General features: G+C 44.0%; 2 protein-coding genes across 4 annotated transcripts; one reads left to right on the top strand and one right to left on the bottom strand.

Moving 5' to 3' along the window:
* Positions 1-14,826: 14,826 nt before the first annotated feature.
* Positions 14,827-49,152, bottom strand: SH3YL1 (SH3 and SYLF domain containing 1). Its single transcript, XM_047098332.1, has 11 exons — positions 49,129-49,152; positions 47,385-47,499; positions 41,622-41,780; positions 38,693-38,806; positions 36,646-36,710; positions 31,834-31,946; positions 30,795-30,923; positions 28,803-28,971; positions 28,065-28,143; positions 22,118-22,174; positions 14,827-15,686 (listed from the first exon to the last, which is right to left on the bottom strand). Exons 1-11 carry the CDS (start codon positions 49,150-49,152, stop codon positions 15,496-15,498), a joined length of 1,215 nt encoding a protein of 404 aa, XP_046954288.1. The 3' UTR covers positions 14,827-15,495.
* A 7,041-nt stretch (positions 49,153-56,193) lies between these two features.
* ACP1 (acid phosphatase 1) lies at positions 56,194-70,114 on the top strand. 3 transcript variants are annotated; one of them, XM_047098338.1, is made up of 6 exons: positions 56,197-56,300; positions 60,422-60,495; positions 60,744-60,857; positions 66,810-66,871; positions 68,900-69,005; positions 69,181-70,114. In XM_047098338.1, exons 1-6 carry the CDS (start codon positions 56,258-56,260, stop codon positions 69,256-69,258), a joined length of 477 nt encoding a protein of 158 aa, XP_046954294.1. In that variant the 5' UTR covers positions 56,197-56,257; the 3' UTR covers positions 69,259-70,114. The 3 variants fall into 3 exon arrangements, with proteins under 3 accessions (XP_046954295.1, XP_046954294.1, XP_046954291.1); XM_047098335.1 differs by lacking the exon at positions 60,744-60,857 and adding an exon at positions 60,583-60,696; XM_047098339.1 differs by lacking the exons at positions 68,900-69,005; positions 69,181-70,114 and having other exon boundaries at positions 56,194-56,300; positions 60,583-60,857.
* The last annotated feature ends 1,424 nt before the right edge of the window (positions 70,115-71,538 follow it).

Here is a 71,538-nt window from a genome sequence, read left to right as displayed (position 1 = left end):
AACTCTTACGTTTACTCTCATTTTAAATATCCAGCCTACTTCCAGTGGCAAGGACATCTCTGTGTATCCAAAGGTTAGTGGATTTTTATAATTGTGAAACAGTATCTGTGATGAAAACTACTCACATCCAGAATTTGTCCTTCACATCATGATACAGATCTCAGGGTGTGCATGGAAATGAAACTTAAATAATACAGTTTTTTATTTGGTTTTATTCCTACTAACCAAAATTTAGTTACTGAAGTTTTGAAATATTTATATTTGTAAGCGCTCATGTCTATATTTTGTAGAGTCTGCACAACATAGATTTTTACAAAAAGACTACCTTTTGCCTTATCCTAACTAATACAATTTATGAAACAATGCGTTTGATGCAACATTTGTATATTTGTTCTATTTCAAATGAAAATACTGCCACCTTAACATTTGAACATGTCAGTCCAGACTTCCATATTGAAGGTAACTGAATAAGTGAGGATTCCACCTCTCCCTGGGAGATCACTGAAAAGCCACAAGGGCAATGCCTTTTTAAAACCTGATGAAAACTCCATTTTCAACAAACAAGGGGGCAGGTGTAATCTTCATTCTCCATATGACTTCTAAGGAATGTCAGACAGAACTGAGGTCAGACACAGCTCTGTGGGGAGAAGCCACAGTGAGGAGAGAGAACGTGGAGGCAGGTGTGGAGGAACCACCAGACCCACTTCTTGATGGTGAGGAGTGAAAGTTAGACAGGGGCCACTGGGGAGGCTTGCTGAGCACCGAACCCTTTACCAGCTCATTTCACATGGCAGAAATGATGGGTGTGCACAAGGGGTCAGAGACCAACCACATATGCAGAAAGCAGTGTCTTTCTGTGACAGAAGAAAAGAGTGAGTCTCTGCAGAGTACAAACCACGTAAGGAACAGCTCCTTTCACCTCACAGGAAACTCTCGAGAATACTGGCCTATGACATCCCACTCATTCAGTGATTAGGAACATAGAAGAAAATGGAAAACCATAACAAAGAAGGAAGGAAGGGAGGGATGAAGGAAGGAAGGAAGGAGAGAAGGAAGGAAGAAAGGAAGGAAGGAAAGAAGGAAGGAAGGAGGAAGGAAGGAAGGAAGGAAGGAAGAAGGAAGGAAGGAGAGAAGGAAGAAAGGAAGGAGAAAGGAAGGAAGGAAGGAAGGAAGGAAGGAAGGAGAGAAGGAAGGAAGAAAGGAAGGAAGGAAAGAAGGAAGGAAGGAGAAGGAAGGAAGGAAGGAAGGAAGGAAGGAAGGAAGGAAAGAAGGAAGGAAGGAAGAAGGAGAGAAGGAAGAAAGGAAGGAGAAAGGAAGGAAGGAAGGAAGGAAGGAGGAAGGAAAAGAGGAAGGAAGGAACAAAGGAAGGAAGCAGAGAAGGAAGGAAGGAAAAGAGGAAGGAAGGAAGGAAAGAAGGAAGGAGAGAGGAAGGAAGGAGGAAAGAAAGAAGGAAGGAAGGAGGAAGGAAAGAAGGAAGGAAGGAGGAAGGAAGAGAGGAAGGAAGGAAGGAGGAAGGAAGGAAGGGGGGACGGAGGGAGGAAACTGCAAAACTAAGTAATATCCAAAATTGTTTCTGATAGGTTGGTATTGCAACTAAACATTTTATCAATCACAAAAATCAAGGAAATAATTGCTATAGTAAAAGATGGTCATGAAGCAGAAAAGTGAAATCTTAAGTAAGAGATGGTGAGATACCAGAGAAGATGAAGCACGAATGGGTACAGAAATCAGAAAATAAGTAGAGGAAAAATAAGTTCACCTCCAAAATGGTAACAAACCCAGAGGCAGCATCACGGTGAGGCACCTCAGGAAACTTAAAGATGAAAACAAATGAAAAACATTTTAAAAGACTCCATTTCCAACAGTAAGTCAAGCTCCAAACTCTTGGTGACCTCGTCAACCAGAAAATAGAGGAGAAGCAGGAGTGCTGTGGAGGCAATGGTGACGGGGCACAAAGGAGGAGTACAGGGTGAGGGATCCTCCTGGGTGGGCCACGTGGGTCACCCAGGCCCGAGTCAGACTCCAGTGTGAGCGGTGAACAGCGAGCAAAACACGGGAGACACAGCCAGGCCTGTGGGGCAGGAGGCTTGCAGGAGACCCTGAATTACTCAGAACTCCGTGAAGTTCTGCATTCCCTGTAAGGATAAATGGGAAATTAGGTCTGTACACAGAAGAGAAAGGGCACTTTGGTCACACGGACAGGCGTGGGGTGTAGGCTTGTGGTACCTGTGTGGTCCAAACTCCTCAATGGGGCCGATTAGTGGGAAGTACTTCTGGGCCATGAAAGCCCCCAGGCCATTAGCAGAAACAAATTCTCTCTGGAGGTCTGCCACTTGAAGCCAAGACATAAATACAATTGCCAGGAATTTGATCCATTTCCTATTGAAAAAAAAACAAAACACAAAAGCAGCACAGACACAAGGCATTACAAATAAGAAACAGCAAGGAATTGAACAAAGCAAAGACCCAGACTTGCAAGGACTTCAGGCATAGGAGTCATCAGACATTAAGATATACAATAATCATGGTCACACAAATAAAGCAGAAGCAAGGATGAGATAAGAAAGAAAGGAAGCACATTTGGAAATCAAACCAGTAAAACTTCAATAAATAAAAAGTGTGAGAGTTAAAATTTAAAACTTGATGGTGCATTAGGCAGCAGATTGGCCACAACTGAAGATGAATCGGAAACAGAAGGATATGACTGAATAAATTATTCAAACTACAGTCTGATGAGACCAAGGATGGAAAAATGAAGGAGTGTAAGAAGTATGGTCAAGCAAGGAGGTGGCATTTACTGCGAGCTCAAGGGGAAGAGACAGGGAGACAGGGAATGCACACAGGGAGTTTGCTCAGAAGATCTTCAGAGCTGTTGGAAAGGCAGCCCTTGGGTCTAGGGAGCCCAGTGAGTTCCTACTGTAACACAAGGAAAAGAATCAACACAGAAAACAAACAAGCAAACAAAAAAGCCACAAGAATTTTGCTCCTTCCGTTCTCGCTATGCACAAAAATGTTCGCAAATGGATCATCGACCTAAATGTAAAATCCAAAACTATAAAATGCTGCAAGAAAGCATCAGAGAAACTCTCTGAGGCTGGGGTTAGGCAAAGACTTCTCAGATCCACAAAAGAAAAATTGATGAAGTGGACATATCATAAGAATTAAAACATCTGCTCTCTGAAATACAGTGTGAAGAGAACGAAAGCGTAAGCCACAGACTGAGAGAAAATAATTGAAAATGTTATACCTGATTTTATCCAAAACATAGAAAGATGTCGCAGAACTCAATAACAATAGGCAAGCCAAAATAAAAATGGGGGAAATTGAGTTGGAAAATTCACTGAAGCAGATAAATGACGGCAGACAAGCACAAGCAAGATGGTCGACTTGATGGGTCACTAGGGAAACAATGGGAGCGGAAGCAATGAAGTTAAAAGTACATGGCACCAAACTGCAAGCCTCTGGGTGGTGGAAACTGTGACCCGCGTGGTGCGGGGGCCTCACCAGCTGCCCTGTGGCCACCTCTGTCCCTGCTCGCCGACTCAAGAGAAACAATGGACGTGCCCATGCAAAGCACCTGTACGAAAATGTCTATGGCACCGTTTGTTTGGTTCTGTTACAGCCAAAAACTAGGAAAGCATGTTTATGGCAAAAGGGTAAGAGTTTCGGGGCAACCACACAGCAGGGTACACGCAGCGCTCGCAGTGAAACAGCAGGAGCTACTGGCGGGTGAATCTGGAAAGAAATTATGCTGACTCTAGAGGCCAGACCCAACAGGGCTCATACTAATGAGTCTGTTTATTAAAATTATAGAAAATGTGAAACTTTTCCGTGGTGACAGAGAGCAGATGAGCGGTTGCCGGGGAAGAGGGTCAGAAAGGGCGGAGGAGAGACGACAAAACCCAGGAGAAAACTTGGGAGCAACTTGCGTCTATGTGAACAGTGTGTCCAGGGCCAGACGCCCTCCACGGGCTGTGCCTCGCGGCCTCACCGCTGCTCCACAGCCCTTGTCAGAGCTGATATACTGTGCTTGTAGTTTTACGTTTGTTTATTGTATGTATGTTTTATATTTGTTTATTTTATATTTGTTTTTATTTATTTATGTTATAGTTTCCATTTTAAACATTATTTGAATATTTTTATGTTCATTTATTGTGTACCTTTCCTGGGAAGAGTGAAGCTCCGTGAAGAAATTTCTTTGTCCACTTTGTATCCCCAGGGACCCAAAACAGTGCTTGACACGTGGTGGTTACTAAGCGCATGCGTGTTGATGATGGAGGGATGAATGCGTGAATGCCCCGTGACAGTAAGCTCTGCGCGTGCAGCCAGAGAGAATGCTCCAGGGGTTCTGATGCCATCAGTGGCATGCCCGCCCTCTCTGGATTTCCTACCACCACTTCTTGTCATTCAAGAAAAAGAAATTCTGATACATTGAATCCAATATTCCCATGTCTTCTGTTATTTGCTGTTACTTGCAGTGGTAAAATTATTTTTGTTTATTTTTAATTTTTTAGTGTTTATTTTTTTTTGTGTGTGTGTGTGTGTGAGAGAGAGAGAGAGAGAGAGAGAGAGAGAGAGAGCGTATTGAGCAGGGGAGGGGCAGAGAGAGGGAGACAGAGAATTCGAAGCAGGCTCCAGGCTCTGAGCTGTCAGCACAGAGCCCGACTCAGGGCTGGAATCCATGAACCTCGAGATCACGACCTGACCCGAAGTCGGACACTCAACCGACTGAGCCACCAGGAGCCCCACAAAATTATTTAAGCACGCATTTTCACCACTTTAGAAGGCGTTTCTTTGCAAGAGTGTGCTGGGTGTGCAATGGCACCATCACCATGCCCGCTCCTAGGGACCGGCGGCCTGGCCCCACACGTGGTCGTGGGCGGCTGGTCAGATGTCTTTAAATAACTCCTCTGTTAATATAATACCGACTTCCAGCCGACACAGGGCAACAAACGGTCCAGGTCAAAGCCCTCAGCGGTTCTTTTTCTGTCACACGTGCTTTCTTCAAGGAAAGTGGAATCGTACTGTCACTGCCTTGTACTCTGATTTTTAAAATTCAGTATTGTGATGTTTTCCAAATTGTCATTTATTCTCCCTCATTTTCACAGGTGAGGACTGCTCGGCCGCTCCTGCTGGTGGGCACCTGCCCACCTGGGTGGCCCTGACGCACAGCCGACGCCTGGCAGGGGTGGGGCTCAGGCTGGGGGCCTGATTCTGCGGTGTTCGTTCGCAGGCACCTGCCCCCTCAGGGCCCCTCCTCAGCAAACCCACCCACCCACCAGCACACCAGCCCCCTCACCCTGCTAAGGGCTTTGGAGCCTGCGCTTGGAACCTTTCTCCTCGCCTGAGAGACGCCTTCACCCCACTGAGCCATCCCCTCTGGTCCAGAAACACCCTTGTCCTCTGACCTCTCCCTCTTGGTCTCCACTCCCTGTCCTGTAAGCTCTCCTCCAGGGCGTATCAAGTGCTCTCCTGGCCTATTGTCTTGTCGGTGCTCACAACCTACACAGCAGTTATCCCCCAAATCTACCCCTAGCCCCCAGTTTTCCCCACCTCATTGGAGTCTCCTGTCCTCACATCCCAGATGTAAAGAGGAGGGGTGGGGGGGTGTCCTGGCTCTGCCCCTGTCCCTCACCAGGCCTTCCCATCTGGAAGGGTCAGGCAGCAGCCAGGGCCAAGCCCAGAGGACATCCCACCTCCTCCCTCCGTTCGGCCCACAGCCCGTGGGGCAGGATCTCCTCCTCCGAGCCCCTGGGAAACCAGCTCTCTCCTCCTTCTACCTTTCCAGCCTCTCGGCCACACATCTGCCCTCTTGCACTTTTTTTTCCACGTAATAGCCAAAATACTCTATTTGAACATTACATTGGGTCATTTTACACCTTGCTTAAAATCCTCCCAGGCTTTCCTCTGATGAGAAGGCAGGAGGGTGGGACCAGCCCACGCCCTGTGGTCAGCGCTCTTTCTGTAACACGCTCCCATCCCGAGCCGCCCTGTGTGACGGTCACACGGGGCAGTCTGCTCCCCGTCCTCATCCTGCTCGGGGGCTTGGTGTCCGCTGGTGCTTCAGCTCAGGAGACCTTTCCTGTGCACCTCTCCAGTACCAACCTCTCTTCCCTCTCTGTTTCTCACTTGAGTATCTTCACCTCACAGAGACCTCTGGACCCCCTGAATAGCACTCTCGCCCCATCCCAGAACTCAGTTTTTTTCTTTGTAGCATTTATTACTATCTAAAATTGTTGTAGTTGTCCATCTTTTATCTCCTAGGAACTATGCTTCTGTCCGCTAGGATAACTCCATTCACTCCAGTATCCCCAGAACTCCAGATATCAAGTTACAGAATTGCTCAGAGAAGTTTTTCCGCAAACAAAGTGAGTCCTCCTTGGGATTTGTTTCCATTTGACTTGTTGATGAGGGAAACCGCCAAAGAGCGGAGAAAACCCGACCACCCTGTTCACCATGAGAGCCCTCTCCTCTTGCAGCCGTAACCAACCAGAGTCTCCGGGCAGGTGCAGCTGCGGACACAGGTCCGGGGAGGAGCCTGCAGGAGAGAGCCCGGGAGGACTCGGGCTTGCAGAATTGTATCCTGAGGAGGTGTTGTGACCAGAGAGGAAACAGCCCTGCCTGCATCTGTGGAAGCTGAGCCACCTCCTGCATACATATGGCAACACACAGAGTAAAATTGCTTCTTCCCTGTTTGGTATACCTTCTCTGAACGATCAGTACAGGTGAATAGATGAAAAAGTTGGTGAAGCCAGTGTGTTGGGAATTCTTCTGGTGGCAAAGACATAGACTGATAATTGCTAATATTCTTTGAACTAATATCCATGAGCTCTTAACTTGCTGGGCACTGTTCTAAGTGTTTTATGTGATCATCAATGATGAGGAAACTGAGTAAAATCTTCAAAATCACACAGTCTTGGAGCCTGGGTCCAGAACTTGCTTTTTCTTTCTTTTTTGGGGGGGTGGGGGTGGGGGGAGGGAGCATGAGCACAGGAGAGAAGGGCAGAGGGAGAGAGACAGAAAAAGAGAGAAAATCTTAAGCAGGCTCTGCACTGAGTGGGGAGCCCAACACGGGCTTGATCCCACAACCGACTGAGCCACCCAGGTGCCCCTAAAGCTTACAGTCGTAACTACCAGTCCCTCTCTTGTTCTAGAAGAATCTCCACAGGACAGGCACCCACTGTATCATTTAGGAAGAAGACTGGACCACCCATCTTCACAGAAATGACCAAAATCGCCACTCTGTTTGCTGAGTGCATTTCTCCCCAACCCCAGTGTAGTGATCAGTTGGCTAATAGATGGTTTCACTGGTAACCTCCAGTTGAAAATTCTTTATGTGTGTGACTAAAAACCAGACACTCATCACCATTTTCATCTTCTCTGTGCTTGTGGGAAATAGTCTTTCAAAGTGTTTCAAACACTTTTTCCCTACCTCGGACCCAACATTACATTGGTTGTAAAGCTGTACAGGTTGGACCTTCGAAGTGGTGACCCAGGGAGGCGCCATGTGCATGGGTTTGGATGGACAGAGGCCCAGGAGGAAGGAGCAGCACTTCCAATTCTTTGCTGCTCCCGCTCTTGTGGGAGGTGTCCAGACTGTTCATGTTTGTCAGCTCTTTTAGCCCTCCCCAAGCCTGGCGAGGTGGCTATGATAACAATTTCCTGAGACTCAGAAGTTCCGTGATCCAACCCCACATGGAACTAGACATTCTTCCAAAATACATGCTTTTGTTTGTGTGCCCTTTAGGAGCTCTTGCTCATGAAAAAGATGAGAAAGATCCTGGCTCTCTCCCGGAAGCGATTATAGGCACCTCTGGGAGGCACCGGAGAACGTCAGTCTGTAACTTGTGCTTTTCCTGAACAGTTTAAATTACATGACATAAATATGGTGATGCTTGATCTTGAACACATGGGCTAATACTGCCCTATAAAAATGGAAATTATGTTTTTCTTCAACTATTAAAATTTTATTTAGAAGTAGTTTAAATAATAAGATCAAATGGCTTGATTTCATTTTATTTTTTTAACTAACACTTTATTTTTAAGCAGTTTTAGGCTTACAGAAAAATTTAAGCTAATAGTTTCCAAATCCCCCTTCATCTCTCCCACCAGCTTTTCTTACTTTTTTAAAAAAAATTTTTAATGTTTATTTTTGAGAGAGAGAGACACAGAGCATGAGAAGAGGAGGGGCAGAGAGAGAGGGAGACACAGAGTTGTCAGCACAGAGCCTGAGGCAGGGTTCGATCCCACGAACTGTGAGATCATGATCTGAGCTGAAGTCAGATGCTTAACCGACTGAGCCACGCAGGTGCCCCCCAACTTTCCCTGCTTTGAAAACCTTGCATCAGTGTGGTACATTTGTTACTATCTCATTTTATTTTAAGGAATGGGCTGGATTTTCTTTGTAGCCTGTAGAATTTGTTTATTTTTATTTTTTTGGGGGGGGGCAGGAAATGAGTTGTTATATCCAAGTAGGAGATACTGCAGATTGCATTACATTTTTATCATTACATTAGGGCAAATCTGATTGCAGGGGAGGTTCTGGAAGGTACAAGTTGCTTTTATTAAGGCACTACCTTCTGTTGGTAAGTGCAAGGTTTTTTTTTTCTGTTTTTTTTTTAAGTTTATTTATTTATTTTGAGAGAGAGCAAGCAGGGTAGGGTCAGAGTGAGAGGGGAAAGAGAGAATCCCAAGCAGCCTCTGCACTGTCAGGACAGAGCCTGATGCGGGGCTCAAACTCACGAAGTAGGAGAGCATCAACAGTCAGATGCTGAACCAATTGAGGCACCCAAAGGCTGCAAGTACAAGACTTTTCATTATACAACATGAGGATTATTTAACTTTAAAAAATCTGTGTATTGCTTTTGCATGGAAAACAGTGTGTACCCATAATAGCTGAGTGAAATGTCCAGTGTTCCAGGGAAGAATAGGAAATTAATACTCATTGAATACACACAAAGTGCCAGTCACTTGACTTCTTTGCTCATGAGCAAGGCCATTCAATCCTGCAAAACAGGTATTTTCAGGAGAGGCAGAATGAATTTCCAAACTGTCCTAGTGAGTAATTTGCCAAACCCTATATGTGGTGGGCTAACTCCCCAGAGTCCACTATCTGCCCACAGAACCATGTCAAAGGAAGTGAGGGACCTGAACTAAGGCCAATATTCACACTTGAAACTCTTGGGAAGGGTAGCCATCTAATAAATTCCATGACAGTCAGATATAAAACGTGCCCGGTTTTAGGCAGAGTGATCTGACCTTTGGGTGGAAGACACATCACTGACTGGAGCTCTCGTGCAGAGCAGAGGGTAGAACATCTGGTTCCTCATTTGAACCTGCCTGCTGTCTCTCTCCCACCCGATCGCTTGAGTCCGTCACTTTGTTGGAGATGTTTTCAGGAAATCCTATGGCCTCATTTTAACTTTCCTAGAAGCAGTAAGGCAAACCACATTTAAACAAAATTAAGTCGGTTCTACAAAAAGAATTGGCCTGTTGATACTGGAAACATTTAGGAGGTAGTTGCCAAGATGTATTACAATCTTTGTAAATGTCTGCAGTTCTGACGGACAGCATGCAGTGCTGACTCTCAAATGTCCTAACCAGCTGAATGGGAACTTGGATTGTTTTAGTGATCAAATAAGTAGGAAATTGGGAATGCTGAAATGTAAGAGTGAGCATGTGGGAAACGTATGATTTGTACCACAGATGGCAAAGGAAAATTCGCAAGGTGCTTAGTGTCTCTAGGTTGTCATGGGTTGTCTTCGAAGTTTTTTTTAGTAGGTTCCACACCCTGTGTGGGGCTCAAACTCACAACCCTGAGATCAAGACCTGAGCTGAGATCAAGAGTCGGTTGCTTAACCGACTGAGCTACCCAGGCGCCCCAAGTATTTTTAATACTAATGGAAGCCCTTGGTAAAGTTTCCAAATTGTGGGTAAAATCTAAAAAATGCTCATGAGAATTTTGGATGAGAAAAATGTGTATCTTTTTACAAAAGTTGACTTTTAGTGAAGTCTAAAATGTAAAACATGTTCAGAGTTGGAGGATTTTGATTTAATTCTATTGAATGTAGACTATAGAATCAGAAGAATGTGCTTTAGATTCTAGGTCTTTGTAAGACCATGGATACCTTGGCACACTCCCATTCTCTCTGCCTTCTCTCTGTTTTCTACTCAGTGAGAAACGGAAGCTCATTCAACAACAGAGTGCTGTGCTGGGCACTGGAAGCAGACAGCTAGACAAGACTCAGTCTCCCCGTCAGGGCTCTTTGCAGGAGCAGTGCAGGTGCTGTAACTAAGGTAGGGAGGTGACAAATTTAAATATCCACAGTAATGATCAAGGCCAGGATGTAAAATTAACAAGAGATTTGCAAGTTACATATGCGAGCACTTTGAAACATCCCTAAAATAACCACATTAGCCTGGAACGAATGGAGAGGCATCCTTTACCCTCACTTCGGGCAACTGAGCATCCTAAGGGTACCAATTTTCCCGGTGTCGATGTAAGAATTTAACACAATGCCACTAAAACAATATGTCAAGTCTTTTTTTTTCTGAAGACAGTCAAATTGACTGTAAAGCTTGCATGTGGAAATAAACAATGAACGACAAAAACCAGCTGTGAAAACCTGCAAAGAAAGCGGTGAGAAGTATTGCCAGTCCCGTCACATTTAAACCCTCAATTCTTGTCATCCAGTTGGTGTGCTGCAGGACATGAGCACACAGACAGGTCTCTCCTGTGCTTTTGACGAATATTTGTTTCTGACCTTCAGAAGAGTGATTCTCTTTTTGCTGTGTCAAAATGACTATTAATTCTACTATTGTCTTCTTGGTTTATTTTTCAATTCCAAGTTTTCCATTTAGTTTTCTCCTATAGTGTCAAAGTGCTGAAATTCTGCACCTTATCTTTTTTTGTTGTTGTTGTAGTTTCAAGTTTTTATTTAAACTCTAGTTAGTTAACATATAGTGTAATATTGGGGCACCTAGGTGGCTCAGTCGGTTAAGACATATGAGGGCTGCAAATTGTAAGGAACTTTCATTTTACTTACATTTCTTTTGCCTTTGTTCTCCTCATCAAAGAATACAGTAATCAAACTGAGAAATTCAATAGAGGAGTTTCATAGCAGACTAGATAAAGCAGAAGTAAGAATCAGCAAATTCGAGAGCAGGGCAACAGAATTTCCAATCAGAAGAAGAAAAAGAAAAAGAATGAAAAAGAGTGAAGACAGATTAAGGATCTATGGGACACCATCAACTAGGCCAATGGATGAATTAGAGGGTTCCAGGAAGAAGAGAGAAGAAAAGGGACAGAATGCTTATTCAAACAATGGCGGCTGAAAACTTCCCTCACCTGAAGAAAGAAACACCTACACAGAGTTCCAAAGGCGACGCATCTAGAGTCCCACACTGAGACACTTTCTGATTAAATTGCCAGAAATTAAATGCAAGGACAGACTCTTAAAAGTAGTAAGAGAAAAGCAAACTGTTAGGTAGAAGGCAAACCCCTGATTATCAGTGAATTTTCTACCGGAAATGTTGTGGGCCAGAAGGGCATTTTCAGAGTGATATATTCAAGGTGCTGACAGGAAAAAAAAATCTGCTAACCTAGAATATAGTATCTGGCAAAGTTGTCCTTCAGAACTGAAGGAGAGAGAAAGACCTTTCCAGAAAGACAAAAGCTGAAGGAATTAATCACCATTTAAACAGCCTAATGGGAAATATTAAAGGGAGTTCTTCATGGGGCGCCTGGGTGGCTCAGTCGGTTGAGCGGCCGACTTCGGCTGGGGTCATGATCTCGCAGTCCGTGAGTTCGAGCCCCGCATCAGGCTCTGTGCTGACAGCTCAGAGCCTGGAGCCTGTTTCAGATTCTGTGTCTCCCTCTCTCTGACCCTCCCCTGTTCATGCTCTGTCTCTCCCTGTCTCAGAAATAAATAAAAGGTTAAAAAAAAAATTTTAAGGGAGTTCTTCAACGTGAAATGAAAGGGCACCAATTAATAACAGGAAAACATATGAAAGAATACAACTCACTGGTAAAGGTAAATATATAAATTCAGAATATTCTAATATTGTAATAGTGGTGGGGAAAGTCACAGAACTCTAGTATAAGCATTAAAGGACAAAAGTATTAATAACTATAAATACAATAATTTTTCATGGATATGCGATGTAAAAAGATGTAAATTGTGACATCAAAAACAAAATGGGGGGGTTGTAAAAAAAGCTTCTATATGCATTCAGAGTTAATTTGTTATCAGCTTGCAATGGGTGGTTGTGACGCTAAGAAGTTGTGTGTAAGCCTTGAGGTAAACCACAAGCAGAACCTATAGTAAATGCACAAAGACAAAGAGAAAGGACCCAAACGTACTACCCATGAAGAAAACCATCATCTTTTTTTTTATAAGTTTATTTATTTATTTTGAGAGACAGAGACAGCGCCAGTGGGGTAGGTGCAGAGAGAGGGAGAGAGAGAATCCCAAGAAGGCTCCACACTATCAGTGGTAGAGCCCAAAATGGGGCTTGAACTCAAGAAACGTAAGATCATGACCTGAGCCGAAACCAAGAGTCAGACACTCAACCGACTGAGCCACCCGGGAGCCCCAAAGAAAACCATCATCTTAAAGCGGAGGGCAAAAGAAGAGAAAGAAACAAAAGAACTACAAAACAGCCCCAAAATGATGAACAAAATGGTAACAGTACATCCATAACATGAAAACATTATTTCAAATGTGAATAGACTAAATTCATCAATCAAAAGACATAAGTGACTGAACAGACTTTAAAAAACGCACACGAGTGGGGTGCCTGGGTGGCTCAGTCGGTTGAACGTCCGACTTCAGCTCAGGTCATGATCTCACTGTCTGTGAATTCGAGCCCCATGTTGGACTCTGTGCTGACAACTCGGAGCCTGGAGCTTGCTTCAGATTCTGTGTCTCCCTCTCTCTCTGCCCCTCCCCTGTTCACACTCTATCTCTCTCTGTCTCTCAAAAATGAATAAATGTAGGGGCGCCTGGGTGGCTCAGTCGGTTAAGTGGCCAACTCCAGCTCAGGTCATGATCTCGCAGTCTGTGGGTTCAAGCCCTGAGTGCGGCTCTGTGCTGATAGCTCAGAGCCTGGAACCTGCTTCAGATTCTGTGTCTCCCTCTCTCTCTCTGCCCCTCCCCTGCTCAAGCTTTGCCTCTCTCACTCTCTCAAAAATAAACAAACAAAAATTTTTTTAAAAGGGTTTTATATAGGGGCGCCTGGGTGGCACAGTCGGTTAAGCGTCCGACTTCAGCCAGGTCACGATCTCGCGGTCCGTGAGTTCGAGCCCCGCGTCGGGCTCTGGGCTGATGGCTCCGAGCCTGGAGCCTGTTTCCGATTCTGTGTCTCCCTCTCTCTCTGCCCCTCCCCCGTTCATGCTCTGTCTCTCTCTGTCCCAAAAATAAATAAACGTTGAAAAAAAAATTTAAAAAAAAAAAAGGGTTTTATATAAAGCAGACATTGACAGACTTAAAGGGAGAAACAGACAGCAATACAGTCCGGATGGGTGGTGGTGGTGGAGACTTCAATCCCCCACTTCCAACAGTGGGTGGATTATCTAGACAGAAAATCGGTGAGGAAACCCTGGACCCAGGCTACACGTCGACTGGGTGGACGCACAGACACATGCAGAACATTCCATCCCACGGCAGCAGGATACACATTGTGCTCACGTGTGCATGCAACATTCTGCAGGACAGATCACACATCAGGCCACGAAGCAAATCTTAATAAATTTCAAAAGACTGAAATTATATCAAGCAATCTTTTCTGAATACAGTCACAAGAAATCACAAGAAAAAAAAAACTTGGAAAATTCAAAACTATGTGGAGATTAGACAATATGCACACATGTAACCAGCAACAGCTATCATCATACTCAACAGTGAAAATCCGAACGCTTTTCCTCTAGGATGAGGAACAAACAAGGATCCTCACTCTTGCCACTTCTGTTCAACATAGTATAGGAAGTCCTAGAAGTGTAATTAGGAAAGAAAAAGAAATAAAGGGACATGAAGGGGAGTGAGAAATACAGGCTTCCAGTTAGGGAATGAATAAAAAGGCAGCCACATTAGAAAGGGCAAACACTATTGTCACTGTTTACAGATGACATGTTATTATATATAGAAAACCTTAAGTGTCTATTAATGGCTGAATGGATAAAGAAAATGCGAGACACACATATAGAACAAAATCCTGGAATTTGCGAAAATATGGATGGACCTTGAGGGCACTATACTAAGTGAAATAAATCAGTCAGAAAAAGACAAATACCGCATGATCTCACTTGTATGGAAATCTAAAAAAGCCAAACTCATAGAAACAGAGAGTAGAGAGGTGGCTACCAGGGGCTGGGAGATGGGGAAAATTAGGAGATATTGGTAAAGCATACAAACTCCCAGCTATGGGAGGAGTAAGTTCCAGGGATCTAACATACAGCATGTCGACCATGCTTGACAATACAGTATTATATTCATAAATAATCGGGATTTACTAAGAGAGTACAACTTCAGTGTTCTCACCAAACCAAACAAAGAAGGAACAAAACAACAACAAAAAAACTTGTGAAATGACGGGTGTGCCAATTAACTCATTGTAACCCTTCCTAGTGTATATGTATGTATACGTATCATCACATTGTAGCCTTTAAATATTTTATAATTGTGTTTGTTAAGTATATATCAGTAAAGCCAAAAAGAAAACAAGTTAGGCAGCCAATCACACTGGTGGGTTTTATTTAACCTTCAGGCAAACGTCAGGGCCTCTAACTTTACACAGAGAAAGTAAAGAAACCAAAATCAAGTCACTAACTTATCATTTAAAAAACATTTATTTAGGAACAACTGGGCCATGTCAACATAAGTTGATTCTTCTTCCAGAAATGCACAAACATAACCTCACACAGAAGAAAAGTTAATGTCATCTTTGTGGAATGCAGAATGGCTGAACTTCTTCGCAATAGGAGGTTTCTGCTTTCAATACACATATATGCAATTTTTGAAGAGATAAAGATCATTTTTCAGGATTCATATATCTAGTTCATATCTACAACTAGAAGGATTACTTAATACCCTCGTTAAGCTAATTTCTTCTTCTCTGGTCACTTTGCAAATAGAAATAACATGAACTGGTATTCATGCTCCGACCTTTAAGATTCTCAAATTATAATGGCAATTACTGTATACATAGCCGCTCATATGTTTATTGATGTTTGATAATTAACACAAAAGGGCTGTGACCTTGATGAATGGATGATATTAACTATTAAATAGTGTATTATAAAATTAGTACAAAGTATTTAAAGATATGTAAGCTAACCACTTATTGATAGAAAAAATCTTTTATATACTGGATAAAAGTTTATGGAATAAAGAGAAGTATTTTTAAAGTATATATTAAACATTGCTTAACTGGATAGTAAATCCTATCAGTGTGGAAATAAATGTTTTGTAATTCTCAAAGAAGAAAACAATGTAAACTTTAATTCATGGTAACATAGTTGGCTGGAAAAATGCCAGTTTGACCTCGAAGCTTCCCTTCCCACCAATCAAAATGAGAATCTGTTTTTGATATAACCGTGATTCTGTCTCCAGCTTGAAAATTCAAATCCCCTGGCTGTTGTCCTTCAAAAGAATATAGTGCTGTCACTTCTATGGGTTGATTCAAATTGCCTAAAACAAACAAACAAACAAAATTATTTAAATTGTTCACATTTTTAATGGGAAACCCTGAGAAGAGTGTGTATCTAAGATATAAGTTAACTTTTTTTTAGGACTTGATGTTCTGGCAGAATTCACAGCATGTGGTCCGTATGATTTCCTTCTTTGAAAAGAGCAAATGTTTGGTAATAACATTTCCTAAATCCACACAAGTCAAACTGTATGTTATTGTATAGTTAACTATGTATTTAGCAAATATCTGTGGTTATAATTGTTTGCATTTTGAATCACCTGTAAGGTAACACTACAAGCCGACTGTGGAATAACACGGGTTTGAACTGCACAGGTGCACAGACATATGGAGTTTTTGATAAACAGCATAGCCCTGTAAATGTATTTTCCTTGCTTTCTTAATAACATTTTCTTTTATCTAGCTTAGTTTATTATAAGAGTACAACATATGATACTTATAACATACAAAATATGTGTTAATCTACTACTTATGCTTTTGGTAAGGCTTCTGGCCGATGATAGGCTATTAATAGTTAAGTTTTGGGGAAGTCAAAAGTTTTATGTGGATTTTCAACTATATGGGCTTTGGTGCACCTAACCCCCGACACTCCATTTTTCAAAGGTCAACTGTATTTACATTCTTCCCCTTTTATTTATTTATTTTTTTTTTATTTTGGAGGCGGGGGGGCTGCTGCAGATAGGGACAGAGGGAGAGGGAGAGGAAGAAAGAGAGAGAGAATCTCAAGCAGGGTTCAATCCCACAACCCTGGGATCATGACCTGAGGCAAAATCAAGAGTCAGATACTCAAGCAAAAGAGCCACCCAGATGCCCCACATTTCCCCCCTTTTAACACAGCAACCATTATGGCTTCCTTGCACTGTAGCTGTTAGACATCTATGCTCATGATTTGACTGGAAAACCATACTCCAGGACAGAGCTAGAGAGTATAATACTAAGCGAAATAAGTCAGAGAAAGACAAATACCATATGATCTCACTCAAATGTGGAATTTAAGAAACAAAACAAATGTGCAAAGAAAGAAAAAAGAGAGAGAGAGAGGGAGGGAGAACCAAGAAATAGACTCTTAACCATACAGAACAAACTGACAGTCACCAGAGCAGATGTGGGCAGAGGGATGGGGGAAAAAAGGGGTCAAGATTAGACTTATCATGATGAAAATAAAATAAAATAAAATGTTAAAAAGAAAAATCATGCTGTGTAGCCTTGGTTTTGAGGGTTCCAGCTGACATGCAAATTTTGCTGATTCAGCACATTTCCCCATAGGCTTCACGGCTGTTTTCATTTCTGTGCTTACTATATCCTTTTTCTCAAAACAGAGATAAACTCAAACCAGCACAGCAAGAAGTGTGTCTGCACACGCACAAGAGCTTCGACACAATGTGTAGAATCTTTTGTATTAGGAAAAAATACCTTGAGAATTGAGGAGTTAATATGAGGAAAAGACATTAAATATTAGAAACTGTAGAGCATCATAAGAAATAAAAAGAAACATACTTTCTGTATAGTCATCTCCTTGGAATTTTTATATTTCTATTTCACGTATTTTGTGCACTTATTAGGCAATTAGATTGTTAAGTGCATCTTAGTGCGGATACACTGAAAACATAAATAACCGAATTCTACAAGCCAGTTCCTTATTTCAACCTATACTGTTACAATAAAAAATAAACCCAATCTGGCCTGTCAGTAAGAAATAAAAGTAATCAGCACTTTAATTAAGCCACATTGACTGAAACACTGAATTTGTAGCTCACGCAAGATGGGGCCACACTTCTTCCTGTAAAGCACGTGGCATGTGGTTCTTCGAGTTCTCCCAGAGAAATAACCCTAATAACAACTAATATAATGACATTACAGATATTACTGGCATTAGTTCTCTCTATAATACAGACACGTTCTGCATATTTGTAGGTTCTTACTGTATTAACTTTTCGTCTGTCCACTTTAAGGAAGAAGTTAAAAGTATGTCACAGAAGAGTAAAATGGTGATATTTTACCTGCATATTCCTAAAGCCAGTGCGTGCGGCAGCCAACACACATTGGTCATTACCGCCTACGTGACAAGTGACAAGTGACTGAGAGGCTGCATGGACGTGGGACACACAGCAAGTCCTCGTGTCAGGCCTCCTCGTCATTAGATCAGTGGAATGTAGGTTAACGGAGAAAAAAATCATTCTGAAAATCAGTTTCTTATCAATAATTGTGTTTATCACCTCCATACATAAAGCTCAACCTCTATTAAGCAAACAATGAACGAAAACCCTCAAGTAATTCCTCCTTTCTCCTTGTCAGACACATCTGATAATACAAAGAAGCAAACAAAAAGAGTGCTAGTAAACATCAGGAATGTTCTGGAAGTCATAGCCATCTTAGCAGCCATACAGGTGTGTGTTTGTAGCACTAGGTACAAAAAGTAGAAATGCACTAAAAGAGGATCACAGTGGTAACAGGCAACAGCCCTGAGTATATAATACGAGCGGCCTCCTGTTCACAGAGTCGGGCACTGTAACAGCACAAGACATGTGCCCCTCTAGGCCTCATCTCCAGCGAGGCAGCCACTTTGCAGAACATTAAACTGAGGTGGAAGGTGTTAGGCAATTTGTCCAGGGAGCTGAGATCTGAATCCCAGAAGTCTGTCCCCAGCTACTCATAAGCACCATTGACATCATACCCCAAGGTACTCAGCAGCCACAAAAGTATTAAATTGTTTTCAACAGACTGAACTTGGATTTATCAGGGCATTTTACTTTTGTTAGGCAAATTTTCAGGGAGAATTGGCATATTTTTCTGCATCACTGAGTTATCAGGACTCTCCAAATGATAAGAATGTTGGATGATGGTCCTGGGTAATCACTGATAACAGAACTGATTTTTACCAGTCTTAGGAAAATATTTCACGATGAACACTTAGAGGAAGAAAGATATTATGAACTAAATGAAAGAGAGGACGGCGGACTTAGTTCAGTCCCTGCCCTCTCACTCAGGTGTTGTCCACTTTCCTCTGGACTGCAGTTTCCAAATGAACTAAAGACAAAGTGGTGGTGGAACAGGTGTAGAAGGGCAAGGCAGGTGGTTCTGAGATGCAGCCGAGAACAAGGCAGTGCTGTGGGGTTTGAGGAGGTTGGTACATTGAGATTGCTGGCACATCTAGAGAAGAATGTGCCCCGGATAGGCAGACACGGTGTGCCCTAGGAGAGTCGGCAGTTCAAGCAGTTGCTGGGAAATTCCTCCACGTGCAAACAGAGGCTGGGCCAAGATGGCGGGCGGGGGGAGGCAGGTGCTCCCTGGAGGTGACTGTCCACAGGCCATTCAATGCTGTAACCTGTCAGTTTTTTCTTCAATCAACATGACTTAAAGATCTTCTTTACTGATATATTAGGGATAATTTCCATGAGGAAAATTTTAATGCCCACAAAATAATTTATTTTAAAAATAGGCGGGCCTTTTCTCTGAAAGGAGGTATGTCCTTCCAGGAAGGGAGAGCCCTCTGGGGACCTTGGAAACGGACCCCACCAATTGCTAAAATGTCTGGAATTCACGGATGCATTTTCTTCTGAGTTATATGACTTCAAGTTTTATATTCCCGTGTTTAAAAAATATGGAGGCTCTTTGAAACAATTAGTCATTTTCATCATAATTCAAGTTTAATTCAAATACAGCTTATTTTTCTCTCCCAAATCAGGACTACACTTAACAGGAAACAGATTACAATCAGCGTGAGTGATTGGCAGCTGCCCTGAGGCTCCTAATTAGTAAGACTGGGTCTACAGGACTTCACTAGTTACTCCCAGTGGCTTTCTGATGGGAGTCTGCATAATGTAACCCATATGCAGCCAATAAATACATCTGGCCCCAGACATAATTCAGGAGAGGAATCTCAGCCTTTGGAAGGTCCATTTCAAGGCAGGCAGAAGTAGGAGAACACATCTTTGGTTTTGTGACACATTTAATGTAGTGAGGAATTGCATGGCTGATTTAACTCTCACACCCACATAGCCTCAGGCCAGGTGTGGGGTCTGTCACTTTGGGGACCATGGTCTCTGGAGAAGAGTCAGAGTCAGTGGTGAGTGAGGCAGATAAGGCCACTAGGTGAGGTCACCAGACATGCAATTCTCAAAAGGTAATGTCTGGGCATTTGTCACGACTGGGTTGTCACGACTCGGGGGGGGGGGTGCTACTGGCATCCAGAGACTTAGTTCCGGGGCACTCCTGGCCATCCACGCAGCACAGGGTGGCCCCTGCAATGGGTGTGCCCAGATTGTCACTGCAAACTACTGGGCGGATAGGAGGCAGGCAATGGATACTGACGTCGAAGGACACAGCCTGTTGCAGAGACTGTGGACCTTCCCGGTTGTCTCTGTGACAGGCCCAAGCAGCACGTAGCCGGAGCCTCCAAAGGGTGCGAAACAGAAGTACGTGCAGCTTGGAAACTACTGCTATGCCCAGCAGCCCATGCAGAACTACAGCTTGTCGGTGGGCATGGGACAGGCTAAGATGGGGCCTGGGTGTCCTGGTGAATGGGCTTGAACCTCAGCTCAGGCCTGTGCATTGTGACTTTTCTCTCCAGGAATGCTCTGCCAGGATGTGAGAAGGTCCTTGGCAAGAGTTTAACTGGTTTCACAGCTGCTTTTTAAACACACAATAATGCGAAGTTTTATTTTAAAAATAGACTTTTAGCCTTCCCTTTCATTTTTTTTCTTCAAAATATTTTATTTGGAGAAAGGACAAAATAAATTAATACTAACCTAGTGCCCGCTGTTTGTACACTTTAACTCATCCTACCCTCAAATATAAAAACAAAATCCCACCAACCAACCAACCACGGGCCGGTAACGTTATCCTTGGATCACACAGCTAGTGATGAAAGTATTGAATTCAAGTCTGAGTCTCCTTCCAGAGCCCACTCAGGGTTTTGTTTCTTATAACTTGACACTTCCCTCCGTGCCTTTTGGGGGCTATTTCTAACATTCTCTAGGCACCTGGGCTATGGGCATGAGCTCTAGAGATCCCTAGGAAAGGGCTGCAGTCCCCACTGTCACCTTACTAAGCACCCCTTGCTAAGTCTACAGCGTCTGTCATCCCTTGTCTTTCAGCGTCCCTGCTGGGCCCCCTCCCCAAGCAACTCAGCTTGTCTGTTGACCTCAAATGTAAGAACCCCTTTAATTGCAGGATACCTAAGTATGGGTCTAAATCTAACAGTCTTTAAAAATAAAAGACCACAATATAAAGTCTTAGATGTTTATGCCACTTGGGCATAAACATTTATATGTTGACCCCTTTTGCTTCCAAAGGATGTGTCCAAAGGTCACATTTAACACTCTCGGTAATCTCTACCATGGCTGTAAATCACATTTTCAAGAACAAAATACATTTTTTAAAACCTGTCAGGGTTTTTTCACTATGCCTGAGACCACAGCACAGCGCTCTCCCAAAGTCAAGCCCAGGCCATCAGACTGGCTCTGAACACAGACCTCTGCATCCACTCCCTGAAGGGAATTACCTGGGAGAGGATGGCCAGAACTGGGCTCCAAACAACTGAAACCAGGCTGGAAGAAAGAGGAAAGTCAGAAAATCTAATCTAGCAGGAAAAGGTTGACTTCTGTTCAAGGAACTCTGCTTAAGAGACATTTTTGAAGTATCTTTATAATTTTTTGTTAAATGGGTACTTAGTTACCTTGCCAATCTGTTTCCACCACACAGATAATGCCCAGGTAGTTTGCTTACCCAGGAGTATATGGTTCTGTGATTCCAGTGATACAAGATGATGTGAAAAATAGGCTATTTTACAGCTGGTTAACCTCTGCCTTCACTGTGTGTCCCGTTCACATTTCTAAATAATTGCTTACTTCTTTCAAAGAACATTTTCTAAAGATTAAAGTAAGACAGGTTGAGGGACTATTTTTATCACAGCAAATCCTAATGAGTTTTATGAAGTAGCTCCCAATAATGGCAAAATATCTGAACACGAAAAATTTTAAAAATCCTTAAACATATAAAAATATTCATGGGGCTAAAACCCAGAGCAAATGTGATGATGACGAAGCTGTAATTCACAATGAGCAAACTTTGTCTTTCTTTCCTGACAAGGTTTTACAAGATCCTGTAGTTCAGCCTCCGACAAGCCCGTGGGCCCTGGAGCCAGCTCCCTCCTGAGCCAGGCGCGTCATACCAGGTGACTGTCCCTCCTGGGTTCCCCACCACGCTGCTAATCTCAGATTACAAGCAAGTAAGCGAGCAAAGCCACAGCATTTTTTAAATGAGGTACTTTTCAGAATAACGTGCATATTCTATAAGTCAAGGAAGTGATGTACGCCTTCCTAGAGATTTTTACAACCTGCCAGATTAATTAGAAATTTTGTGATTATAAGATCAATGTGAGTAATTTTTAACATGTAGATATTTTATTTACCAACTCTCTCCTGATAGCTGGAAAGTTCAGGGTACAGCTTATATTTGTTTCCATTACCTGCAAAAAAAAAAAAAATAGAAAACTTATTCACATATATTAAAAAAGATAAATAACATAAAATATTAGCATATATAAAATAGCCAAGAATGCCTAATCTTGCCCTTGCAAAGCAAATACTTTAGTATATGTGCTGCTGAAGCGAGGACAACAGAGCAAATACTTTAAATTGCTCAGTGATAGAACTCTCATTATTTTATCACCCTTTAAATCAAGAGGAGCCTGAATAAACCCAGGAAATACACTGAGCATAGGCAGAGAGTAAATACGTGATATGCACATGATCAGAAGCACTACAACTCACGACCTTGGACATATATGTTCATGGAAAATGCACACACATCTGTTTTCCAGAGCAATCATAAAATACCTGAATTCAAAAAAGTTTGTAATCCCCAAACCAGTGATTTTAAACATTCTTGTTTGCTTGACTCCTCAAATAATTTTTAAGCAGCATGTATTCACTTGCATATTTTTAAATTAACACCTAAAATTGCTCAACATAAGCCTAAAAGTTTTAAAGGGCATGCTTTGTGGCATATTTCAATATCAATTATTTAAATTAAATAATTACATCTCTCCTTTTTGGGATAACAGAATATAAATATCACAGTAAAAATACACATCATTAATACTGTATCTGTACTCACCATCGTGAGTTTAAAAAACAAAGTTTTTTAAAAATTTGATTTGAGACAGAGAGAGAGCAAGCATGAGTGGGGGGGGGCAGAGAGAGAGGGAGAGAGAGAGTCCTAAGCAGGCTCTGTACTGTCAGCACAGAGCCCAACGTGGGGCTCGATCTCACAAAGCATGAGATCATGACCTGAGCCAAAATTAAGAATTCAGTGAAAAAAGCACCAAGCTTTTGCAGATATCAGAAATTATGTAATGCTCATTTTAACCTTTTAGTCATATTTCCATTCCCTTTGTCCCACAGATTTTAACTTTTTTTTTTTTAACATTTATTTACTATTGAGAGGCAAGAGAGAGACAGAGCATGAGCATGGGAGGGGCAGAGAGAGAGGGAGACACAGAATCGGAAGCAGGCTCCATGCTGTCAGCACAGAGCCTGACACAGGGCTCGAACTCAAACTGCGAGACCATGACCTGAGCTGAAGTCGGATGCTTAACCGACTGAGACACCCAGGCACCCTGTCCCAAAGATTTTATACTAATATATTAATATATTTTATGGAACAGTTTCTACAACAAAAATTTGTACAGAAATTTATTTTTTAATTTTATTTGAAGTAAGCACAAGACTGTTAAATAATTTCTTACAGATCGAGTTATTATTGTAATCATTACTGGTACACAATTGACCAAAATCTTAAATATAGTATAAATTTGTTAACTTACTAAACAGGAAAGTAAATTTTTATTTGAAACACAGCTCGATAGATGGATGAGACTTTAGCTCATTAAGCAGGATGACTATTTCTTATTTCTAGAATGACAGAGGTTCAACGTCAAGTTGTATTTTAATATTCCTTTTTAAATGTATAGGTGCTATGAAGGCTGGTTCTTATAAAAACTAGAGAGGGCTAGAAGGATACATTTTACAGCAATGTAACAGAATTATTTGATGCTCCTTCTGAGAGAGAGGTCAAAAAATCACATGGTTATCTGTAATTAAAACATAATAATAAAATATTTATAAGATAATAAGATACTTTTATAACTTTCTGTTTTGGTGATAGATAGCTACGTGATTCTTAAAATAAGCAATATATAGTGATAATACTAATTACTGTTGTTACATAAGCTAACACGACAATCCCATCATCCCTCTTCAGTTTTGTGGAAAGCAGAGAAACAAAGAACCACTGTCCAAACGACTCGACTTGCTACTCCTCAGTCACTCACTAACTACGTCAGTATCTATATTTCAGATTACATCACCATTCTTACATTTTGGAGACAATGTAGCACGGTGTGATTTGGATGACTTGGGGGTTACTTTTCTTACTCAGGTGTGGAACAAAATCCCTCAGGAAGGCCAGGGGAGGATGGCCTGTACGTCCCGTTGTGAACGGAAATGGCTTTCAGAAGGAGCATGTCTCGAGCCGGACAGTGTGTCTCTCACACTGTTGCTCTCATACCCTAGGCAGTGTCGGGTACCCTGAGGATACAAGTACAATTTGCAGGCTGCGGCCTAAGAAGCTTATGACATAAGAATATAGAAATAAACATTGGCAGCACGGGGAAGAGGGTATAAATATTCCAAAAGGATCTAATTTTAAAAACTGACTAGAAATAAGAGATTTTGGGTAGTGATCAGATATAGGACAAAATACATGCAAATTAGGACTTTCTCAACATAAAAATAAGCACTCCAAAATAGAAATGGGAAAGTACATTCCATTCACCCAGCAAACCAAAATTATAAAGTACTTAGGAATAAATTTAACAAGAAAGGCACAGACACTATGAAATCTTAGGAGTGACAGAAAAATGCCTCAGCAAATGGAAAGCATAAAATGGAAAGATTATCATAAACACGCCAAATGAGCTAATTTATATGTTATTGTGATTAATATCCCAAGTCATAGAATTACTCTAAGTTCATAGCATTATTTTTTGTAATTGCACATTGCATACTGCAGACCCCCTTATCCACAGCTTTCCTGTTTCACAATTGCCTGAGGTTAACCACAGCCCAGAAGTGGCTCATCCTCCTTCTGATTTACTGTCAGAAGGTCAGAAGAAGCCTAATGCCACCTCACAACTGTGTCAATCACCTCACTGCGTCTCATGTGGGCATCTCATCACCTCCCGTCATCACAAGAAGGGGGAGAAAAGTACAAGATATTTTAAGAGACAGAGAAACCACACTCATAGGACTTTTATTATAGTACGTCATTGTAATTTTTCTATTTTATTATTGCTAATCTCTCACTGTGCCTAATTTATAAGGGAAACTTGATCACCGGTGTATGTATAGGAAGAAAAACATAGTTTATATGAGGTTCAGTACTATCCATGGTTGCAGGCATCCACGGGGATCATGGAACTTAGCCCTCACGGATAAGGGGGGACTAACTCTGCATGAAAAACAAGGCCAACAGACAAATGATTCATGTAGAAAAAAAACTGTAGCCCGAATGACAAAGTGTACAAAGTGTACAAATGTACAAAGTACAATGTACAATGTACAAAGTGCTTCTACAAATGGAAAAGGCAACAAATACTCCAACAGAAAAAAATCGACCAATGAAATGAAGAAAGTTTTCAGAAAAGATTGAAGACAAAACTCCAGCAATTATATCAAGAAACCTTTAAGTCACTAACTGACAGGGGCAACACAATCCAAATAAAAAGGAGATATAACCAACCCTAACACATGCAAATACTCTAACACTAACAGTGGTGAGGAACATATATGATGCAGAGAGCTACAAGTGGGAGAGTGCTTATGGTGGGCAGTATATGTATATGTAGTGGGCACTGTATATAGTGGGGAGAGTGCATGCTGGGAAGCGTATACAGTGGGGAGTGTGCGTGCTGGGAAGTGTATACAGTGGGGAGTGTGCGTGCTGGGAAGTGTATACAGTGGGCAATGGCTGATGAGACTCTGTAGTAGTAAAAACTTAAAAAACAATCTACCTAATCTGTTGAAATTTAAAAAATATGTCCTTTGACTTACTATATCCATTCCTGGTAATTATCTCCAAAAATAAATAAAGAAATAAATGAAAGTACCAATATGTAGACACACAAATTTACAAAGATGTAAATTGTGGAGATGGTTGGCATGGGAAAAAAACTGAAATAATGTCAACACCTATCAGTAGGAGAGCAGCTGAATAAATAAGTTTTTTGCCCCATGGAATATTAAAAGGCCATTAAAAAGAATTAATTGGAGCTGCACCAGTTGATTCAGATGTTTCCATGAGGTGTTTTTCAGCAAAATAAATAAAACCCACAAGCAAGATAGAGTAAAACATGTATAATATGGCAGCATTTTTACGAGACAAAATATTCTTTCCATGTGTATATATGTTCTTACACATGTGTCTGTGAGTAGGACTATCAAAGAAAGATACATGTGGAGAGAAATACAGATGTCTACACTGCATGTTGTCAACATAGATTTCCTGAAATGAGTATGGGGGAGGGCACCATGTGAGTTAGGGGGTGAAATGAAGGAAAGGCAGCAACTCATAAAAGAAAAAGAAAATAATGCATCAAAAACCATCTATTATGCATTTATATAAAATTATATATGTGAAGATATGTAATTAAGAATTAAGATTCTGTTTTTTAATAAAAAACTTATTTTTATAGGTCAGATTTAATTTTATTAAAAAAAATACTTATTTGTTTTTGAGTGAGAGACAGCATGAGCAGGGGAGGGGCAGAGAGAAGGAGAGAGAATCCCAAGCAGGCTCCACGCTGTCAGTGCAGAGCCTGATGCAGGGCTTGAAGTCACCAATTGTGAGATCATGACCTGAGCCACAACCAAGAGTCAGATGTTTAACTGACTGAGCCACCCAGGTAGGTGTCCTGAGATTTAATTTTTTTAATGTTTAGTTATTTATTTTTGAGAGAGAGAGAGAGAGAGCAAGAGAGAACAGGGGAGGGGCAGAGACAGAGGAGACAGACAGAATCCCAAGCAGGCTCCACGCTGTCAGTGCAGAGCCTGATGCAGGGCTTGCGCCCAAGAACTGCAAGATGGTGACCTGGGCAGAAATCAAGTCAGAGGCTTAACTGACGGAGCCACCTAGGTGCCCTCATAAGATTTTTACACATGCATCTTACAGACATGTATTTTCCTAGTGAGGAGACTTCAGAAACATCATGTATTTTAAGACATAACTACAGAGGTCAAATTTTATGTAATCACTCAGCTTTAAAATAAAAATAGACTCCAGTGCCCACATCTTGTTACTCACTGGAAATATGAGTGTACGCAAATTAATCACCTGAACATGAATCAGAAATAGACCATCCCTACTGAAAGAAGAATACGGCATCCCAGGAGACAAAGGAACAGCCGGGTCACACAGTAAGAGTGGGTAATAAAGGACAGGTTTGGTTCCTGAGTGTCTTCCAGGGAGGGGACATGTAGGCAAGCTAACGGCACAGCCAGGAGCCAGCATGAGGGCGGAGACTGCGTGTGGGTCGGCAGGTGAAGGGGCGGTGGATACAGAGCCTGAAGGAGGGGCCATCCTCCTGCCCTCTAGAGCCTTTGACACTTCTCCTCCTCCTCCCAGACCTTATCACATGCTTCCTTCTGGTGATGGCAGTTACTTCTCCCCATGGGACACCTCCTGTACTAGACTGAAAGTTCTTCAAGGACAGGATGTAAGGTGGATTCATCTTTGTACTCGCAAAAGCCACTGCACAATGCTCTTGAATAATAGTGGATCACTATATGAAGCATCACCTCCTTTACCATATTGCTAGGTACTGTTACCCTCTGTGCCCATAGAGCAGAATTCCAAGAGTGACTGTCATACAAACCATGAATGGAAAGAGGGATGGAGGCCAGAGCCTGGTGCTTTAAACATTTAGTCTAGTTTAAAACCAGCCTTATGAAATCCTGAGCTCCTAAGAATATATGGCTTAGATCAATATTCAGAATATAAATCTATGAGCATACAAGAAAAATGGCTTATTTTGTTCCTATTTCAAATCAGCAGGATAGCAGTCTTTGGAAGAAATGACAAAATAAATGAGAAAATGTTTAAAGATAAATCTTTGTAAATTAGAGAAAGCCTCTTCTGAATGAGAAGAAGCTTTCACAAGTTACAGTCATGAGAATACCTTTGTATTTAGAGGAGTCTGAGCGTTTGTTTTTCTCTTCAACACATTTTAGTTCTATTTGATACTAAAGTTTAACAATTGTTAATTATAATTATATTTGAATTACGACAAAAATATTTACTTTGGGAGCCAGAGTTCAGCGGGACTTGTGCAGATGACTGCTGTGGTCTTGACAATGGTTTCGGAGGTAATTCTTTAGCCTGGGAGGGACAAAAAAATGCACATGATTTTAAAATACTTTATTACCATGGAGCATGTGAGGCTTTTTTCTTCTGGAGAATGTATGTGGCCTATTTTACCCCATGCACTTATTAACGAAGCACCCTACGTGAGCACAGGTAGTGTGCTTCGGGCCACACTCAGCTGAAACGGACGCCACATGCAGGGGTTGACAGTGGGTGCCCTTCTGTACCTCGCCTCATCCAGGCACCGCTGACAACCTACGCGGGCACAGCCACCTGGTGACTGGCTCGGCAGCCCCTGGGAGGCCGTGACAACGTAGGCTTGCTGTGGCAGCTTTCGTGCCCTGTGATGGGGATCAAGCGACTCCGAAGGGTGTCGTGGAACTTGGTGCGCACGATCGATGCTCGGAGGCCTGAGACCTGTGTGTCAGCAGCTACCGTTAGCACGGCTACTGGTACAAAGTCCTCTCCTCAGAGACGCAAGTATGGAAAACAACCTATGTTTCTCCTCGAGGTTTGTACAGATGACACATCAGAGGTGTATGACATTTTCACGAGGACTTTACGCAAATAAGAGTATAAGGGAAGTGGAGTCGGTTATCAGGAACCTGATATCAAGGGCAGAATATGCTATTTCCTGCGACTGCTAAGAGACACACAGAAAAACCACGCATTACAGCAGGCTTCCTCTGTTGCTTTGCTGCTTTTCTTGCGTTGATTCGCTGCCCTTCATTTTCATACTTTTCAGTAAAGGAATCGAGAATCTCATAGAGATCTTCCGCTTGAGCAGGCCGCGGCATGTCTCCAAATAAAATGTCATAAGCTCGGATGTCTTGACAATAAAACCTAATAAGGAATATCAAATCAAGAACATTTATAGACATAGAGCTTTCCTAGAGCTGAAAGTAGGACACATACCTGTGTGTAGGGATATACTCACATCTAATACTTCACATATACTATTTTTCCAACACTAACTACAAGCTATAACCCGTTAAGCCCCTAAGTTCACTCCCCCAAGATCATCTGTAGAGCCAATCACCATAAACAGTCTGATACACATACTCTTTCTCCAATAATATAAAAATCGAATCACATATATAAACACATCTATATAAAGACATGTATGCAAATACATCTACGCTTATGCGAATATACCTACAAGCATATACATTTTTACAGGCTTTTATTTTTTAAGTTTCTTACAAAAATGGGGCCAACAAATACGGCTTTGTAATTTCTTTAAAACTGTTTATTTGCATCAAAACTATATAAAGATTTGCCTTACATGTTTGGAAGCCCTGCAATTAATTAAGAAGTATGTTTGTTTAGTTTATCCAGATTCACGTGAACTTTAGTGAGAAAGTCTTCTGAAGGCCTGAAATCAGAAGTTTCTAAAAGAATGCTTCAAAAACGAGAAGTAGAAACATCTCTCTTGACTTTATAAGACACAGAGCTCTGCAAATCTTTATTTTTCCCCACTCCTCCTATTTTCCAGTTTCTGTGGCTTACACTGAATATTGTCACATGTGCTTATTAACTCTTTAAAAAATTTTTTTAATGTTTATTTCTTGAGAGACAGAGACAGACAGAGTGCAAGTGGGGAAGGGACAGAGAGAGAGAGGGAGACACAGAATCCAAAGCAGACTCCAGGCTCTGAGCTGTCAGCACAGAGCCCAGCGCGGAGCTCAAACCCACGGCCCACGAGATCATGACCTGAGCCAAAGTTGGCTGTTCAACTGAGCCAGCCAGGTGCCCCAGTGTGCTAGCAAACTCTTGAATGAGCAGTAAATTTTGTGCAGATTTTCCCTGGAAAGCAGGCAGATGAGGTTGGGGGGCAGGGGTTCCTCCGCTGTAACCAGACAGCACTGTCGGCTCCTGCCAAGCTCCCAGCTAGTGGGGTCTCTGCCTGCCACGTTCTGAAGGAAGTTTCTCTTGTCAGTCAACCTTTTATCTTCCTCTGAGAAGCCAGACATGTTTTAGTGGCGATGTAGAGAAGCAGTTTGGGGAAAACTTAGCCAGATGCCAGTTTAAAGTACAAGTTCTTCTCCACCTGTCAAAATACTTCTAAATCCGTGTTTTAAAAACCAAAATTGATCTCCATTTTATGAAAAACAACAAAGGCAGAGAGTCATAATAGACAGCCTCTCATAATGAGGAATATTTTGACTGACCTACAAGTTGTAACTTAGGTACTTTTACAGATGTTTGAAAAATATACTGAATATGATACAGCCAACTAATACAATATTATGTAGCCATTAACTTACACTTATGATTCTTGCAATGCTGGATGGAAAAAAGGATTTGCAATTCTATCTATTATGATTACAATCATATGTGGCAAAACAAGGGAAGTTATGCTTAGTGAAACATTGTCGGGCAATAAAGCCAACTGAGCAGTGTTCATCTCAAAGGGGTAGAATGGGATTTTTTTCCTTCCTTATAATTTTTTGTGTGTGTTTTCTAGATTTTGTCTAAGTACCTATTGCTTTATATTGAATCTTTAAATAAAGAAATAGAGTCAAATGTTGCATATTCTTAAAATATGTTCTTAAAAAAGAATATACGAAATTACTCTGTAAACTCCAAAGAACTGTGTGAATCTACGACGTACTATTTTTCTCATCACACTTTCCTCAAATTAAAACTATTTGGCTTGCACTTACTTTCGATTAGTTTCTTTCCTTTCAATCAAACAACTGCCTTCTAGAGATACGCCAGCAAAGAGTCCTCTAGATTTGCAGTACGTGAAGACGGCGGCGGAGCTCCGTAGGGCAACATTTCCTTCCAAATTCCTGTGAAATGCAAGGTTTTGCAGGAGAGAGCCAGACTGGCAAGAGGACCGATCCTAAAGACGACTATCTGAATGGCACTGCACTTCTCCCTCCAAAGAGTGACATCATTCTAATCTCAGGCCACTTGTTTTCATTCATTACTTCCTATTGGCCTGAGCTAGATGTGTTTAGAGTGGTCTAGAGCAAGGACAGGGCAGGGGAAGGACTTGTTATTTAAAACCATTAAAAAATGATGTGATAATACAGAGGACCACCTTGTACCCAATTCATGGAAAGTTGATAATTACCAACCTTGTCTTCCTTTCTTAAAACAGCAACGTACATTTCAAGAGTCCTAAAGACTGTGGGTTCTTTTTACACTGACTATTTTCATGGAATTTAGAAACGTTTTCAGAGGAGTGTACTGTGTTAGCTTTTGTAAACAGTCTGAGCTTTCAGAATTTCTAAATTGCTCAGTTGACCCCAGAATAGTTGTTTGTTAACCGAGAGGGAAAATGCAGCATATATACTGTAAACATCACGCCAGTGAGACACTTTCATTTTAAGTTTTCACTAGTTTGAAGACAAGTTTTGTTTTCTTTCTTGATCAATACTGTCTTTTATCAGTTAATTCAATTTGACCTGGCTCCTTCAAAGCTGAAAGCTACATTTTATGTTCAATTCCAGTAGATACGATGGCCTTCATTTCTGAAATATTTAGTTTCCTTTTGTGTGTTCTAGTTTTAAATTTTCTCATTTTATCACACTGCCTATGTTTTCTATTTCTTCTAAAGAGCCTCAAACCCTCTGGGACATATGTAAATCATGAATCAGTTTCATTTCAATTCAAAGTTCCTCCTAATGCAAAACTGTATAGTTTTTAAGCCATTACTCTCCAACAGCCGTTCAGAAACTATGTCGTAGTACTCACCTTCCCAGGGGCCCAACTGCCACAGTAAAATTCCCTCCAAGTGTCAGGTTACCACCTTTTGCAAAAGCTTCTACTGCTCTGTCATAATTCAAAATTATTACCAAATCTGATACCTGAAAATAAAAAAAGCCCATTCATTTAAGAATAATTGTCTAAATCTCATTTAAAATACACGTTGATTAGAACTCAAATATACACCATATAATGCAGCGAGAATTTCAATGTAGACAATGAAAGAATATGAAGGAAGGGTCATTGTTGTTTTGAGCTGAGGATTCACACAAGGGACATTTGCACAGGTCAGTGTGGCAGACACCCCCGACCATGTGCTGTGGGGCTCCATACAAACCTCCCCGGTCCACCCGACAAGCTGGTAATGTGGGTGACGACAAAGGTCTAGTAAGGTTAAGAGGACTGTCACAGTGATAGCCAGAACACATCAAACATAGGTAGATCAGAAAGAGCGAAAGTACTCTTTTAAACTAAACACATCAAGAAAGCCAAGCAAAGACCACGCAGCTAACAGTGAGGGCAGAAGGTCAAGGGTTCTCAATGACGTTTGCACCCTGAAATCCCTGGCAAGGCCACGTGCCTACCACCAGTACACTGCACGTCCACTTTCTTTTTGGCCTCAGAATTCGAAATGCCAGAAGGAAGCTAGTTAACCATTAGTTAGTGCCTCCTGCTAAGTTAGTTCTCTAAGGGCAAAAATTAGAACGTGAGACGGCTCAAGACATGCCAACAAGGACGGCATTTGGTTTTCAAGTTTGCCGGAGCTGTATGCAAGCCCCATGAGAGCCCAGAAATACAGAGAGCCCTCAGGGGACACAGCCCTTGGGGGACACAGCCTTCCAAGGACATAGCCCTCTGGGAGAACAGCCCTCTGGGGGACACAGCCCTCTGGGACACAGCCCTCAGCCTCAACATTCAAACCGAGTGTTGACATTCTGCATGCCAAGACAACTTCCACCCCTTACACCACTGGGCCCTTCTCTGCACATTGACTTTAGTGGGCTCAGAAGTTGAGCCTAGCCTCTAACAGTAATTTTTCCTTAGCTTACACCTGGACACCCTCCTCATTATTAAAGTAAAAGAGCTCATCCAAACTCTCTCTGGAAAAGCTAAATCATTTCTCTCAAATCACACTATTGGGTGAAAGCAAGACTGATCAGAGTTGGCCCATGGCGAACTCTGGCCTTTGCTATAACAAACAGTTGAGTGATCCATATATGGGTGTTTTCAGAGCTTTGGGCTTTGTTACGACTGTCCTGAAAAGAAAATGCTAATAGTCTTTAAACCAAGTCTTTGCATTATCTTTGCTTAGACCATTGACTTTCAGATCGTTTTTGTTTTTAACAAATTGTGTGTGAATTATAAAACATTGGAAATTCTCTGTAGTTCACATAATTGAATCAGTACTATAATCTTAGTGTTAACTAATGTCTGAGCTAAGGAAGGCCACCAGATCCTGTCAGAAGATGACCTAGTCCCTAACTTCATATACCTTCAGAACCTTAACCTGGCCTGGATTCCAAAACAGAGCATAAATCTAAAGTTCCTGAAGATCACATTCATATTTCACATGTCCTAAAGATGTTGTCGCCTACAGGAGGCAGCATGGTGGGCTGAGAGATCAGAGTGTCCTGGATGCAAGAGATCTGCTTTGGCTCCCCCTGCTGTGGTTGGTGCTGTTGGCTCCCTCAGCCCTGTACCAGAGGCACACCACCTGCTGCCCGCGGACGGAGAGAGTGGTGGTGCCCAGACGCCACCCTGCTTGCCTCGAGGCTTAACAAGGCTGTTATGTGATTTGCCTTCTCCTGTTGTCAGACCAGGTTGACTTTACCTGGAACCATCCCTTGCTCCAACTCTACCCTTTGTCTGTCCTGCTTCCTTAGTCCCTTACGGTTTCAGCCCTGAGAACATTTGCTCAAGAAATCACATGTACCCCAAGCCCTGTCTCAGGCTCTATATCTAGTGAACCCAACCAAGGACAACCATACCCTAGCTGTGTGATCTTAGGCAAGATGCTTAATGTCTCCATATATTGAATATACTCACGTGTGCCCTGCCTACCTGGCCTAAAATCCATGGGAAATTATGTAGACAGAAGTCACAGTCAGGAACAGACAGGGTACTACAAGTGACGAGACCCAGGGCTGACTTCTCACCTGATTATCCATGGAACCAAGAACACATAGTCCTTCTACCTATGGACAGAGGCTTGAACACCAGGACCGCTAAGGAACGTGGCACCCAATGCCACAAACAGCCTGCTGAGTGGTTTCAGGGCCAGAACCCTCCATTTGAATGGCCCATCTGTCACTGTCTGGCTACCTCCTACTGGGGAACTCACATCACCCAGTTCTTTCATGTGCGAAATGAGAGTGGTGATAACCGTTCTCCATGGCTATGGGATGGAACTGATTCTATAAGAATATATGCAAAAGTTTTACAAAAATGTTAACTGCTATTGTTCGTCCATTCTAAAACGGAATGGCAGATAATTACATTATTCAACAAATATTTACTAGCATAAATTGATTATGTGAGTGCTCTCTGTGTCCTTGAAAGCTTAAGATAAAGACATGGAGACTCACTCTGGGTTTCTACTTTGTGCTCGATACTTGGCCAGTCTGAGGACTAGGCATGAAGAGAGAACATCTATGCCCTCAAGGTACTCACAATCTACATTAAGGTCCAGATAAGAAAACCAACAGGCTAACACCTGCGTGGAACATTCTGTCAAGTTGGGAACCTACTGCTGGAAAGAAGAATGCCAGAAGAGGAAACTGAATCAGCCCTAGGTGGCTGGGGACTAATTTCTCTCCAAACTGAGGGTGTCTATCTGGCTCGCCATTGGCCACAGGTCCGCTGCCCTTTTACTGGAAGCCAGGGCCGCTGCTGACAAGAACGGTCCTGCTTCACAAGAGCTGCTGTATCAAGGGAACCTCTGCTTCCTCGCTCGCTCGAAGTGGGCCGGAGAGCTCTGTGAGAGCAGCAGCAGAAAACTCGTGCTCATGATAAAGTCTGAGAATGCTCTGTGGAGAAGCACAAGACTTCTTGCCAACGTTGAAAAGGAACTGACTGCTTGCGCATTGTGATGACCCTCTGGGACATATCTGTGGGCCTCAGGGAGGCAAAGTCAGGTTGTGTTTAAGAAGTATAAAGCCAGTCTTTCTAACCCCTAGGCAACTCCTCTAATCTCTACTTGAAATAGGCATTTTAAAAAGCTAATGATTTTCCTCCACGTATGCTAGTTAAATGAAAGTCCAGGGTTAATTTCTTCTATAGGCCATGAGGGTAAGATCAAAAGTTTCTATAAATCACAAGCACAAGTAAGTATTGCAAAGGTAAAGAGGACATTCACAATAAAAATTATAATCGTTTATGCCACTCTAAATGCACTCACTTAATAAGCCAAGAGGGAAGGCTACTGTTGCCTCTATCTTACAAGTGAAAAATCGCAGATCCCGGGAGAAGAGGGCCGCTCAGTGCGCAGGGCTGCAGGTGCTCCCGGGTCTGGTACAGTCTCTGCTCTTACAGCCCAACCACTACCCCACACTGCCTTTGGAAGATAATCGAGTATATCTCTATAAAATGTTGACTTTGAATCTTTCTATTTCACATATTAATGATAGGATTACACGTTACTACACTTGTTTTCAAGGCTGTTAACATGCCCAAACCTGGATATTCCAAGGAGCCATCTCGGGGAGTCCCATTTTCACATTTTCAGTTTTTCATATGCTAAACTTCCTGCCGTCACCCTTACTTCATCTCTCATCAGCTTGGAAACAAATGCCGTTTGAGGCCCAGAGCACCACCCAGCTTCCAGTGGAGGGAGAGGGGCGACGAGGTGGGGGGGGAGGGGGGGCACTCACAGCACCAGCTGAGCATCATCTATGCAGAGAGCACCGCCTGTCGGCAAGGAGGTGCAGGCAGGGAAGAAAATGTACTGCCCACACAGGGCGATGCTTTGTATGGCTTTGGTCTGGTTGAATATCCAACAAAAAGGCAGTTACGATAGGGAAAGCTAAAATACATATCTCTTTTTATAATACAGATTAATGGAACAGGGAGTAGAGAAGGTCACATAAAGGTGAAATAAGAGTGGTGGAAAGGCCCGTGTCTAATGAGGCCAAGGGAATTTAAAACTGTGGCCACAGAGAAAATGCATAAAAAGATGGCTTAGGACAAAACTGACCAGAACGTGAGAAGAAAGTGATTTGAGAATATTAGGAGATTCGATTTGCCCATGACTTAGCAATACCACCATGGATGAAAGGTTAGCATCAGGCAGAAGGTAATCTCTAAGTAACAGACCTCTGCAAACAGGTGTGCTCAGGGCCTGCCTGAGAGGCCACGGTCATCAGGAACCAAGTCACAACATGAAACCATGCAAAGGCAGTCTTTACTCCAAGCATCTGAAGCAATCTGAAGATATAACGCAACTGGATTTTGCCACCCATGAAGATACACTGTATTAAGCCAGGTAAGCCCAGGATCTAAGCTCTGGCTTGTTCGACAACCCGCTGCGGAGGTTAGCAGCTTTGCAATGAGCAAGTCACAAGTGGCCAAGTACAGTTCATCCGCTTTGAGACATTCCTGCTCCCCAGACATGCTGAAGATGGACCCAGCAAAATGCCACTCTCGATGAAAGATACCGGTAAACATTAGAATGTTATCAGTGGGGATTCATCCAGAAAGGGAAATACATGGAATAAAATATATTCCATCGATGGTGAAATGAGAACAGTAGATACTCTCTCAAGCTTCACGTAGTAAGTCGCAGTTGTGTTTTCACACACTTACCTCAATTCCTATTTCAAACCCTCCACCAAGCCCAGCTATGCCGATGGCTGACGGTGCAGACCACTCTAACAAACACAAAGAAGCAAACGTTACTCTAACATTAAAACTGCTTGGTTGGGGCGCCTGGGTGGCGCAGTCGGTTAAGCGTCCGACTTCAGCCAGGTCACGATCTCGCGGTCCGTGAGTTCGAGCCCCGCGTCGGGCTCTGGGCTGATGGCTCAGAGCCTGGAGCCTGTTTCCGATTCTGTGTCTCCCTCTCTCTCTGCCCCTCCCCCGTTCATGCTCTGTCTCTCTCTGTCCCAAAAATAAATAAACGTTGAAAAAAAAAAAAAAATTTAAAATTAAAAAAAAAAAAAAAATAAAACTGCTTGGCACACACATATGGGAAGGAAAATGCTAAAATGTGAACAAATAGCATTTCTTTTAAAATAATGAGACTTTGGTATTTCCCCCTGTGTTTTCAAATGTTCTTTAATAAGCCTATATAATTTTAAGTTAAAAATATTTGAAAGGTATTAGATATTGAGTCCCACAGACTCACAAATTCATGCCCCCTGATCTTTCTCTACAAACGTGCATAACACCAAACTACTGAATCCTCACCTACTAAACACATCTAATTTTAACTATCAACATCTGTATAACATTTTACAAAATAATTGAGCTGTAATTCTAGTTTTTAGTTAGAGTTCTATCATAGATATAACAGAGCGAAAGGATTCAAAAAAGTTTATTATAATCACTTCTAAGGGTGACACAATAATAAACCGTTTCTATTGTAAATCTCTGAGGGCAAAAACTGGTCTTTTTTTGCGTAGTAGCACAAGAAATAGGCTATCTGTTCAAGATTATTAAGATTTTAACAAGATAAATTTCCTTACATTTTAAAACTTAGTACAATAATTCCATTTGAATTAGGGAGAAAATTAATCTGATGGGGGGAGGGTGGGAGAGTCTAGATAAAGTCTTTTCTGCAGATGCTTATTAGTTTCCTAACCTAATTTGTGTTCTAGGTAACAGGATATTGCTTGAATATATTTAGAACTAATCTACCCAGGCTTAGGGGAGTTTGTATTACAGAAATTAGCATCATATAACCCCAAAGTTGTTTTCCATTTCCTATGTTAGGAGCTGTCGCTCTTTGAAGACTGCCCATCTGGCCAGGATCTGGGGAATTTGCTGCTTCTCTTTTGTTTTTGTTTTGTTTTTTAATGTTATTCATTTTTGAGAGAGAGGGAGAGAGAGCATGAGAAGGGGAGGGGCATAGAGAGGGAGACACAGAATCGGAGGCAGGCTCCAGGCTCCGAGCTGACAGCACAGAGCCTGACATGGGGCTCGAACTCAAGAGCTGTGAGATCATGACCTGAGCTGAAGTCAGACACTCAGCTGACTGAGCCACCCAGGTGCCCCAGGGAATCTGCTATTTCATTTGGGCAGCTTTTAAATTACGCTCTGTGAGGAGCGCCTGGGTGGCTCAGTCGGTTAAGCGTCCGACTTCGGCTCAGGTCATGATCTCGTGGTTCGTGAGTTCAAGCCCCGCGTCGGGCTCTGTGCTGACGGCTCAGAGCCTGGAGCCTGTTTCCGATTCTGTGTCTCCCTCTCTCTCTCTCTCTGACCCTCCCCCGTTCATTCTCTGTCTCAAAAATAAACGTTAAAAAAAAAATTTTAATTACCCTCTGTGGACTGAGCATCTGGACTCAAAAGTGAGAAATACAGGGGAAATAAGAACAGCAGAAAAGCCCAGTAGAAAAGTTCTCCTGAGATTCTGAGACCCCAGAGGTTGACAGATCTCCACCTTCACAGAGAGCTACCTGTCACCACTGTGGGAACATCTCACAGACTTTGAGCCCACAGAAGGGAAGTGCCTTTGAATGTGCTTCTACTTGGGCTGGTTGTACTGCTGGGAAGTCTGCCCGTGAAAACGTGGGTAATGCTTGAGAAGAGAACTTGGTTGTTTCTGATTCTTAGCCAAGGGCTGAACAAAGAAGGATAAAGAAACCTACCACGCTCCTGTGAGTTGTGTTCAAAGCGAAAACAATCAACTTACTTCCATCGGGAAGACGCGCCAGCACGACCCCACTGCCTCCTCTAGCGGTTACTAGAAATCCAGCCTTTATCACAGACAATATCGCAAGGCCCTTGGCTTTAGCAATTACGTGGGCTGCAAAATTAAAGATAACGAGCAGGTGAGCATTTTTAATGGACTTTCCTGGATAGATGTTCAGGGGTTGAGCAGATTCAGTACACACAGCAGTCTCCTTGGCAGGACCCAGGGCTCTCAGTATGAGCCTTAGTGGGACATATGAGCTGAAAAAAACTCGGTTACGCAGCACGTGCACCTGGGCCGCCCTGCCCCACCTCCTTCCTTGTATGTTTCCAATGCTACACCTAACGTCACAAGTGCTCAAACATCCTGCGACCGCTGTGATAAATGAGATATACAGATGAGATTTTTCAGTGACATCTACCAGCAGGACAAATAATTTGGAGATTTCAATTAATTGAGAACATAACTCATAATATAAAGATCCATACTGTACTAAGTACTACGGAGAAACTTGCTGCAAGCTGTGGAACTTTGATCTGAAATCCATACAGTTAGTTCAGCTTTTACTAATATGGAAATCTGGATTCAAACACAGAAAAACCAAGTGATTTTGCCACTTTAAAAGACTTTTAACTTCGTAAAATGATCTATTTGAGTATTCGAGTAACACGTAACTACTAGTGTACTGAGAATATAACTCAATTTAGAAACCACTGGTTTATTCACATTTCAGGGAAGTTCATCACATAAAACGAGTTATTAATGTATGTGCCTAGTAAACACTGTGCCTCCCTTTTCTGTGGATTTGTTCACAAAACAGCATATCCTTCAAATAACAAGGGAAGCCTCAACATTGAAATTACCCTTGGACCCCAATGTCCCTGTTTTTTTTTTTTAACAGAGCAGTGTTGGTTTCAGGAGGAGAATTCAGTTACTCATCAGTTACATACGACACCCAGTGCTCATCCCAGGCCTCCAGTGCCTCCTTTCTGTATCTCGAAACGTCAGAAGTAGATCGTAGTGCGGCTGAAAGCTGTATTGTATATCACATAGGTTTGTTTTTACAGCCCCACTTTGGTAGAGCATCTTCGTCCACACCTCGACTCCACTCTCAATGTGTGTATGGTCAGGGTTGCCTCTATGTAGATACGGCAAAAGTAGATGAACATATTTTAAGTATCAGGTTTGTTTTTATAGATTCTCTACCCAAACTCAGGAACACTAAAATACCAGTAATGCCTAGCTGATTTGCCAAGTAGCTTTTCGAGGATGGCAGAGATGCACTGAGTACAGATTCACCCTCTAAATGTCCTTGTACGGATCTCAGGCCCCTGACACCCGAGCGTGACCTTGTACCGCTAAGGTCTACCGTCTAGATGTTTTGTTTTAAATTGTTTTTTGTAGATTTTCTCCTCCACTATATAATAGATCACCCTAGTGTTAATTTAAACATAATGCCCCCCCATCCTAGGGAAGGCTCTGGGAAAGGAGAGGCTTGGCTCTCTGGCAGCCCCTGGGGCCCTCTCCTCCCCACCACACACAGCCTGCACCCCTGGGAGTCAGCTCTTACCCAGACTGCCACGTAAACTGGTCTTCACTTTCCCAGCTACACTCACTGAAAGGGAGTCAGGTGGTCTTTGCAGGCAGAAGAAAGTCATGATGGCATTTGCCTGCACAAAACCCATGAGAGGTAATCCACACTCCGATGTTTCTGTGTTAGGAAACCCAGTTTTTCCATGAATCGGGCTAGCGGGCCACATACGCAGATGCTGATATATATCAAGAAATGTCTTCTATCTCCCGCTTCAGAATACTGCTACTGAAAATTCAGTTTTTCTGATTGAATTTTCTTCAAGTCCTAAAGTAGTCCTTCTCAAACCTGTGTGTACATATAGATCACTAGAGATCTTGTAAAAAATGCAGATTCTGACTCACTAGGTCTAAGTGGGGCCTTGAGGTCCTGCGGTTCTAACGCGCCCCCAGGTGATGCCCAGCGGCACTTTGAGTAGCCAGGCTCCAAGAAGCACTGTTTTCCTAGGATGGAAGTGGTGGCTGGGCCAAAACAACAACAATAATAATAATAATAATAATAATAACTATTATTATTATTATAACAAATTTAAAAGTTTTTAATATTTAAAGTTCTGCTAAATAACTTTAAACATCTGACTTAAGAAGTTAAAGTAGTTAAAAAAATCAAGTAGTCTTTGTCATGCTGGATCAGAGTCGTGGTGCTTAAGAGGGAAATTAGTCTGCAGCACTGCCCAAGGTAGTCGGCATGTGAACCTTCTTTGCCTCGTGGCAAAGACGAGTAGTCCACGAAACACCCTGTAGAGATAAGTGCTAGTGGCAATGGGCAGGTAGTGGCTCCCAAAAGGTCGGCTCTAGACTCAGGTCTTATGTGGTCAGCCTCGCACTGGAATCACATGGGAAGCATTGTTAAAAATGCGCATTCCTGCCACACTGCTCCCAGGGTCTGATTCAGCAGGTTTGCAAGAACTTTAAGCACTGTATTTTAATGAGCCAAGGAATATGATATGTAGCTGTGTTGGGAATTATTGATTAATGTCTTCTTAAACCACTATAAAATGTAAATATCTTATCTAGAAAGAGAAAACCCAAAATTAAAATTTATTTATGAGATTAGCTAGTGAGTTTGCAAGATAAACTTACAAGGCCTCAGAAACTGAGGACAAGAACAGGTGAGTTGGGAGAAAACCAAAGTGGACACCATGAAGGGGAGGCAGGAGAGGCCGCCTCCACAAAGGCAGAAGGCAAAGGGAGGTGTGGGGGTCCCCCAGAGAAGGAGGGAAACACTACTCTGTGGGCTTGCTGCTCTTAGGGGGTCCACTGCCTGGCGTCAGGAAGTGCACCAAGTAACTTAAACAACAAAACAACTTTAGAAATGAATGGTATATATTTTATTTACCAGGAATGATCTTATCAGGTCCATTTCTGGAAGTTATTTCTGTGAATTCTCTTAGAATTTTAGCCGCCTTTTTTGCTTCCGATTTCAGATTGGAAGGTATGGGATTATTCACTGAAAGATTAAAAAAAGAGATTTTAATGAAAAAATCTAGTACATACAAGTTAGAAAATTATTATAATTTCATTTTTTCTCATGCACAATTGAGCATTAATAAATTGTATCCTTCCAGACAAATAAAATGAATTGGAAATCCTGAAATTATTGTCTCATCTCTATTTTCCTGATAAATTAAATTCATTCTGAGATTGGGAAACCCTAAACTCTCAAAATCCCAGAAATTATAAAATCATGGGATTCTAAAGGATCTTAAACAAAATATGGTCCAATCTCTCAATTATACACCTTCTCTGTGTAATTCTTAATTTACCCCAATGGTAATTTAAAAATATTAAAATTTAAAGAATCAACAAAAGATGTAATTTATAACTGCGCATAATAAAAAATATATAATGTATTGCAACTGTCCAAAATAAAAAATATGAACTTTACTGTATCTGGATACTTTTGTCAAAAATGTTGAACTGTCTGTATAGATTGTCCTTATTAGTAAAATCCTAAGAGGCTCAGGAACTGAGTGGTTACTCCAATGTGTTTGTACAGCATTCTACCTGTCAGGCTTTCCTGGGTGTTCATAAACTCATGCAAGCAAGCATGTACTTGTTCCAACAAGTGTGCGGATAATCCTCCCAGACCTGAAGTATGTGGGGATAGACCATCTCTTTATCACAGGGAAAGGAATCAGAAGAGCCAAAGAAGCCAAGAGGCTTCAATGTAAAGTCTGCTATTCAGGCCATCGGATGAAATTTTCGTTTCAGAGATTGTTTTCAGCTCTGAAAGTTCCATTTGGTTGTTTTTATTCTTTCCATTTCTGTTCTCATTATGTTTATGTTGTTCTTTAAATACTTGAGCATATTTTAAAAGGTGCTTTTTTTATCCTTATCTGATAATTGCATCATCTCTGGCCTTTCCAGATCTGTTTTTGACAGAATTTTCTCTTGCTATGGGTTAGATTTTCCTGTTTTCTATTTCTGGTAAAATTTGATGGTTGCTAGATATTGTGAATATCACCACATTGAATGTCTGGATTTTGTTGTCTTCCTTAAACAGAGTTGATGCCCTTAGCAGCAGGCCATGCAGGGACTGACCTGCATATCAACCTTTCCAAGGCCTGCTTCTGTGTTTTGCTTCGGTGCGTGTACAGTCGTTTTGATGTGAGCCCTCCAAGTGTGGTGTGATTCTTTGGGCTCGCTCCCCAGTGTGCTCAGGGCTTAATGAGCAGACGGTGGGAACTGTTATCCCACAACCCTCACTGAACTGAAAACAGTTCACCTCACAGCTTCCTGGTAGCTGTTCTTGGCGCCATCTTGAAAGTTTTACGCGTAAACGTAGGGTTTGGGACTCGCCAAGGGTTCATGGGTCCTCCAGCAGATCTCTCGGGCCCACTCCCCTCCGTGAGGCTGCCTTGCCAGTTCAGATGCATGGCTTCCCCAAACTCCGTTGTCTCCTCCATTCAGCAAGAGAACAGAAAGTGCAGGAAAAGGGGCAATCACGGGGTTCCCCTCCTCTCTGAGATCTCGGGCACACTCACCCATCACCCAATATGTGAAAGCAGACATTCGGTGTGTTTGCCTAATTTCTAGGGTTTACAGTCAGTGGCAGTGCCAGCACCACTCTCTCTGGCATGAAGCTCTCAGTGTACTTTAATTTGTTCTTTTGTGATGAGTGATGTTACACATCTTTCCACTTCCATCAAGTCTTCTCCATAGTGTCCTGTTGGGGGGTATTTCTCTGTTTCTTATTCATTTATAAAGGAATTAACCTTTTTCTGGAACATGAGTTACAAATATCGATTTGCTGTTTGGCACTTGTCTTTGGAATTTTCTTATGTTTTTCTACTTTTTGTCTTAATGAAATCAAATTCATCTTCTAAGTTTTACAAGTATCTTTAATTAAATGAAATGCTCGATTTCATATGGAAAAAATAAGCAAGAAAGTATAGGGAAAGTATTTAAAAGAAGAATAATGAGGGGACGAGCTCTGCCAAAGCCACAACATATCATAAAGCATTGGGGCGCCTGGGTGGCTCAGTCGGTTGGGCGTCCGACTTTGGCTCAGGTCATGATCTCACAGTTCGTGAGTTCAATCCCCACATCGGGCTCTGTGCGGACAGCTCAGAGCCTGGAACCTGCTTCGGATTCTGTGTCTCCCTCTCTCTCTCTGTCCCTCCCCCACTCGCACTCTGCCTCTCTCTCTCAAAAATAAACAAACGTTAAAAATAAATTAAAAATAAAATAAAGTGTCAATAATTTACTTGATAGTAGATGCAAATATAGGCGGAAAAACCAATTTTACAAAATAGAAAATTCAGAAATTGACCCAAATATATAAAATACCTTGATGTATAATAAAGATAACATCTTAAATCAATGTAGAAAAGCTGTGTTACACAATAAATAGTGATCTTTTGCCGGGGCGGGGGGGAGCAATGAAAATTCATCCACAGCTTCATGCTACATGGGGATAAACTCCAAATTCATCAACAGTTTGAAATGCCAGAAATCAAACCCCAACAGAACCAGAAATTAAGGGAGAATTACTTTTCAAATTCACAGTACAGAAGGCCAACCAAGTATGACAAAAAACTTCTATGTTTTTATATGATCAGAAATTATGGCATAAACACATTGTAAACATAATGGAAAAAGTAGACATATGCAAATGTTGGGGGAAAAGCCACCCCTGCTGTTAATATCCCCCAATACTACTGTCTGCATTTCAGTGTATGCTTCAGTTGATTCCTATTGCCAAATATGTAGATTATTTCCATTTTTAGCTTCTAGAGATACCACTGTTGGATGACAGTTATCTTAGGGTAGAGTCTTAGGGGCTGGGAATCGATGAATAAAAACAACCCATAATTTGTTAGCTTATATTACTTTATAAATTGCCTCTGAAGGGGCGCCTGGGTGGCGCAGTCGGTTAAGCGTCCGACTTCAGCCAGGTCACGATCTCGCGGTCCGTGAGTTCGAGCCCCGCGTCAGGCTCTGGGCTGATGGCTCAGAGCCTGGAGCCTGTTTCCGATTCTGTGTCTCCCTCTCTCTCTGCCCCTCCCCCGTTCATGCTCTGTCTCTCTCTGTCCCAAAAATAAATAAAAACGTTGAAAAAAAAATTAAAAAAAAAAAATAAATTGCCTCTGAAAAATACCACCCAGGTTCAGATCACTGGGTATTACCATAAAAAACGTCCACTGTCATGGGGGACACTGGTAAAGGCAAAGGCCATACGTCAGAAAAACAGGGTGACAAATTTCATTTGAGTTTATCTGAATGCAGTGAATTTTTCTTTAGTTTGTCTACAGGTCCTGTTTTGCACATTTTCTGTTCGAATTCTTTGCCTGTTTTTCCGGCGTCATATTCTTTAGTCTATAATCGTGCTCACGCCGCAAATCTGTATCTCTGCTTGCTTTTTAAAACAATTATTATTGTTCAGCATTTGTTTTTATTTATATGGGAACATGTCTCTGGGCTTTCTACTGTTATCATCTTTTTAACTATTATTGTGACTAAAGGCTTTAATTTAAAAAAAAAGAGGGGCGCCTGGGTGGCGCAGTCGGTTAAGCGTCCGACTTCAGCCAGGTCACGATCTCACGGTCTGTGAGTTCGAGCCCCGCCTCAGGCTCTGGGCTGATGGCTCGGAGCCTGGAGCCTGTTTCCGATTCTGTGTCTCCCTCTCTCTCTGCCCCTCCCCCGTTCATGCTCTGTCTCTCTCTGTCCCAAAAATAAAAAAATAAAATAAAATAAAATAAAATAAAATAAAATAAAATAAAAATAAAAAAAAAGAACTACACAGGCACGGCTTATATTTTATACTAAATATTTGACCCATCTCAAAGTTATGTTGGTATAAAATATGAAGAACCTAATATTTTTTAATTATTCATTTATTGATTTTATTTTTTAAATGTTTTTTTAATTTATTTTGAGACAGAGGGGGTGCAGAGAGAAAGGGAGAGAGAATCCCAAGCAGGCTTCATGCTGTCAGTGCAAAGACCAATGCAGGGCTCAATCTCACAAACCACAAGAGCATGAGCTAAGCCGCAGTCAGATGCTTAACCAACTGAGCCACCCAGGCACCCCAACATTTGGCCCTTTAAAGTACATGTTATGGAGGTGGTTCTATAAGCCATGACTTCAGGCGACACAATAATGACATACGATTGTTTTTTGATATTTATTCCACAGTGATCAAGAAAATACATATATGGTAAAGGGCATTTCCAACTTTCCAAATTTCCAGTACAGTATTGATGCAATTGATAGCTTTTAAAAGCCATGATTGGTGAGCATATACTGAGATAGGAGTGACTTCATTTCCATTCTGGTTGCTAAGGAGAAGGTATGTGAGTCAGCAAACAGGAGTAGAACTACGAAATTGACTAATACAACTTCCTCTGTTCATAAGGTACATGCATTGACTGTAATTTGCATTATAACTAGACGAAGTATTTGAGCTCCTAATTTCTGCTGGTTTCTAAGATGAGGCCTCACAACCTTACTCTTCATGGGTTGAATGAATTGCATACAGAGGGTTTGGCTTTATTGGTTTTGTGTCTGGACAGCTAGTTGCCCACACACATGTGTGCTTCCTGTGTTACAGGGAGCACTGTCCCCGAGAGGCAGGTGCCCAGAGAAGGTGACGTGTGTCACTTCCATGCCACGACAGCTGAGACGTATTGCTTTCTCCACCCTCTCTTTCCCATCACTGGCTGGCTGAAGAGGACTTTGATGGCACAGCCACAGGGGGGAAGGATGGGTCCCCTGGGTCCCCTGGGTCACCAGCTGGGTCACCGCCTGGGGAAAGCTGTCCGCCACCTGGAACATCCACGCTAGACTATTACGTGCTGGAGAAGTGGCTCTTACTGTGTTAGGTAATTGAGATATGGAGGCTTTTTATTGCAGCTAATATTACCCAATTATTACATTTTAAAAATTAATTCTAAATTTTGAAGAAGAAAGATGGGGGAGAAGTATTTGTAATTTTCATTTTCTAACTTAGGACTAGATTTGACTTGTTTTGTATACGTATATTCTAATCACTTAGGTAGTTCGGAGAGGTGGAAACATGGGTAAAAATGCTATCAAATACGATACTATATGTTAACGTTCTTACTTCTTTGATTAAATAGTATTTATAATACACTATTTGCAAGTCCTTCTAAAAAAAGCAAAGCAGTGTTTTGCTTTTTCATGAAATGTTAAAACCTTTAAAAAGATGCCTCTTCTCGGGGCACCTGAGTGGCTCAGTTGCTTAGGGCGTCCAACTCTTGACCAGCTCAGGTCATGCTCTCATGGTCCTGAGATCAACCCCCCAAGCTGGGCTTAGGATCTCTCTCTCACCCCCTATCCCCCACTCGAGAGCATGCACGTTCTTTCTCAAACAAAAAAGATCTATCTTCTCTATGCCGACAACACCCATCAGTGTACATCTTGGAACAATTCAAGGTGCTAGGGTCGTATCCTGTGCTTCCGTCACTTGCCTAGCTCTGCTGTCTTTCACAGCTATAACACCCCCGCCCTGCTCACCTAGAGCAGGTGCAGAGCCTGGGTCCAAGCAGGAGGTGGAATGCGCAGAGCTGGTTGAGAGGGAGGTCGGCTGTGAGAATTATCCATTCTGGATGGCAACCTAGGCTGAGACAGCCCTCACTAAGGACCAGTTTGGAAGAGGTGCGCACCTCTTTGGAGAGGATGTGGTGCCTGCAGGTGGCAGAGGGGCCATGTTCCCCCAGGCTGGGCCTGTTCGGGGACTGCTGGGCCACCCTCTGGGGTACAAGCAGTCAGCAGCTGGTGGCACGGGCCAGCCGTGGGAGTCTGGCTGCCAGAAAGAGCTGAGGAGATCTGGTTTCTGAGGAGATCTGGCCAAGGGGTGAGTATCTGGCCAGGCCCAGGCTTCCTGGTCCTAGAGGGGTCCTCTCCTGGGCCTGTGGGAGGGCGGGTAGGATCCACCCGGGTCCTCTTGGCACATGGCTGACGTCTGCCTGTCCCTCCTGTCACATTCCTCCTGCACCCTGTACTGAGGAAGCTCATCACTGTGCCCGCTTTAAAGGAGTAATACTTTAAGGAGCTCTGTTAAGGATCCCAGAGCCCACACAGAAGGACACCCTGGGAGGTAAGGGGCAGTAAATTGATGACGGACCCCGCAGGGGTTGGCAAGTCATGGCCCTGGGCCAAGTCCAGCCACCACCTGTTCACCTACGGCCTAGGAGTTAAGAACAGTGTTTACATTTTTAATAGTGTGTGTGTGTGTGTGTGTGTGTGTGTGTGAGAGAGAGAGAGAGAGAGAGAGAGAGAGAGAGCGCACTCACGCATGTGTGAGCACAAGTTGGGTAAGGACAGAGAGAGCGGGAGAGAGAATCTTGAGCAGGTTCAAGGCCCAGTAAGGGGCCAGACACAGGGCTCCACCTCTCAACTGTGAGGTCATGACCTGAGCTGAAATCAGGAGTCGGACATTTAACCGACCGAGCCACCCAGGCACTGCCAGTGTTTACGTTTTTAAAGGCTGAAAAAATTAAAACACAATAATAATATTATGTGTGCAAACACATTTTCAAAGATGTTACAGGTAAAATTACATCATAGTCAGCATAACAGTTGAACATTTGTGATTTATTTTCCTGATAAGTAACACTAACTTCGAATCTCAAGTAGCAAAATGTTCTCCCATAAAGAGAATCACATTTGTCTCATCACAAGATTTGTATCACAAAAAAAAAAACACAAAAAAAACAAACAACTTCTCAATTATTCTATTTCAGTTTTAATCAATTAAAAAATTGTGGTAGTTTGTTTTCTCTCTTATATGAGTGTCTACATATGTCCTCAATTTTGTTTCTTGGCCCACAAAGCCTAATAACATGTGCTATCTGGCCCCTTAAGGAAAAACAGTGCCAACCTCTGACCTCTTGAAATACGACTCATTCTTCAAGACCAAGTTTAAGACGCTGCTTCTAAGTGAAACCATTCTGCATACCCCTCCGAGCGACTAACCCGTCACCAGGCTGATCTTGTGGGCATGCCATTTGAGCAGGGTTACAGTGCTTGCTCTGATCAGCAGGGTAGCCTCCTATCTCCTGCTGTCCTGGAGGGACTGCCCCTTCCCGAGGCGGAGGCAGAGCCCCTCCACTGTGGCTCACACAAACCAGTCCATGAGCTGAAGAGCACAGGAACACACCTGCCCCCACATCTGGTTCGGTGGCCTCACAAGGACCCAGCAGCCACCAAGGCTGTTAGCGCTGCCTTGATCCCCTGACGCCAAGACCCTCTTGTCCCCCTGGCCCCATCCTTTTCCATTTACACTCAGATCTCAGGTCCTGTAACTGTAAGCACCACTTATCTCTGACAACCTCCAGGTTTTATCTACTCTTTAACCTTCCCCTAAATTCCAGACTCACGATATCATCAATTACTTTCGCCATCTTGGCATGAAGTGTCAAGTAAGCCGTTCAAATTATACAAAGCTGCCTGTGATGCCCTCCCTTCTCCTCACCTTCTCCCTGAGCCTTCTCTCCAGGCAGGCTTTATCCCTCCGGGAGCTCACACTCAAAACCTGGCCTAACTGTGACTTCTCTGTCACTCTCACGGCCACACCAATCCGTTGGCACACCCTATCAGAATATAAACCTTCAACATATGCTCAAGATCTGATTATATCTCACTCCTCCCTACCAGCAGCCTGGCCCAAAGAATATAAATTCTTGTGTCTATTCAAAGTCTCCCGGTTGCTTTCTCTGTTCCTAGTCTTGAGCCCCTATGGTAACTTCTGCAAAAAAAATGTTCCGTCTAAGTAATAGCTAAGATAGCAGTCCCCCACTGCTTACACCCCTCAAAGTTTTCCCATCACATTTAGTCTGCACCATGGCCTATATCACTGCTTTGTCTGTTAACCATATGTATCTGTCTGCATCCATATCTATTCTATTTATCTGTCAATCAATTATATCTATCTGTCTGTATCTATCATCTGTTTGTCTGTCTGTCTGCCTACCTACCTACACACCCACCTATCCATCTGATCTTTCTTGTACATATCCTTCACTACAATGTGAGCCCCATGGGGTAAGCACATTGACTATTTTATTTTATTAACTGTAATATCTCCAGCACATGCCACAATGACATATAGCTAAGTGCCCAATAAATATGTGTTAAATGCTAAAGTATTTGTGTGGCTTTTGGGAACTGAAGGTCAAATCCCTGTGAGGACTAGACACAGTTCACTTGCATACAAAATACAATGGGTTTAGAGGAAAATGTGCTAAGTAATAGCAAAATTTCCCTGCCTCTCAACCTCTGTAGCATTTCCCAGACCTTATGAGAGAGGGGGCCAGAGGGAAGCAAGGGACAGGTTGATGGTGTAGCACCCTAAAGCAGTCCTCTCCAGGTCCGTCCTCTCCAGGTCCTCTAAAGAGCGGGGGGATGAGAAAAGAGAAGGAAACCCAAGGAGGGCTGACGCCACGAGACCAGTGGGCAGAGTGCCTCAGCTCCGTGCATGCGCAGGGCCGATGTGGCTCCCGCACCAAGGTCCTGCTGACCCAGAAGGCGTGGGCGGGCAGTTCTGCTCCCAGGAGGAAACTGGGCAATGCTCCAGCAGACTGGACTGTCAGAGCCTCTCGAATGCAGCAAGGGCCAGCGTAGCAGCATCTTCAGGATTAGTAGTAACTGCACACCAAAAGCTAAATGAGTGGGCAGTGGTAGCCCAGACCTGGGGCCACTCTAAAAGGTGACTGCCACCAGAGAGAACGAAGACAGCCACGCCTGGTAGAAGATGAAGGCTCGTGATACATGTTCCCATTTCGGCACTCGAGTTTGTGATTTGAGGCTTACGCCCACCCAACGGGTTTTCTTCCCACTTCATGTTCTCACCTTTTCATTTTTCCACCACTAAACTATAATCCTTCCAGGGCAGAAGCAGCATATGTCACTGACCTCTGCACCCTACAGTGCCTTGTTCATATGTCTCGATTCTCCATACAAAATACTGAAGTCGATCGGTAACCTGTGGCAGAAATGTGTTCCTTCCGCTGCTGAACATCTATGTCTCTTATTTCAGAACCGTCACGGTTTGTCTGTTTCACTGATCCTGCACTGAGCAGGTGACCCAAGTCTGAAAGTCAGAACAAATCTCCTGCCACATCAGAGCTTCAAACCAAAGCTGATCTGCTATCTGCATCTCACCAAGCGCTTGTGCGGAGCTGCAGAACTCCCCTCTCCCAGGCGCTTCCACGTGGACCTGCTACAACATTTTATCACCACAAGGGGAGAGCCTGAGAGCAAAGCCACACAGAAGGGCACTTGACCAGAGTTGCAGATGGAATCTGGGCTCTGCTGACCCTGCTGGAGCCTCGGACTGGGCAACAGCTAAAGACACAGCAGCTCTGGACTGTTCAGTCACATGGACCAGTATGTTTTCCTTTTCTGCTAACGCCAATTTGGATCAGATTTTCTGACACATGCAACTAAAACATAGTAAATAGTACATAAATCTTGCCCCCAGAAGACTTTCTGCTGTGAACCCTATCAAGCAAGCAGAATTAAACCAGTCAGATAAGCAAATTCCACAGTTGAGAGCTGCTATTGCAAACATCCTGCTGCGGGCAAAGGTCGCAGCCTTTTTTGTAAACACGGGAAGGGGGCTATCAGACTTGGGAATTCAAAATTTTTTTTTTTTAACGTTTATTTATTTTTGGGACAGAGAGAGACAGAGCATGAACGGGGGAGGGGCAGAGAGAGAGGGAGACACAGAATCGGAAACAGGCTCCAGGCTCCGAGCCATCAGCCCAGAGCCTGACGCGGGGCTCGAACTCACGGACCGTGAGATCGTGACCTGGCTGAAGTCGGACGCTTAACCGACTGCGCCACCCAGGCGCCCCTAGACTTGGGAATTCAGATGCAGTGTGGTCTGTGAGCCCTCGTAGCCGTGAACCAGGGGTTGACAGGCCTGGTCTTGGTCAGGATGCCTTCGTGTTCGGCTGAACTATGGAAGACAATGGCTAATTTGCTTTAATAGCACAGATCCTATTAAATTGCTGATAAAATCATATTGCTTAGTCATAGCTAAATATAGTGAATTTCTCTGTCAGAGCCAACAAATAATAATAACAACTTAGATATAAATCTTAGTCCCTGTCCTCAGCATCAACTCATGGCTCACCCACTTTTCCTCTGCTGTGCCATAAGGTATAGAGAGAGCATGGTCTGGTCAGAATGTTGGCCTTATTATACCACTAAAGGTATAACGACACAGGTCATTCGTTGCTAAAGAAGCCTTTCGACTGGACATGCACAGAAGTCTTGTCTCCTGAATCCCAAGCCAAAGCAAACTCTCCATGAATATTTGAGTGTCCTCCTAAGAGTGACTGGCTGCCACACCTCAAGCTAAGAAATTTAGATTAAAATGTTCTTGAAAAAGTGATTACGGGGCACCTGGGTGGCTTGTTGGTTAAACGTCTGACTCTTGATTTCAGCTCAGGTGACGACCTCACAGTTCATGGGTTCAAGCCCCGAGTCGGGCTCCACACTGACCGCACAGTGTCTGCTTGGGATCTTCTCTCTCCCTCTCTCTGTCTCTGTCTCTGTTTCTCTCTCTGCCCCTCCTGTGCACATGCTCTTTCTAAATAAATAAGCTTTAAAAAAAGCGATTAAAATATTTGAAAATGTCTATACTAAGATAATTTTTTTTTAATTAAGAGTTTCTAAGATACTGGGGAGAAAATGTTTACTTTGGAAACTTCAAAAGCTTGAAACAAGCTTAAGCTGTGGAAATAATTTCCATATTGATCATGGGCCATAAACTAGGGGCTGGATCCCTGCAAAACAGAATCCTGAGACCCCTGCTTAGAGTAACTTATAAACTGACCACTTTCAAGCATTTCCACCCCCGCCCTGGACTCAGGGCCAGGGTTTCCCAACTTTCCTTCATATCAGCCAGCGTCCACTAAAATATTTTCCCCAGTGGACTCTGGACTATGAGAGAGGTACCTATAGGAAAAGTTTGCAAGTTTAGAAATGGTTTTCCAAATGTCCATTAATTAGATATTAACCAAATTATTAAGCCTTACAACTAACATGAAATAAAGGTTAATTCACTGAATTGATAAAACCCCAACCAAAATCAAAGTAAGTAGAAAGCTGCAAAGGAAATATATAGAATAAATTAATTAAATCTTTGCCAAAAAAAAAAAAAAAACCTTCACGCAACCAAGTAATTTTTTAAAGGGCTTTGACATAATGACCTGAGCTTGGAAGCTTTGTTAGAACACTGTGGTCTTGAAAGCCACCGCCAGACAACTAAGGCCGGTCACTGTTTCTTCAACTGATTCTTATCTTTCTGTGGCCTTGGTTTAACTTCTTCCTTTGACTCAAGGGACAAAACTTGTCAGTTCCAGAAATCAAAACCGGTCTCTCTGCTCACATCAGCAGCCTTGCAGTCCAAACTTTAAACCAAATTGAGCATTTGAACCCCGAACATTAGTGTACCCTAAGCTTCCTTTCTCCTCCCCCAACCACAGGCTGCAGATGGGAGACAAAGGGTAGGGAGCGGTGAGCACTTACCCTTCAGCTTTAGGAAACCCTTGATGTACACTCACTTTTATCTTTTCTCAAACTAAAAAGTGACCCTCATCCAGAGCAGGACTACACATGCCACTCTGGTCTGATCATTTGGTGAAAAAAAATGGACTCTTCCCAAAGTAGAAAATTCAGCGTGCTTAGGTTTTAAGTTGCATACGACGATGTCAAACAAGGCAATATGCAGAAGGACTTCTGTGACCAGCAGTCATTCCAGCAACACAGCCAGCCCTATTTCCCTTGGACCCATACCAGCTTCCCTTTTGAAGCCCCGCATCCTATTTCCAAAGAGTGAGAGCTCTCCTGAGAGTAAATGCTTCCTAAGTGGAATGAAAGCATCACATCACTCTTCATGAGGAAAGATTATTATTTTTTAATCTTACAAAAGATGAGGTTAGTATTTTCTCATTTTACAGAAACTTTTGTTTAATGAGAATGTCGGTAGGGGCGCCTGGGTGGCTAGGTCGGCTAAGCCTCCAGCTCTTGGTTTCTGCTCAAGTCATGATCTCATGGTTCATGAGTTTGAGCCCAGCATCAGGCGGTTCGGGTCCTGCTTGGGATTCTCTCTCTCCCTCTCTCTCTCTGTCCCTCCTCCACTGGTGCACATACACACACGCTGTCTATCTCTCAAAATAAATAAACGTAAAAAAATAAATAGGACGTTAGTAAACCAAACAACCAATTCTCCTTAATTTAAACAAGATCAACAGGATGGAAGCTATAACTTATTTGATTATTCCAACCTTCAACATAGTAATTTGCGGACACCTCAGAAGTAAGGCACTCCACAGGTGTTCCAAGAGCAGGCCCACACAAGGAAGGAAAGGGCACCCGGAGACCTGTGATTTCTCCATTGTGCATGTAATACATACCTTCTAACTTATTATTAACTAGGCCTCTCCCACATCTCAATAAAAACATTCCTGAGAACAAGAATGCAGGACGCGCATGTTCTGTAAGCAGAACAAAACCTGAACACCTTCTCTCCTACCAGTAGAACGGTCTGGGCCCATCAGATTACTCCCTGGGGGCAAGGGGCCCAGGTCTGTGTCATTCTTTCCAACTCAGCCCTTCTGGCAGCAGTGACAACACTGAAACATTTGTTGAAGTGAAACAGGTATGTTTCAGGCCAGCAGGTACATGTCACTTCCCTGTGGTCACCTACCCGTTCAGAGCACTGTCGCACTTGTTTAAATAGGAAAGCCCACCGCGGCAGGGAGCCCCGCAGACATCCGGTGCCCCCAGAGCTAGGGAGCTATCCACCGCCTCTCTGCTCAGAGATCCCCTTACCACAGGAGGTGCCCCAAACGGCTTGGCTTGGCTGATCGCAGGGAGGGCCAAGTGGTCGCATGCAGGGCCCGGAACCTCACAGGGGACCCGGGGCGCCCTGCTGACTTCCTGCCCCCGCCAGTCAAGCTCACCTCGCACCCACAGCACCGCACGGTTCTAGAGAGTCACTTATTGAAACAAATTGGGACGAAAAAGAGTAGTAAGTGCCTTTCAAACATTAATTACAAGTGACATAAAATGAATTACAGTAGCCAAAATTAAAACTTAGCAAGAGCTTTTCTGTGTACGGAAACACCTGTGGACGAGTCTACAGAATTGGTTAATTTTTGACAGTTTGCGGAATGACCTGTTGATAATACTCAACAGCAAAATCCCCGGACGCCCTCCTTTCTCCTGCCCTCTTCCCCAGCCTTTGACCCTCTGCAGCCAAACTTTCTAAAGGGGAGAGGTGGGGGGGGGTCCCCGACTCTAGGTGCGGCTCGGCGGCGTCACCCACACCTGTACTCACTTGTGACCCCAGAGCCTGGTCCTCCGGCGCCCCTCGAGCGGCCGACACCTCCCCAGGAAGAGGAAGAGCGCCCTTGGCTCGGCCCCGCCTCCCGGGGCGGGGACCGCCTGGCCAGGTGCACACCTGACACAGGTAAGGGGCAGGTGAACACTCCACTTTTGCCAGGACGAAGCACCCGCCACATACACCCCCGACGAAAGCACGGCGCGGTCACGGGATTTCTGACTTCACCGCGTCCCTCCCAGGGCGGCTTCTAAGGCGTCCAGTCTTTAACAGTTGGGTCCCCCAGCCCAGGGCCCTGTCGCCAGGCAGAGGGTTGTGTGTGACCTGAGCACTGGGGGTCAGGGCGAGGCAGGTGTCTCGGGGGCCCGGGGAGTGCTCCCTGTTCCCGAGCGGACTCCGCTCAACCCCTGATCGCGGGCCTTGCGTTTGGGCCGCGCGGCCCAGGTCTTGGGGGGGCCCAAGTCTGGGGGTGGGCAGGTCTGGGGGCAGGCCCAGGTCTGGGGGGCCCAGGTCTGAGGGGAGGCCCAGGTCTTGGGGGAAGCCCAGGTCTGGGGGGGGCCAGGTCTTGGGGGGCCAGGTCTGGAGCGGTGGAACCAGGTCAGGGTAGGGAGCCCAGGTCTGGGGGGGTCGTTCACCTGAAGCCAAGGAGGGAGAGGCCTGACCCGCCCCGCGGGGACCCTTACACTCCGCAGACCCTCGGGCACCCGCTCAGGACCCCTCTAGCATCGGTCAGTCGTCCGCGCACCCTCACCATGCGCACCGGGCGCCCTCCCCCACCCCGAGATGATCCGGGCGCAGAGCCCGGGACCTCAATCAGCCCCCGTTGGGACCCTCCCCCTTCCAGGTGACTCACGGCCCCGCCCCCCCACTCCGCCCCTCCGCTCGACGCCCGTCCTCCTCCCTGAGGCCCCTCCTCCGCCTCCTTACCTCCCCCCCGGGCCCCGCCCCCACACCGCCCCCTCACCGCGGAACCTCTTCCGTCCTCCAGTGACGCTCCGCCCTCCGCCACCGTACTGCGCAGGCGCACGGCCCGGACCCTTGCCCAGGGAGGCAGGACTGCGCAGGCGCGGAGGGCGCGACGCTCGAGGTGCGCCTGCGTTGCGCGGGAGAAGTCCCTACGCGCTCAGTGGGCGCCTGGGTGTGAGCGCGGGAAGATGGCCGAGCCGGTGTCCAAGTCTGTGCTGTTCGTGTGTCTGGGTGAGCCGACGTGATCTAGCCCCATTCTGGCTTTCCCGAAGGGTCGGGGTGGGTCTCGTGCCGTTTGGGGTTCGTCGCTGGGCAAGGGACGGCGATCGGGAGGAGGGCGGGGAGGGTGGGATGGAGCGCCCCGGGGCTGTTTCTCCGCGCCGCTCACCTGCTGGGCCCGCTCTCCTAGCCGGGTCCCCTCCCGTGCCCAGCCCACCCTCCAAGCGAGGTCCTTTCTCTGCCATGACCCCTCTCACCTGCCCGGCCCACTCTGCAAGCCTGGGTCAGGGATGGCCTCATCTATAAGGTGACATTTGGGCAAAGACTTGGAAGAGGTGAAGTGTCCTGGGCCCAGGAGAAAGTGGGTGGACAGTTTTGCGGTGAGAGTGCTGGTCCCGTTCATATTGGCAGGGAAACACTGGCCTGGAGACCCAGGAGCCTTTTCAGCCAGACCTTCCTCTGTACCTGAAGGCTCTTGAAGGTAATTTGAATGCCGCCATGAATACATAACTAGAACCATTCTGGATGCATAGGAAAGCGAATTCCTTACATAAAATGAGTGCTCGGGGGCAGGAGTCTGTGAACCCCTTATGTGAAGAGCCAGAAAGTAAATATTTGGTACTTTTCACAAGCAGACCTAGACAATACATAAGCAATAACATTTGGCTGTGTTCCAGTATAACTTTATGGACACCGCAATTTGAATTCCATGTAATTTTCTCGTGTCACAAGGTATTATTCTACTTTTGAGTTTTTTTAACTGTTTAAAAAGGTAAAAATTATTCTTGGCTCCGGGAGCCATACATAATAAAGGTGCTGAGCAATGAATCCTAGTTTTTAGATGCTGTTTTAGGGCCTACACAGGACAGATCTGGTGAGGCCTGTGAGGACATGGGCTTACTCTGAAGGACACAGGCCACTGGAGGGTTAAGCCATTGAGCAGAGGGACACTTAGAAAGAAGTGTTCAGCTGCTGTGTTGAGATTACACTGGAGAGGGGTGAGACCAGGGGTGCAGAGGGGCATGTGCTGGACCAGAGAGGGCCTCACTGGTGGGGGCGGGGGAGGGGTCAAGTTCTGGGCAGACTTGAGGGCCTGATGAAGGCCTTTTCCCATGATGGCCTGTACTTAGAGCAATAAGAATGGTATGTTTTTGAAATGTAAAAAATGTATTCCTTCAAAGCATTTAATTGTAAGGCTCTTTTCACACTGAAGTGTAGAGAGAACCGTCAGATGTTTTCATGGGTAAGGCTAATGGCAAGAAAGAACTGCAGTGCTTAGTTTGGAAAGATGATTGAACGTTCCGTGTTTTGTGCGGTAGAGATGGTGCCTTACTGTCGAAGGCACTGGTGTTTGTGCCACAGCCAGTGTGGTTGGAAATGATAACATTAGTGGTGCCAGATTACCTCTTTCAAACAATTAATTGACATTTATTGATACTTCATTTGTGCTGTACACTGTGGGGGGGGTGTGGCTCAAGGTAAGAGACACAGCCCCTACCCTTGGAGAATTTCATTTTTTTCTTTTGTGAGTCTCAGTCCTTGAAATAAAGGTGTGCAGTACGAGTATGAATTATCTGCCTAATTTGGAAAAAAAAAAAAAAAACAACAAAACTTGAGACTTCACAGATCTTTTTTCCAAAGAAATCTGAAGATGACATTTTAAGTTTTTAGAACTTTTCCATAGATGAAACCTGCATTACTGTGTTTTACTCATGAGCTCTGTTTTTAAATAATTGGTGATATCAACTTTTGAAATAAAGAGAGCAAGTTACAAGGAAGCAGGATTCTGCTGATTTTATAAGTAGTATGACTTCTAATTTTTGTAGTAGTAATTTTTTCCCATCTATACTTATTCATACCTTGCTGTAAATAGAACTCTCTGGGGAAAAAAAGTAATTTTGGGTGAATATGCCTTAACTTTAAGGCAGTAAATAACCCTAGGTTTTGTCTTGTGGGGAAACTAAGCTGTTTAATAATTATTTGTAAAGGGGTGAGACTAGTCTTAATTATGTCTTTAGATGTGAGATTGTAAGCATCTATTCTAGAGTTTCAAAATAACAAGGGTTGTCTTAAATTGAGTCGAGTGGTTGCTCTTTAGAAGTATTCCCAGGGTACATGGGGACAAGTAAAACAATTACACATCTATCAGAGCCTTACAATGATTAACATAGTGGGAATGATACTTGCTTTAAAAACTCTACAAAATTCAGAATGTGTAAAGGAAAAACTTCACAGTACAAACTAGCTTACAGAGGACATTGGGGATCAATTCCTGTCTTCCCCTTCATGGTTGAGTGGTTGACAGATTTGTTTCACTGCTGTGGAAACCACAATCTTTATGGGGAAAAATATTATAAGTACGTTATTAGATTGAAGACTAACGTGGAAACTGAAGAAGATTGTAGTAAAGTCAGTGTCGGTTTCATGTAATGGGGAATTAGTTGTGCTTCACAACACTCTACAAGATCCAATTCTACATGCTTAACACAAACCCCAAGATTCTAATATGCGTCAAGTGGTGTGTGTTTTGTTAACTCAGTTCCTGTCTAGTCCTAGTGTTTTCGTGCTGGCCTCTGTGGGCTGAGTGTCTTGCAGTTGTCTGCCTGACTGTGAGAAGAGCCTTTGTCCTCAGGCCCTGCGCAGCGCTGGGCTCCTGTGTGGGACACGTGCAGAGTATGTTTGTTGGACGTTCCTTCCCACTGGACCTGCTGGGCCCACCTCCCGGGCACAGTTAAGGTCCTTGTAACCAGGCCTTCCGGCACACATTCACTGCTCTCTTATTCATACAACCCTTAACTTAAATGCCCAGAAAGGTCCTTCTCCTCCCTTCCAATCTTCCTTTTTTTTTTTTTTTCCTGGTAAGAAATTTCTTACTATCTTGTTTATGCTTTTAGAATCTTTAATTTCCTGTGCTTCTGTGGTATACTGCTTGTCTGTCCACATTTGTTTTCTTGTTTTTGCTATAGCTAACTCTGAGTTTTCTGTAACACATTGCTTGGCACATGTAGAAGTATTTTGAGAGTAGATTTTATGTCTTTTGTCTTTTCCCCCAGTGTAGTAAGGAATTAGGCCCTCCCTGGCCTTCGTCGCGGGTCCTGGGTGGTAACGTACAACCTCTTGGAATTCCCTACGGTAATAGTGTTTTGTTACTCCAGGAGGTCCCTGTGCAGTTTATACTGAGAGGGGGAGTCTGGTTGAGGGTGTGAGCACTTGTGGGGGGCGGCCAGAGAATGAGTTCAGCTTCAGGCCCGTAGTTTCATCAGTCACGACTACTTAATGACACTCAGTGAGCCCTTGGCACTGGAGCTCTGGTGAGCTAAGCCCCAGTGCCCTGGGTATTGTCCCACACGGATGACGAGAAAGTGACACGTGCCCGAGGACCAGAAAGCTTCACGTGTGAAACTCCTCCAGAATCTGCCCTCTGCTTTCTAACTCTGGCTGGTTCTGCCTTGGATCTTTTTGTTATAAACCTATAATCCCAAGTCTAGCATTTTCCTGAGTTTTTCGTGTTCTTCTAGAGAATTATTGCACTTGTGGGGACCCTGAGTCTGTAGCTGGCTGCTCTGAAGCGAGGGTGGTGGCCCTGGGGGTCCCTGAGCTTGCAGCCGATGTCGGAAGTTCCGAGCAGACTTGCTGGCCCGGAGGGCAGCGGCCTTGCTTCAGCCGGCCGGCTCCGTGGCACTGGGGCAGGCCCTGCAACAGACCGCGCAGTGAAATCTTGTGCTGAACTACCGTTATGGCTGAATCCATTTGCTTGTGTATCTTATGAAACAGGATCCCTCCTTATGTGCGATATACTTGGACATCCGTATCTTTAATGCTACTGTATGTCATTTTAAAGTAGGCTCCTTGCAACCCACTTCATTGGTTTCACGACTCACTTCTGGGCTACTGATAGCAACCTGGAAAACGATGATTTGGGCAGTAATTGTTTTTCTGACATCTTGGCTATTTGTACTTTGAGCACCTGGACAGACGGAGAGTGACCGGCTGTTCCCCAGAGGTCCTGCCATTCAGCGGTCTCTCCTGGGGGAGGTGCCGTTGCTGGGTGTCGGGGTGAAGTGCTTGCGGGGATCCAGCATCTGCCCTTGCATCAGACCTGATGCCCACTTTCTGCGCTCCCTCTTTTCAAGGTAACATCTGCCGATCACCCATTGCAGAAGCAGTTTTCAGAAAGCTTGTAACTGAGCAAAATCTTTCAGATAACGTAAGTACCATTCTCTGTCTTAAAGAGGCCAACCCGAATGCCTTTGGGGCAGAAAATTGTGAAAAAAATTCTCTTTTTCTCCTGCAGTGGAGGATAGACAGTGCAGCGACATCCACATATGAAATAGGGAACCCTCCTGACTATCGAGGGCAGAACTGCATGAGGAAGCATGGTATTCCCATGACTCACGTTGCCCGGCAGGTACCGTATCGGAACTTGAAAGTGCACATGTGTGTTCTGTGTTGCAGTGGGTCATTGACAGCGGCGCTGTTTCTGACTGGAACGTGGGCCGGTCACCAGATCCAAGAGCTGTGAGCTGCCTCAGAAATCATGGCATTAGCACAGCCCATAAAGCACGACAGGTAGCAGAGCTCTCATTTAATTTCTATTACTGGTGTCCCGTGACTTGTGAAGTTGTGAGAGGCTTCACCACACTGGCGTGTGCATGAGCAGTTATTTGAGGCCCGTTTAAGTAGCCACAGTGTGTCCTTCTTGTTTCGCTGCTGACTCCACAGTTCTGAAAGATGTGCGTGATCTTGGAATTTACTTAGTGAAATACACGTATCATCACGCAATTGATACTGGAGAGAGCCCTCCCTAAGGGCTGGAGTTAGAATCTCCTTTTTATTTTCTGAGATCTTCCTGGTGACTAGTCTGGTTACATTCCAAGTTTGTTGCTAGAATAAAGTACTAGAACATATACAACAATGTATTTTCTACTGTGAAGTGTCTTAGAAATGTGGGGTGGTACTGATCCCAGCGGTTGGACTCCTGGGTTCAGAGTCTGGAGTGCTGGGCAGTAAACCCTCCTGTGTCCGCTCAGACGGTGTGGAAGCCAGTAAAGGCTGTGGTACATTTGAAATACGGCCAGTGTGACAGAGGAAGTGGAGTTTACGTGTTAACTTATTTGAGTAGCCCCCTGGAACTGGTAAGCGGCTAGCTGAGCTGCACAGTTCTGGACTCTTGCATAACCACAGGGGAGACTGTGAGGGTTCCATGCCACCACAGCATCAGTGAGCCCTCAGGGCTCAGGGCAGGCTCGTGGTGCTCCCTCGCTAGCAGGCTGCTGCAGGTGTGTGCTCTGGAACCTTCCACAACCACAAGGACTAGTTGCTAAAGAGATCTGCTTCATTTCTGGTACAAAATGCTTCATACATTGTTACGTGGAGAAGCTACTTTATCACTATGATTATTTTATGGAGAATTCATTGGATTTTTAAAACATCTGGCTAAATCTTCTAACTTCTTTTTGTATCCAACCTAACAAAATGTACAGGCTGTGTACACAGCCTTTAAAATGAGAAGCCACTGAATGTTTTGAAAATCACTTGTCAAACATACGTATTTAGAAGTATGGCTGGCAGTGTGAGAGCCATAATTTAGTCTTCGCGTTTGGAGGAGAACCTTGTATAAGACAGGACAAAGACTCTTTAATCATTGTTATACTAAATCATGTCTTTACTTAAAGCTTTTCAAATTGCTTTGCCATACAGCGTTGTATTTTTAATTTTGATCATCTCAATTTTTGTCCTCTCCATTACCTTGTTAGGGAAGGGAGTCTTTGGTAAACCCATTTTGCAGATAAAGAAACTGAGTTCTGGAGAGAAAATACTTATCAAAGGTCACCCAGCTTCAAAGTGGTAGAACAGGAATTTGATCATTGGGTTATTTGTTTGTTTTAATAAAAACATACAGAGGTGTGAGCCAGAAAGTTCGCAAAAGTGCCGTAGAAACACTTCTGGTGCATTAGTGATGTCTCAGAAGCCAGGGGTATGCACATTATATTGGCTTAGATAAGTTTACTCTGGAATCTGTGAACTGCTCATTTCTGGCTTTTAGCTGATTGTGTGTTTAACAGTTTACTATTTAAGTTATTAACTTCCTTAAGGGCCTGATGTTTTCTTAAATGGAATTTTCATTGGACAGGAAACATTTTTTTTAATGTGTTTCATTTATTTTTGAGACAGAGAGAGAGCATGAGCAGGGGAGGGGCAGAGAGAGAGAGGGAGACACAGAATCTGAAGCAGGCTCCCAGCCATCAGCACAGAGCCCTACCTGGGGCTCGAACTCGTCAACTGCGAGATCGTGACCTGAGCCGAAGTCGGATGCTCAACCGACTGAACCACCCAGGCGCCCCAGGAAAACATTTTGTGTATCACATGTCCTTCTAATCTCCAGGGTTGACAGAACCTGCTGATTTCGAAGTCCTTCATAATTATGGGCTGTCACACTTTCATGTTTTCTGTTTTTAAGACTGGATTATTTTTTGTATACGAGTATATAATTTGGGGTACAAATGAAAAATTTAAATACACGTCTTAAAAAACAAAGCTAGAAACTTTAAATTTTGAAAGGAGAATTGTAATTGCTGGTTTTAGGAATAATATTCACACATCATCTGTTGTTTGTTTGTTTGTTTTGCTTTTTTATTTTTCCCTGGTGCTTTTAAGAAAATTTTCTCAAGGATGATTTTTTTTTTTTTCTGGTTGGTAACACGGGTAAGATTTGCTTTGCAAATTAGCATCCCCTCAGGTCTTTGTTACCTTTTAGCATCTTGTGATTGTTTACAGGCTTTCTTTTAGCGGTTGTCACTATCTGTGTGAGAACTATTCTGTCATATTGCTTAAAATTTTAGTTTTCCCAATATTTTCCACCTGGGTTTAATAAACGTATTTAGGGTGCTTCGTTTGTTTTTGAGTGTGTGAACGCACATCTGGTTAGTCTGTGGGGACGTTTGGTTTGTTAGACATTTTTCTCAGCAGAGCCCTGACCGTGCGTGGCCATCCGTGGTCCTCGGGGCCTGGGCCACTCCCCCCACTGCAGAGGTCACCGCTCAGATTCTTGCCACCTTTTATGTCTGTGGCCGTGGGACCTGTAGCGTGTGCTCTTTCTGTGGACCTTCCGCTCTGGGAGGTTCTCCGGTCGTCCCCTGCTCTCGCTTCGGGGCCGTTCACAGTCGTGCCGCGGTCGTGTCCGTCCCACCGCGGATGGGCGCTCGCGGCGTTTCTAGGTCGGCGATGCCACGGTGAGCACCTACAGGGTTCTGCTGGGGAAGGCCTGGGTGGGGGGCACACCCAGCAGCACACACGTCCCGGTTGTGTAGCCTCCTGAGACGGGCCGGGCGATGTTCCTTCCTTCTCTGCTCTAAGTTGGTCAGATATTGATAGTATTTCTGCTTTAATGGTTTGGCTGGATTCATCGAATCAGTTGTCTCTGTTTTTTGAAATTGCTCTATTTTCCTCTGCTGTCTTTAGGTTTTTCCTTATGGATTCTTTGTTTCCAGCACTTTTACTATGGTAAGCCAAAGTATGCTTCCTGAATTTGCCTCGTGGTGGTTTCTGTTAGTTTTGGAAAATTCTTGTTACTTTCTTCTTACATTTTCTTCTCGGCTTTCTCTTCAGAGATTCAGCTTACCTGTATCTTGAACATAAGTTTCTTACGTCATCTTCTCCGTTTTCTACCCTTCTCACAGGCTGGTCGTGACTCTGTGAGGTTTGTGCTGTGATGGACGGTCCCCCTGTGAGGCCTGGACTGTGGTAGACTGGTCCCCCCTGTGAGGCCTGGGCTGTGATGGACTGTCGGTCCCCCTGTGAGGATGGGCTTTGAAGGACTGGTCCCCTCCTCTGTGGAATCTTCCAGGAGTGTACCGAGGGCCCTCTTTGGCAGCTGCCACCTCCCTGAGTAGCTGCAGCCTCCCCCTGGGGCTTCTTAGCTTTTTGCCATGAGTCGTTTAAGAATGTGGCAAATGGTTTGAGAAGAAAGCTTCTGAGCGTCAGGTTCGCTGCTCTCTGGGGTCTTTGTCTCGTCAGCCCTTGTGTCCAGTTTTTCTCTGCTCCCTGGTCCTTGGAGCTTCTCTTTTCCAGCAGTGGCCCTTTGCCCAGGCTTCTCTGCATCTAGAGTATGCTCTCCACCTTGGCGGTACTGACAGCTGTGGTCTGGGATGTTCAGCAGCGTCCTTGGTCTCTGCCCACTAGATACTGGAGCACCCCTTTCCTCTCCATCATAACAATCAGGATGTCCACAGACATTGCCATCTGCCCCCCTCTTTGAGAATCCCTGCCCTCAAATTCTCAAAGTGTCCATGAGGTCAAAATGGTACATGCGTAGGGGCACCTGGGTAGCTCAGGCGCTTAAGTGTCTGTCTCTCGATTCTGTTCCGGTCACCATCTCACGGTTTGTGAGTTCGAGCCCCATATCGGGCTCCACTTTGACAGTGCGGAGCCTGCTTCAGATTCTCTGTCCCCCTCTCTCTGTTCCCCTCCCCTACTCGTGCTGTCTCTGTCTCTCTCAAAATAAATAAGTAAACTTAAAAAAAAATGGACATGCTAAGGAGTCCATTCAAGGTGTCAGACTGACCAGTAGACTTGAACAAAGTAATAAAAATTTACTGATATGTTTTCATGTTCTATATTGCAAGTAACCTTTAAGAAACTACCACTACTGAGTTTTAGTATCACAGAGCATCCACAGTTATCTATAGTGGCCGTGAAAATACTCCCTTTATGTTGTGTGAGGCTGGGTTCACTGTGCACTCGCACTCAGCATGTTGCACATCAGGTAACAGACGCGCAGAGGAGAACCTGTCTGTCCTCCAGGAAGCAGACATTACAGAGATTTGCAGAAATACAGAATAGGCCACTCTTCACCATTTTCATTTTTTAATAGTGGTATTAAATATTTAATATTCAGTGGTAAATATTGCCACGCATAACCCATGGCGGGGACTCCTTTTGGGGTTCTGGCCTCTCAAAACCTCGTCACAGGAGCACACAAATGGCTTTTTTTTTTTTTAATTTTTTTTTTTTTAACGTTTATTTATTTTTGAGACAGAGGGAGACAGAGCATGAACAGGGGAGGGCAGAGAGAGAGGGAGACACAGAATCTGAAACAGGCTCCAGGCTCTGAGCTGTCAGCACAAAGCCCGACGCGGGGCTCGAACTCACGGACCGTGAGATCATGACCTGAGCCGAAGTCGGACGCTTAACTGATCAAGCCACCCAAGGCGCCCCCAAATGGCTTTTTATAAGATATTAATTATAGGTATTCTTATTCTTTCTCAAGTATTTTAATATCTAAACATGTATGCATTTTATAGGTAGATGTCAGTTCTAAGACTGTCTTATCTACACTTGCAATAATTCTAAAATTAAAAGTAATGTTAATATTTGATCCTAAATTAAATTTCTCATAAAACCGTTTTGTGAAAATAGCGTGTAGTATTTGTTCTAATAGAACTTGAAATAACATAGTACCTTGGGAATGTTAACAACTTGTAGTCCTCAGCACTTGAGTAACACACTGTATCAGAAACTAATCAAATGCATACTAACAGCCAAAACTTACATTTTTAACAGAATAAGGAGCATATTTATTATTCGTTCACTACACTGGCTGTTAAATAGCATCATTGCTCTGTTTAACCAGGGTTTTGATATCTTATTTTTGAGTTTCCTGGTACTCCTGTATTTTAGAGGATTTTTTTAGAGAGGAAGATTATTATTGAGAAATTACATTCTTAGAAATTATTTTCACCTTCGTTTTGTGACCTGTTTATGTTCCTTTCTTTCTTATTGCATCATTATTTATAATAGTTAAAAATCTTAAAATAATTTTCCCATTTACATCGTAGTGGGCTTCCGTTGATAGAGTGTGATGTTGGAAAACTTGTAAGTTTTCAGGTTAGAATCAGTAAAAGTACCGAGTGGCATCCTTTCTTGTGTCTTGCTCAGATCATGGGTTCTCACGGGAGAGCCGAGTCCTACATACAGTTACTCACAGATTTCCTTCTTAGGGTCTCTTCTCTGAACACGTTACTTAACGTATATCTTCCTCCCTCCCCCAGAACTCTCGGCCTGGCCTGGCCTGGCCTGGTTTATATCTCCTCTGGCGTGTTACCTGCCCTGCACAGGGCCCCACAGGGACAGCCATCCATCTCTATAGTTTGGTGTTTGTCACTGGGGCCTAGGATATTGCGTTCCTGCACAAGGAAAAATAGAGTAAAACACTGAGGGGGTTGGACGTAGGACATTTTAATATGTGAAGTGAATTATACTTTGTCACTAAGAAATCGCAGATGAAGTATAAACTTTGTTTACATATTATACTATGTTACTATTATTCCAAGGAACTTAATAGTATAAAATTTCTTTGCGATACAATATTACAAAATAGGTTAACTCTAACTTTAAAGTACCCTAAATTATTTAACTTAATTGGGTACCAAATTCAAACACAGCAAAATTTTTTGTACTGCTTTGGGTCCTCTAGACGTGATTGTTATAAACACTGTTTTTTGACTTCTTATTTAATTTTAGGTTACCAAGGAAGACTTTGCCACGTTTGATTATATACTTTGTATGGATGAAAGCAATCTAAGGTAATCTCATGTTTTAAGGGTATTTTTATTCAACTGTCGATTTAATAATAGGTCAGATAATTTGTCTAAAGTGACTTTTTTAGTAAAGTTTTCATAGAAGTGATGGTCACAATATATACAATTACCTGTTTACAATAGTAAGAGTCCAGAAGGTAACTGAGAATTGTCTCCCCAGAGTGTTTACCAAGAGACACGCCCTCAGATAAGGGACAGCCTGGTCCGCGTCAGGCATTGCTGGTTTTGCCAGAGGGTGGGGTAAAGCTGTCACCGCTGTAGTGATTCCTGGGCCACAGGTGTTTCACTGTGTTTCTCCTCTTAACCTCCCCATACCTGCTGTCCCCCATCCTGCAGCAAGGAAGACTGAGGAAACTCAGCAACAAGGAAACTTTTCACTCTGTTTAAATTGTTGATTGCCTTAACTGATTGAAAAGCAGAAGCAGACAGGCTGGGGTACTAGGTAACAGTGGCCAACTGATGTGGTGCGTTGTGGGCCCTGCACATCGTCGTTCCGCGTCGAATCGGAGAGGCACCGAGAGGGTGGGTCCCGGGTTCACAGCTGGCGCAGGCCGAGCTGGGGGGGTTTGAGCTCAGCTTCCCTCAGCAGAGCCTGTTGTGGGTCTCACGTGAGCCGCAGTCCCCACGGTGCCCCATCTCCTTACGTGTCTGTTGAACCCCAGGGGACATGCATGCATTTGGGCAGCAAGGAATTCGGTGTTTCTTGAGATGTGTGCACCTGGCACAGTGCCAGGTGCCGGGGAACGCTGAGGAGAAAGCGTTCATGCCGCCTGCCCCCGGGGCCGCAGGGTCTAGTGTGGGCTGCGTGTGCTAACACAGAATTACACCTAACAAACAACATGATACAATGCGGTCATGCCCAAAATAAGTGAATACAATGCACATTAGAAATTTGAAGCCACTGCAGGTTAGATGAGTCAAGAGAGTATGAAGAACTCCCAGTTGTAAGCCCAGGGCACTGCGTCCCTCGTCACACAGCCAGCTTTACTGACTTCGTGTTAATACGCTGAGAACCAAGACCGCAGCCGCCTGCTGCCGTCAGCACTCGCCAGCACACGGAAGGGCCGGGACGTGGCCTCAGTGTGGCCTCGGGGACCTGCTGCCTTAAGTCCGTGCGAATTCACAGGTATTCCACGTGTGGCGGACAGATAGGATTCACAGCCTTACTGTTGTCTCCGTGAATCAGGAACATCACTGAGATACATGGTTTCTATTTTTGTTTTTCGGCGATTTGTTCTCATTTTTCTCACTTGACACAGTACTGACCGTATCAGCGGTGTCCGGCCGAAACTTCCTGCGGTCTGTCTCCTGGCACAGTCCCGGGGGTCGGTGGGCACCCAGTGCAGGGGCGGAGCTGGCGGAGCCCACGCTTCAGGCCAGCTCGCTCGCTTGCTGGAGGGGTCTGCCTCCCCCTCGCTAGCACGGGGTCTGACTCATCCTAGGTGCTCAGTGGGGGTTGCTAACTAAACGGAGGAACGATCAAGATGCAGCCTGGAAAGTCGCCGCTGTTCTTGCCGCGGTGGGAGCGGAGGAGGCGGTGGCAGGAGAGCTGTGTCTGCAGCTTGGGCAGAGGCTGGAGGGGTAAACGCAGGAGCCGGGGCTAGACAGGGAGACCCGGTGCATGTGTCGGGACACCTGAGGTGGGATCTGCGGCCCTTGGGCACTTGGTTCACGTGGCTCTTTGAGGTCCGTTCTGCCACCCTTGTTTAGTCTCTGAAGTAGGAGCTTTTTGATTTGATCGTTCCAACGTGTGTTTCACAGGGCATATGTAGTTGTTGCCCGGCTCGCAGCGCGTATCGTGCGTCAGAGTGTTCGTGAGAATGTGCTGCTATTGCAAACCCTCTCGCCTGAGTCAGAAACCCTGGCATATGGAGGGTCACTCGGGTCGACCGAGGGTTTGGTTTCCTTTCTACATCAGGTCACTCTTGCTGGGGTTTGATACGGATGTTTCATAAAACCCTAGCAGATTGAAACCATAGATCAGAAAACTAAGTTCATGTTTCAATTTTACAGAGACTTGAATAGAAAGAGTAATCAAATTAAAAACTGCAAAGCTAAAATTGAACTCCTTGGGAGCTATGATCCACAGAAACAGCTTATTATTGAAGACCCCTATTATGTAAGTACACCTCTCCTTCCGCTGTGACGCTGCTGTGTGGCGGTGGCACAGAGATGAGCCCCTGTGCACGCCCTGCCCTGCCGTGCCCTGCCCTGCCGTGTGCCGCACCAGATGAGGCTCTCCTAAGGGCGTTTTGTCATGCGGCTTTCACTTCTTCTTCCCCCTGTGCTTCCAGGGGAACGAGTCCGACTTTGAGACCGTCTACCAGCAGTGTGTGAGGTGCTGCAGAGCTTTCCTGGAGAAGGCCTGCTGATGTCGCACCCGTGCCCCCGGCCCCCGGCGAGCCCCACAGGAGCCACAGTGAGGCCGCAGCTGCTTCTTCGGTTGACCCTGTTTCTTAAATGCTTGTAGATGGAAATCAGTTACCGTATTTGGCAGATAAATAGAAATGTTTCATCCAGTTTGTGGGGTACACAAAGCGTTCCTGACGAGTTGAACTCCCACTTTGCCCCGGTTACAAAAATCGTGGGACACGACCCCCAGAGCACAGAGACCTCCAGCATCCCCTTCAGGCCGTGTGGGCACACGAGCTCCGCCTCTTCCTCCCTGAGTTTGCGGACCACCGATGGGGACGATGCCCTCCACTGTCTCATGACCCCTTCTCGCCAGGGCCCCCATCCAGCCCAGCGGGCCATCCGTGGGAGCTCACCCCAGCTCACAGTGCACACCGTTGACGTAGAAAGTGGGAAAGAGAGTTAGGTGTCCATCTTTAGAACATTTAATGCTTGCTAGTTTTTGTCTGTCTGTCTGTCCGGTTTATTTCACAGGGAAGTCAGCTTCTTTCCATTTGAACCATTTTGCCTCTGGAAATTTAATTCCATCCAGAAGGAAAGTCACTGTATGCTGGTTTTGCTTTTAAATGCTATGTGACCCAAATGTCAAATGTAGATGAGCTCAGGTGGGGAAAAAATTATTAAAAAGTTGGGAAAAGTTCTTTTATGTTGGAATGCTTAAATATTGATACGTTAAGTATTCTTTTTTTGTTGTTTGATTTATAGACAAATACAGGTAACTTCTGTGCACTTGGAGGTAACTAATCTAAAATTCATATGGATTTGTGGCAGAAAAGATTGTTTTCAAAATAAACTGGGGAGATTATAAAAATACAACTAAGAAGTCTGCCTGCTTTTTTATTGATAAGTGAAGAATTAGAAAACAGTGCTTTTATTGTCCCTTTCAGATGGTCTGTGATGCTATTTTTTTTTTTTTTCAACGTTTATTTATTTTTGGGACAGAGAGAGACAGAGCACGAGCAGGGGAGGGGCAGAGAGAGAGGGAGACACAGAATTGGAAACAGGATCCAGGCTCTGAGCCATCAGCCCAGAGCCTGACGCGGGGCTCAAACTCACGGACCGCGAGATCGTGACCTGGCTGAAGTCGGACGCATAACCGACTGCGCCACCCAGGCGCCCCGGTCTGTGATGCTATCTATGCATGTTTATCTTCAGTGTTAGGAAGTAAAATGACAAAAATAAGTGTATTGCTTCCACTTATGATAAAGTGTTTGTGAAAGAAATAGGAGGCCCCTGCAGCCATAAATGTCCTTGCCTGACCCCACCACCTGTGGAGTGAGACCGTCTGCTCCTTGGAGCCCTCCTGGGTGGCATGGCTAGATGGGTGACAGCTTGCTCTACAGCCAGCCTCTACCCTGATTCGTAGCTGGTGGTCCGGAGTCCTGGGAGAAACACCACTCACCGATCGGTCTTCACCCAAAGTTTGAGTGGATCACTGCTCAGCAGTAGAACGAGTGTAGAGGAACAGCTGCCCCATCAGGGTGCCCTGAGGGGCCGGGGGCGGAGCGGGGGGGGGGGGGGTGGGGGGGGGGGCATTTAGTTCTGGAGTCTCCTCCCACCTGGAGGATGTGCAGGCCGCCTCTCCCACCACCCTGGCAGGACGTGTGTCCGCCTCCCTGTGGGTCACCCGAAGAGAGTCCTACCTGAAAACTTTTCCTCAGACAAGTAGGAACCTCTCAAGGTTAAATGTATTGAGAAATTGGTGATGATACCCTAAAAAGTAAAGAATTGAGATGGAAAGATCAGGTAATTCACCACCATTAGAAAATAGGAATAAGAAAGAGCACTTCAGACAGAGTTACACTCTGCCCTCATCAGTCAGTAGTTGCTGAATCATCTCAAAGTAATTTCATACTCTGCCTTCGTGATCATGAATGAATCCCTATAAGTTTGTTTCTTTACCGTTTGAATACGTATCTTAAATATGAACCTCAGACACATCCCACAACTCATGTCTACTTTGTCCTTACGGCTGTATCCAGGCGAGAAGTCATGTGAACAGAGAAACTCCTGCTGATGTCAGTTGTGTTAAATTGGATGCGATCATTTGTTCAAAATAGATCACCTGTAAAAATCTAGAGCCACTCGGAAGTCTTACCTCTTAGTGTTTTCGTGATTACCATGTCACGCGGGAAATGCATTCTTTTTTTTTTTTTTTTAATTTTTTTTTCCAACGTTTATTTATTTTTGGGACAGAGAGAGACAGAGCATGAACGGGGGAGGGGCAGAGAGAGAGGGAG

The sequence above is a fragment of the Lynx rufus genome, unplaced genomic scaffold (genome assembly GCF_022079265.1).
Source record: "Lynx rufus isolate CCGP_SWC_20201006 ecotype Redwood Valley unplaced genomic scaffold, mLynRuf1.p SCAF_47, whole genome shotgun sequence".
Classification (NCBI taxonomy): Eukaryota; Metazoa; Chordata; class Mammalia; order Carnivora; family Felidae; genus Lynx; species Lynx rufus.
The sequence above is the reverse complement of the archived record's forward strand: the minus strand, read 5'-3'. Positions and strand labels throughout refer to the sequence as shown.

Bases quoted from the DNA above. Each gene is read 5' to 3' on its own strand.
- SH3YL1 (XM_047098332.1), bottom strand. From the start codon at position 49,152: ATGGCGAAAGTAATTGATGATATC. The intron at 30,924-31,833 runs GTGAGTACTACG...TGCATTTCACAG, and splicing joins GCAGTTGGGCCCCTGGGAAG to GAATTTGGAAGGAAATGTTG. The intron at 28,972-30,794 runs GTAAGTGCAAGC...ATTCCTTATTAG, and splicing joins AGGAAAGAAACTAATCGAAA to GTTTTATTGTCAAGACATCC.
- ACP1 (XM_047098338.1), top strand. From the start codon at position 56,258: ATGGCCGAGCCGGTGTCCAAGTCTGTGCTGTTCGTGTGTCTGG. The intron at 66,872-68,899 runs GTAATCTCATGT...TCAATTTTACAG, and splicing joins ATGGATGAAAGCAATCTAAG to AGACTTGAATAGAAAGAGTA. The intron at 69,006-69,180 runs GTAAGTACACCT...CTGTGCTTCCAG, and splicing joins TTATTGAAGACCCCTATTAT to GGGAACGAGTCCGACTTTGA.